This window comes from Vigna unguiculata, chromosome 11, assembly GCF_037176805.1.
Source record: "Vigna unguiculata cultivar grain cowpea cultivar isolate G323 ecotype 2 chromosome 11, ASM3717680v1, whole genome shotgun sequence".
In the NCBI taxonomy this organism is placed as follows: Eukaryota; Viridiplantae; Streptophyta; class Magnoliopsida; order Fabales; family Fabaceae; genus Vigna; species Vigna unguiculata.
Window position 1 is genome coordinate 24,306,832 of NC_140802.1, and position 72,089 is coordinate 24,378,920.

A 72,089-nucleotide genomic window follows, 5' to 3' on the forward strand; every position below is an offset into this window, starting at 1 on the left:
TGTACCTTTGGTCTCCTTTGTTTTAGCACACTTTGGCCACTTTTCGGAGACATATGAGACACATTCTTTGTCTTCTTTTGTGCTAGAACGAAATTAGCCTTGCACACACCATAGTTGGCTCTTTTGTCTCTCATTTTTGTAACCTTATTTGACCTAGTTTCTAGAAGCTAGGGTTAGGTTTTTGTAGATACATCCTTAGGTATCTTTTATTTGCTTAGGGGTGCTCCTAGACATGTAAAAAGGTTGAACATTTTGAAGTAAAAACACTCTTGTGTCTCAACCATTTGTGAGAGTTTCCTCCCTAGGGAGTGAATACTTTTAAGCCTTATCTTGCATAGCAAGTGGCGGCACACATCCACTCATCTTCAAGGTTGTCATGGCTTCTAGCCTATCCTTGTAGTGGCGTGCTTCTCACATTTCTACCATTTCTTTCCTATCCATTTCATGTTTTCTTCTTCCTTTTATTGTTCTTGGTTTTCTATGGTTTATGTGCCTTCCATTTCCTTTTTGTTTTGAATCAATCCATCATCTTCTTCTCTTGAGCTTTATGAAATGAACCTTCACATCTAGATATCTTGCTATCTTAATGTCCAGTGGGGATTTCATTTAGCTTTCTTAATCAACTCACACCATATTCAATAATCTTAAAAAGGAACAAGATAATCCTTCACCATTACCACCCAAGGCACATCACGATGCCCCAAAAAAAACAAGTTATAAAGTTTACTAGAATCATATAGAAATCTAAACGACAGGCTAATACATGGGCCATGGCCCCAAAGAAAAGTCCAACAAGAACATGAAGTCCAGCCCAAGTAGACTATGCAGCGGAATCGTCTCTCTCCCGTTGACCACGAGTACCTCTCACATCTGTTCTCATCAATAAATTGATGATCATCGCAAGAGTAGAAAAGCAACAAACAAAGCAATCAAACAAGCAAAGGGTAAGCTAGAGCTAAAAGATTTTATCATGCAATCAAATATACTTTCACAATCCAATATACATTCATCACCCAAGCATGTTATGACCTTCTAATCAATACACTAAGACTCGACTCGACTCATCCGGATACATATAATCAGGTCAGATTTAGCAGATGCTTGCACTTGTGGTGGATACCTCTGCTCACCCCTGAGCTATGTGTTACAAGTGTTACGATGAATCAATCCCCCACACATAAGGTTAGCCCTTAATGAGTTTCAGGCCTCATGCTACTCTCACCACAAGAGTTAGTCTGCTCTAAGTGAGACTAACTGACCCCTTAGAGTGTTAAAATGCGATCCTTACCTTGAATCCTTACAAAGTTACATAGATGGGGCACCATTAGGGACACCCACTAATAGGGGCCATGGAAATTACGTCCCGACCACTGAAGCACGACCCTGAAACCTCACCTAGAGATTTCAAGGAATTTCGCACTGATACGTACCAAATACATTCGAACAACCAAATAATAATAATCATGCATTCAAACCTCACGTCAACATTTGTAACCACTTTCCATTCGTATTCCATGTTGAACCCATGCCATCTCATTGTTCCAGTTTCATGAATATAGAGTCTGATCTCATACCAATATCATTGCCATTTAATATCACCCATCTCATTCACTTTACATTCACTCCAACATATCAATTCAATTCGTATCTACATATATTCCATGCCATTTCTCATACTTCATACTTAAAACATATTAATCAACACCTAAAGAATTTTATAGTACCCAAGCGAAGAAAATAGGGAGGCCTACAACGCATCTCGCTCAAGCCAGAAGCCCTCGCTCAGGCGAGAGGGGTTCCCTCATTTAAGCGACAGGCCCTCGCTTAGGCGAGATCGCGACAGAGGCCATGGGAGGCTTTTCGCGCACTCGCTTAGACGAGCCCTCCCTCGCCTGAGCGAGCCCACTCCTTGCCTAAAGGTGAGGTCCCTCGCATAGGCTACAATTGCAGCAACACACCTCAAGCTCCCACGCATTCTTGCTTAAGCGAGCATCTCTCGCCTGAGCGAGATAGTACCTCGCTCAAAACTAAGACCCTCCGCTTGAGCGAGAGCTCGAGCGCGAGCTGGGGTTTGTTCTCTGCAAGTCTCGCCTAGGCAAGACCGGGTCGCTTGGGCGAGAATAACAGGTCTAGCCCACCGTTCATCCTGCAACAGCTACACTTTTCCAACCCAAACAATAGCATCAACCAGCACATGCATCCACAGTAGCATACAAGCTTAGAAATCACGAAACAGAGGCAAAACAAGCATCAATTGCAATAAATAGAAAGGTTTCTAGCTTCCCTTACCTGGAAAGGGTTAGCCAAACAACTCCGACATTGAAGCGAATGAGTATGAGCACTCCCGGAGCAGATTTAAGATCTGAGGTACCCTAACATATATGAGGCACGAGATTAATACACAAAGCCCTAATAGGAAACACGAAGAACTAAACCAGGGATGAAGGTTAGGGGTTTGTGAACAACTTACGTCATAAAGGAATTGCGGTTGCTCTATGAAGGAATGGAGGAACTGTTTCTGCAAAGTGAAACGGGATGGAGCATTAGGGCAGACTTAGGGTCTCTTGTCCCTTTGGGCCAGCCCTTAGGCCCAATAGTTTGGGGCAACCTTTAAAAATAAAAGGGCAGAATAAAAGTGGGCTTTACACAAATAAAACTTATATAATGATAATTTTTATTTATTTTTAAAAAAAAGGACAATTTGGTAATCTTGTTTTTCCTTGATTTAAATATAATTTTTAATCTATCACATCCAACAAATGACTCATAAACTTTAACAAATTTATTCTAATTTCACCCTCTTTCACCTTTAATCCACTTAAAGTTAACAACACAGACTTCAAACGGTAATACACTTGATGTCATCCTCTCCCTCTCCCTCCAAATACCCTTGAGGGAGAAATAGGGGTAGGAAGAGGGAAATTCTTCTATTTTTAAATCATCTTTGTTATGTCTTGGTTTGAGGGTGATATCAAGATTACAATTATGTCTGCAACATATTTTTCAGCTTAATTATCAAAATGATGTAAACATATGCTTTTTCAAATTATTTTTACAAAAATAATTAATAATGAAAATTTGAAAATTGTTCTAAAATATTGTTTAAAAAGTAATTATTAATTATAACATTTTTCATTACGTTATTTTATAAATATTTTTTTATTAAAATATGTTACTTTCATTTATACATTTTAATATTTTTTATACGACAAATCAAACTTGTATAATGATAATTTTTAATTATTTTTGAAATAAAGGACAATTTGGTAATCTTATTTTTCCTTGATTTAAATATAATTTTTAATCTATCACATCCAACCAATCACTCATAAACTTTAACAAACTTTACTCTAAATTCACCCACTTTCACCTTGAATCCACTTAAAGTGAACAACACAAACTTCATTGTAATCTACTTGATGGCATCCTCTCCCTCTCCCTCCAATCAACATTGAGAGAGAAAGAGAGCGAAGGAAGAGGGAAATTCTTCTATTTTTAAATCATATCTCTCATGTCTTTGTTTGAGGGTGATATCAAGATTACAATTATATTCGCAATTTATTTTTCAGCTTAATTATGAAAATGATATAAAAATATGGCTTTTAAAATTATTTTTACAAAAATTATTAATAACGAAAATTTGAAAATTGTACTAAAATAAGGTTTAAAAAGTAATTATTAATTATAAAAATTTTATTACATTATTTTATAAATATTTTTTTTAAAAATATTTTATTTTCATTCATACATATTAATATTTTTTCTACAACATATCAAACTTATACAATGATAATTTTTAATCATTTTAAAGTAAAGGACAATTTGGTAATCTTGTTTTTTCTTTATTTAAATATAATTTTTAATTTATCACATCCATCAAATCACTCACAAACTTTAACAAACATTACTCTAAATTCACCCTCTTTGAACTTTAATCCCCTTAAAGTGAACAAGACAAGCTTCACACTCTAATCCACTTGAATTCATCCTCTCCCTCTCCCTTGAATCAACGTTGAGGGAGAGAGAGGCGAAGGAAGAGGGAAATTCCTCTATTTTTCAATCATCTATGTTTTGCAATGGTTTGAGGGTGATATCAAGATTACAATTATGCCTGCATTTAAAAACTAAATTATTTTTTATTACATTTATAAATTTTAATATTTTTTCTACGACAAATCAAACTTATATAATGATAATTTTTAATTATTTTCAAAATAAAGGACAATTTGGTAATCTTATATTTCCTTGATTTAAATATAATTTTTAATCTATCACAGCCAACAAATCACTCATAAACTTTAGCAAATTTATTATAATTCCACCCTCTTTCACCTTTAATCCTCTTAAAGTGAACAACATAAACTTCAAACTGTAATCCACTTGATGTCATCCTCTCCCTCTCCCTCTCCCTCCAATCACCCTTGAAGGAGAAAGAGGTGAAGGAAGAGGGAAATTCTTCTATTTTTAAAGCATCTCTATTATGTCTTTGTTTGAGGGTGATATCAGGATTACAATTATTTCCGCAATTTATTTTTCAGCTTAATTCTGTAAAATGATGTAAAAATTTGACTTTTCAAATTATTTTTACAAAAATAATTAATAACCAAAATTTGAAAATTGTTCTAAAATAAGGTTTTAAAAGTAATTATTAATTATAAATTTTTTCATTACATAATTAGATAAATATTATTTTATTAAAATATGTTACTTTCATTTATCGATTTTCATATTTTTTTCTATGACAAATCAAACTTATATAATGATAGTTTTTAATTATTTTTAAAATAAAGGACAATTTGGTAATCTTATTTTTCCTTCATTTAAATATAACTTTTAATCTATCACATCCAACAAATCACTCATAAACTTTAACAAATTTATTCTAAATCCACCCTCTTTCACCTTTAATCCACTTAAAGTAAACAACACAAACTTCAAACTGTAATCCACTTGATGTCATCCTCTCCCTCTCCCTCTAATCACCGTTGAGGGAGAAAGAGGGGAAGGAAGAGGGAAATTCTTCTATTTTTAAATCATCGTCTTGGTTTGAGGGTGATATCAAGATTACAATTATGTCAGCTTAATTATGAAAATGAAGTAAAAATATGACTTTTAGAATTATTTTTACAAAAATAATTAATAACAAAAATTTTAAAATTGTTATAAAATAAGGTTTAAAAATTAATTATCCATTATAAATTTTTATTATATTATTTTATAATTATTTTTTTAATAAAATATGTTGTTTTGATTTATACATTTAAATATTTTTTCTACGACAAATCAAACTTGTATAATGATAATTTTTAATTATATTTAAAATAAAGGATAATTTGATAATCTTGTTTTTCATAGATTTAAATATAATTTTTAATCTATCACATCTATCAAATCACTTACAAACATTAACAAACTTTACTCTAAATCCACCCTCTTTCACCTTTAATCTACTTAAAGTGAACAACACAAACTCCATACTCTAATCCACTTGAATTCATCATCTCCCTCCCCCTCCAATCAACCTTGACGGAGAGAGAGGAAGGAAGATGGAATTTCCTCTATTTTTCAATCATCTCTGTTATGCAATGATTTGAGGGTAGTATCAAAATTACAATTATGTTCGCAATTTATTTTTCTGCTTAATTATGAAAATGATGTAAAAATATGGCTTTTGAAATTATTTTAACAAAAAGAATTAATAACGAAAATTTTAAAATTGTTATACAATAAGGTTTAAAAAGTAATTATTAATTACAAATTTTTTTATTACATTGTTTTATAAATATTTTTTTAATAAAATATTTTATTTTCATTTACACATATTAATATTTTTCTGCAACAAATCAAACTTATATAATGATAATTTTTAATCATATTTAAAATAAAAGACAATTTGATAATCTTTTTTGTATTTAAATATAATTTTTAATCTATCAGATCCATCAAATCACTCACAAAATTCAACAAACTTTACTCTAAATCCACTCACTTTCACATTAGATCCCCTTAAACTGAACAAGACAAGCTTCACGCTCTAGTTCACTTGAAGTCATCTTCACCTTCTCCCTCCAATCAACATTGAGAGAGAGGGGAATGAAGAGGGAAATTCCTCAATTTTTCAATCAATTCTGTTATGCAATGGTTTGAAGGTGATATCCAGATTACAATTAAGTCCGCAATTTATTTTTCATCTTAATTATGAAAATGATGTAAAAATATAGCTTTTGAAATTATTTTTACAAAAATAATTAATAACAAAAATTTGGAGATTGTTATAAAATAAGGTTTAAAAAGTAATTATTAATTATAAATTTTTTTATTACATTATTTTATAATTTTTTTTAAATAAAATATGTTAATTTCATTTATACATATTAATATTTTTTCTTAAACAAATCAAAATTAAATAATGATAATTTTTAGTCATATTTAACATAAAGGACAATTTTGTAATCTTGTTTTTTGTTGATTTAAATATAACTTTTAATCTATCAAATCCATCAAATCACTCACAAACTTCAAGAAACTTTATTTTAAATCCACTCACTTTCACCTTTAATCCCCTTAAAGTTAACAAGCCAAGCTTCACACTTTAATTCACTTGAATTCATCCTCTCCCTCTCCCTCTAGTCAATGTTGAGGGAGAGAGGGGAATGAAAAGGGAAATTTCTCTATTTTTCAATAATCCCTATTATTGATGAGTGAGTATTTTTGCCCTTATTTAATGTTTAATTCCTAGTATTTAATTGAATTTGTGTGCTTAAAGATTGATTTAATTGGGATTTCCTATAATTGGGTTTATTGAGCATGAGATACAAAAACATGTTAAAAATAGCTTTTTAGTTGCATAAATGTGCTTTGGATATTTTGAGGTGTGTTAGTGCAGCTGCAGCTAAGTTGAGCTCATGGAGGTGTGGACATAAATTGATTAAAGCTTCAAAAGCACAAAAATCCAAGCCAAGCATGGCATGAAGACGGCAAGAAAAACTTGAAGAAGTGAAAAAGTTTTGCTAAACAAGAAGAGAGAAACAAAAAAATTGGACCTTGCGGTTTTTTGTATCTTTATGATAGAAGATAATTTAGGAAAAATATATCTTTAGATATTTTATTTGATATTTTTAAATAATTATCTTATTTAATTATATCATAAAATATTAAAAGATAATAACTACTAAATCTTTTTAAATATGACAAGATCTTCTTGAATCTTTTTAGTTCCACAACAAACAAATATATCTTGAAGATATTGGATTATTTAGAAGATAATTTAAGGAGATTGTAAAGGGTTGATTTGGAAAATTAATACAAATACTAATTGGTGATAATATATCAATATATTAGATATTGATATTATCAACCAATTATATTTGTCAAATAGTCTATATCTGTAAGGCTCAATTATTTTCTACTCTTATTTTTAAGGGCTGCCCTAATCAGTTGGGCTTAAAGGCTGGCCCATAGGTAGGGGTGTCAAAACGGGCCAGCCAGGCCCATTTTAGCCCGGCCCGTTTTTGGCCTGTTTTAGATGGGCCAGGCCGGGCTGGCCCGACAAGGCGAAACGGGTTGCTTTTTTGGGCTCGGCCTGCGGGCTGGCGGGCTGACCCGCCATCCTTTTCCTGATATGTTCATTTTGTGGCCCAAAATCAGATTTTAATTCATTTCATTTCAAATTTAGTTGACTACATTAACCTGTATATAAATGTACTAGTACTACATATGCATTAATACAACAACAACCTGCACAGTGACTATGATAATAGTCAGGGTGGTCTGCATTATGTAACACAACCAAAGATACAACAGTGAAAAGTCAACACATAAGGAAACATTTGGAAAACATGCAAATATGCTTACATTAACAGACTGCATATGCATTAATACAACAATAGTCCATCATCACAAAGTCCAAACAAATTGAAATGATTAAAAACAAAATGTAAATGACGTCTGGCTCTTTCATAGTCATTATCAAGGTCACGGTTGTAGTTGCAACATCAATAACATGTCTGAATGAGACTACTTTAGGCATGGAACATAACCAAAGTGCAAGCTACATAAAAAAAAACATAAGCATTAATTATCACAGTGAATATACAAATACAATGTGCTGCAGAAGCATATAAACCCTCCAAATCAGTTTGATCACAGATTAAATAAAAGGAAGGCACGAACATGTAGAGGATAGTATCATAGTACACACATCAATTTGATCATAGACTCACAGTGGCAGTAGTTATTTGATCACAGTGGCAGTAGTTATTTCATCATAGTGGCAAAGAAAATAACTAAGTTATATTAACTAAGTATCTGTAATTTATATTAACTAAGTTACTCACCTTCAATTTTCATCAATATCCAATTCAGTGCTAGGGTTATTAGATGCAGCCTTAGAAGTACTACCCTCAGCTATTCCATTGTCATCATCATCATCATCTTAAAAAAATACATGGAATTATTATTGAAAGTATTATTGAAAATATTTAAGTCAGAATTGAAAATTCAGAAGTTACCATATTCACGAAACCCATGCATACCATCTGCTAGTACAAATAATTGCTTCAACATGTTTTGACAATAGACGACTTCTATACTTATTCAAGATCCTTGAACCAATGCTGAAAGCAGATTAAGATGCAACAGTAGTGATTGGGATGCTCAGCAAGTCCCTAGCCATGATTGACAAATCTGAGAAACGTTGACTATTACTCTTCCACCATTCAAGAACATCCATACTTTCAGTAATATCAGCATTCAATGTTGGCTCATCCAAGTATATGTCAAGTTGGTTCTTCCCCGTATTAACAGAAGCTTGAATCTTGCGTTGTTTTAATTCCTAACATAAAAACCATAATCATAGTTTAATCAATAAGTTTATGCATAGTAATTTATGTACTAGAAAGTAATATGACTTACATGAAGTGCATTGGACTTGATAGAATCAATTGAGGATGATGTTGTTGACATATGCATATCACTATGCTTACGCTTTAGGGGATTGGAAGTGTCATTCTTGGAGCAATATTCAGAGAACAACTTGTACAATTTTTCTTTAATCTTCTCTAACTTTGCTTCCCAAGTTAGAGGATCTATCTTCTAAAAGCAATAGCCCAATGTTTCCAACTTCATCCTTGGGTCTAAAATTGCCCCAAATGCAAGGATAGTGCTATATTCATCCCATTATTTATCAAACTTTACCAACATCCTTTCAGCCATATCTCTGATAACTTCGTCTTCATCTTTTAAGCTTTCCAGTAAATGGGTTTGGATGGTCCGCACTTGTAAAAAGTACAAGTTTGATGTAGGGTAGCATGTGGCAGAAATCATATTTGTGATCTCATAAAAGGGCACTAAGAAAACACAGATTTTTTTCACTCTTTTCCATTTCTTATCACACAGACAATACTTATAATTCTCATCAACCAAGTGCAAACTTCCAAACACTCGTTTATATTTAAGGGCACTTTCAAGCATAAAAAAAGTAGAGTTCCACCTTGTAGGAACATCTATACACAAAGCAGTTTTTCCATCAATGTCCCCTAATTTTTCAATGCATTCTTTAAACTTCATCATCCTTGATAATGCTGTCGTTGACGCGATCAAATTAATACTACTTATCTATAACAACTTCAGTATTGTTAAGAAAATAGTCAACAAAATAGTAAGGGTAAAGTAACCCAAAGTCGTCTCCCAACGAACACGGAATTGATTTTTAACAAGTTAGTTCTTATAAAACTATACAAGAGTTAGTCAAATAATATTATAAAAATATGAGGGATAAATATTAAAAGATAAAATAAGATATAAACAATAGTAAAGTAAGTAGATTGATTCCATTGCTTTTTCAAAATAGATTCATCATCAGTTATCTAAAGATTATTGCTCAATTAATTATTGTTGTAGATTTACAAATTAATCAATGTAAAGTCTCAATTAATTTGTTGGCGTTCTCACTTTTAACCAAAGTACAGTCTCAATTAAAAGTGAGAACTTTTAGATTATCCACAGTAAATTCAACCAAAGTACATTCTCAATCAAATTTACTATGCCTAATCATGTCTATTCTTTTATCTCCTCACCAAATAAAAAGCTTAATTAATTAAAGTAAAGTCTCAATTAATTGTAGTTAGAGTAAATACCTTTAACCAAAGTAAAGTCTCAATTATTGGTAAAAACTCATTTAATCATATGAAAGTTTCTAAATAAAATCAAATTAAAGTCTCAATTCAATTTAAAAACCCTTGGACTCATATGACCAACATGCATATAGATTTAAAATCATTACTTCTTATGTGATTCAAAGATAAAAGACATAGATGAATTAAAACCTTAACAATAATAAAAAGAACAAAGAAATTAGTTGATCTAACCTCAGAATCCAATTAAGAAATTACAATGGAATCAACCCAAGAAGTTTAGAACTCCATGAATGCAAAATAAAGATAAAAGAAGAATAGAGAGAAGAAAAGAGAGAGAAAGAAATTAGGCCCCCCTAAGGGTTCCTAAATTTCGACGTGCCGAGCTTGTTTTTCTGCTTCTCCCTTGGTCTCTTTATATAGGAATTGGAATGGGCTTTTTTGTTGCTAAAATCTCTCAAATATCTTTTAAAATAAAGATAAATATAAATATTTAAAAATATTTGGAGAGATATAGACTATTTGACAAATATAGTTGGTTGATAATATCAATATCTAATATAATTAAATTAATTAATTACTTAAAGATATATGATAAATTATCACCAATTAATATTTGTATTAATTTTTCAAATGAACCCTTTGCAATCTCCTCAAATTATCTTCTAAATAATTCAATATCTTCAAGGTATATTTGTTTGTTGTGGATCTAAAAAGATTCCAGAAGATCTTCTCATATTTAAAAAGATTTGGTAGTTAATATCTTTTAATATTTTATGATATAATTAAATAAGATAATTATTTAAAAATATCAAATAAAATATCTAAAGATATATTTTTTCCAAATTATCTTCTATCAGAAAGATAAAGAAAACCACAAGGTCCAATTTTTTTGTTCCTCTCTTCTTGGTTTAGCCAAACTTCTTCACTTTTTCAAGCTTTTCTTGTCGTCTTCATGTAATGCTTGGCTTGGATTTTTGTGCTTTTGATAATTTCCTATTCTTGGATTTATCTTTAAGGTGTTATGAAGCTTTGATCAATTTATTTCCACACCTCCATAAGCCCAACTTAGTTGCAGCTGCACTAACACACTTCAAAATATCCAAAGAACATTTATGCAACTAAAAAACTATTTTTAACATGTTTTTGTATCTCATGCTCAATAAACCCAATAATAGGAAATCCCAATTAAATCAATCTTTAAGCACACAAATTCAATTAAATACCCATAATTAAACATTAAATGAGGGCAAAAATACGCACTCATCAATCCTACTTTCAGAACCCTTTACATACTTTATGCTCTCCCTAATATGATCTAATGAATCACCAAGAGCTTTTAGTCCTTCTTGCACAATGAAGTTAAGAATGTGTGCACAACAACGAATATGCATAAACTCACCATCACATACCAAAGAATTTTGCAAAAGAAGCTCACTTTTTAAAGTTCTAATCAGAACATCATTAGTAGATGCATTATCCAAAGTCAAAGAAAATATTCTTTTCTCAATTCCCCAATCATGCAAAAATCCATTTATTTTCTTTGACATCTCAAAGTCAGTGTGAGGTGGAGGGAAGTGGCAAAAGTTTAAAATTTTAGAGCACAATTTCCAATTTGTGTTAACATAATGTGCTGTCAGAACAATATATCCCTCACCAGTTATAGAAGTCCACAAATCGGATGTCAAACAAATCCTATTTCTGATTTTCCTGAACTCCTCCTTTAGCATATTTTTTTCTTTCATATGTATTTTCATGACATCACTCTTTATTGTATTTCTAGAAACTAAACATGCATCAAGATTGATATAGCTTATCCAAATTCTAAGAGTTTCATACTCAACAAAGTTGTAAGGTAAACTATGTTGGATAATTAAATTGGCACACAACTCACGACAAACCATTGGATCTATTCTTATAGCTTTTAACTTTCCTTTCCCATCCACTATCATTTGCCTAACATCTTCAAATTTAAGTTTAGTACATTTCTCCATGTGACGCTTCAGATGAGATGTGCCATAGTTTTTACTACCAATAACATATTTTTTGTTGCACCCATTACACTTTGCCCTCTCTTTTCCATCATCACCATCCCCAACCCTTGTAAAATATTTCCATACATCAGAAGTTCTTGACTTCTCAGTTTTCTTACTACTAGAGGATTCTCTAAGTTTTACACTATCATCCATATCCTCTTCAATCGCATCAACATTCTCACACTCATTACACACATTTTCAGTTTCATGATCTTTACTTGGAGGAGGACTACTATTAGACTCATGCTCATCCATGATATTAAATCTGGTTCACTAAATCCTAACACAAACAAAACAAATAGAATAACAAAACTCAGTAAAAAAAACACAAACACGAACCCAAGGATTCAAAATGCATGTAATGAAAATTTAAAGCTCCATGAAGTGGTCCATCCAATCATGGGCACATAGACAAGATCTATTATCGTGTTCATACGCAAAGTTACTGACTCTTCTACAAAGTTACATCAAACTTACAGCAAAAGGTTAATATTGTTCAAAGTTAGGATGTCAACTGAACCAGATTGCATACATAAATAAAATCATGAGAATTGTGTGAAGATTGAACAAATCAAATTCCGCATTTGTGTTTTAAAATATAACAATTAGAAAATTGAGTTCAAAATCCATGAAAATATGAGTAAAACCTTATGCTGAGAGCACTAAAACGATTACCAAATACAAGTTCATACATTTGTGAAATAGTTTTGAACACCTGAAGTATGTAAACTGTAGAGTTTCTACATGTCCACAGTTCTGACTAACCGAAAAGGTTCATAACCATTTTCTCCAACATGAGAGAAAATTATTGAAAGGGATAAAACAACTAGACATTTTTCAATCCAATAGCATTATACAGCAATCCAACAACATTTTACTACACAAACATCAACAAACAATCCAGACCAATCATTCATCTCAATTAAAAGCAATGGATCAATATGGTTACCTCCAATCCAAATGACCAATTAATGGCAGTAGCTACGAAATTGAAATTGGGGGAAAATTGAAGGGTGAACAACGATTAATGGTAGCAGCTACAACAATTAGGATTCACAGAATGGGTCCTCCTGGTTGAAAATCACAAAATCAGAAATCTAGGGTTACGAAATCAAGAATTAGGTTACAAATCGGGAGAAAGGGAACCAGAACGGAAATTACGAACAAACCTGTCTTGGCAGTGGTCATGGCGGTTGGAATCATCTGCCATTCGTAGTGTCTAATGGTGGCTCTACGTTCTTCGTGCACGACGCTATTTTCTCGCTTCTGGCAGCGACATGGTGGATGTCACGGTGGAGGAGAAGAAGGTATGGCCAGTGGCGACGTGGTGGCCAGCATCTTTCGTGGTGGCGAGTGGTGAGTGGGTGGAGGAGAAGCGAGTCTGTGTGTGTGTGGCGCAGAGATGACAATCAGGAAGAGTCGCGTAGAGTTGTGGTTTGGTCTCTGGTGGGGGGCGCGCAGTGAGGGAGGGATAATAAAAAAATTAGGCATGTGTTGTTTTGTGTTTTAGTAAGTGGTACGGGTCGCGGGCTGGCCCGTTTTGGCCCGCGGGCTGGCCTGACCGGCCAGCGGGCTTGACGGGCCGGGCTGTCATGGGCTGGCGGGCTGAAATTCTTGGCATGGCCAATGCTTTTTCAATCGGGCTGGCAAGCCGGCCCATCGGGCCTGGCCCATTTTTCCATCCCTACCCATAGGGTGACAAGGCCCCTAAAGCAGCCTAGGCCCCTCATTCTGCACTCACTTGCCAAAATCAATGCTCTCGCTCTTCCCTTTTCTCTCCGAAGAAGCTCTGCTATGGTTTGGGTCTTACCCTTCTTTGCGTTAACTCAACCCCATTCTTCAATCCATGTAAGTTGATTCTCCACTGTACCATTTTCATTCCCACCTTTGTCATCATGATTCTAACTAGGGTTCACCATGGTAACCCATTTTGAATCTATTTCACTGTTTTACAGATTGTAAATCTGCTCCGTGGTCGGTAGTACTCACTTGCTTGGGTGTCTGGATATTCTGCTAGCTTTTTCCAGGTAAGGGAAGCTAGGGTTTATGTATTTAAAGTTATTTTGTCGATTTTTGGTCTGTTTGTATGGTTGTGATGCTTGAATGAGGTTGTTGGTCGAATAAAGATGTTTGGTGTGCGAGTATGTTTGATTGATGTGGCACTAATATTTTTCTACATTGCACACTTTTCGTAAAATGAAGATTCCTACTGCGTTAATAGTTGGATCGAGCTGAAATTTTAACAGCTGATCCTTAACACAAAATTCTTGACTGTGATCGGTGGGATCTCTAATCGGAGCTCTGTAGTGAGAGCAGTTTTTATCGCAAGGTCACTGTAGTTTGGTTGTTGAGAACACTGCACACTTTTTGTAAAATGAAATTTACTACTTCGTTAACCGTTGGATCGAACTGATATTTTAACAGCTGATCCTTAACACATAGTTTTTGAATCGGTGGGATCTTGAATCGGAGCTCTATAGTGTTGATTTATATTTTATACTTTGTTATGACATCGTAGTGTGCCCTTTTCTTATTTGGGTTTTCTCTTGGATAATTGTGAGGAGTAGTGTCTACACTCCAGGACTTTGTTTCTAATACTATTTTGCGTGACATTCCTTTAATTAGCGTTATTAATTAAATGGGGTGTTACATTTATGGTATCAGAGCAGTTCGTCCTTAGGATGACCTGAGGTTGTGGGTTTGTCATGCCTCGTAGGCGTAAGTAGTCATGTCTAGTCGAGTTTCTCAGTGAAAGCAAAAGTTTTAAGAATAGAAAACGCCTTGATAAAGTAATGAGGGTGCACACTCATGACTAGATTAAAGGTTGTTTTCCTTTCTTAATTCTAATGGTTTCGGGAAAGAAGGGTGACAGACAAAAGGGTTGGTTGTCTGTAAGTGATAGAGTGTTGCTTTGTATGAAGTAGTCTGCCTTGTTGCGCCTTTGTGCTTTGTGTCTAGTGTCTACGAAGATAGGGGAATGTAGATTGAATGTCAACTTAGTCTGTTCACCTTTACAAGTGTTGGATGGGGTCTCTGAGACAACGTCTTTCCTCAGAGATAGAAAGTTGATGTATGATGTATATAATTGAGCAAGGAAAGCTAAGTTTTGGGTTAATAAACCGGAGAAGATGCTAGAGTTCACAAAATAACGTTTGGTCAGAGGGAACTTTAAGGATAGACTCACGGAAACAAATACTACAGGTTTTCTAAAAGAAGTTCAGAGTCATGCAAATGCATACAGTGTTAGGAGAAGTGTCATTGAATATAGTCATATGGTCACACCTAGTGCTTCTTGGAGTAGTGGAAGAGGAACAATTGGCAAATTTGAGATTGCAAAGAGTGGAGAGATTGCATGGCAACCAGAAAGCAAAGATAGGAAGAGACCGTGAAGTGCGAAAAGATGGCAAACCTCTAGTGAGAGGCTGAGATGGATAAGGGTTCACTGATAAGTCAGGAAAGATGACGTTCCTAAGTGGGGAAAAGAACAATTTATGGTTAGGGAAGAAGTGGCATAAGGGATTCATACTAGGATTAATAGTCAACAGGTGAGGATGGGTCTTTTCAAACTAATAGTGGGATGTTTCAAGGAAAAGTAGGTTCCTATGAGTAGGACATTTGACCTTGGGTATAAAGTAGAAGATTTCACGTACCAGAAGGAAGGGCACACCTTTAAAGGTTATTCTCATAAGGAAGGGCAACTCAATTGATGTCGAAGCACAATGATGGAGGGAGTGGAAAGAAAAGTTTTGAGTGGTTGACATGGTGTCTACGATGGTTGATGCTAAAGTGGTTAGCACGAATAATCTCCTCTAGAGATGCACCTTACAAAGTGATGCTTGGACTAAGAGCCGAATTATAAACGTGTTCTGAAACAAATACTAGAGTTTTGACCTTGGTGTGGTGGAGTTCACTTCTGCGTTGGTGTTTGAGGAAGAACCTGTGACAATAGTTCCTAATGGGATGGTTACTACTATGAGTTTGAAGTAAATACGAAAGTGGAGGAGATGTTGGAGAAGTAGTGGCTTATACTAAGTATAACCACAAGGATGACTACAAGTTTGGTGAACCTTAGAGGAGAGGTAGTGGTAGGATAGACTGTTCAAGGGTAAACGTTGGATAACGAAAGATTGGCTTTTTGGGCCTATGGTTGTAAAGAGTGGAAACATGATGAAGGTATGGAATTTCAAACAGGGTAGCGGCATGATCAAGGCTTAGCGGCGAGCTTCCAAATGCGAACAGAGTCTTTAGAATGTGCAAGGAGGGTATTGACAAAGGTTAGAGTGAGTAGGACATATGGTTTAAAAAGGGTGGATACGATGTTGAGAAAATGGGACATTAAGACTATAAAAAGGGTAAGAGGTTGAGTCCAAAGGGTTTTGCAAGTTCCATGGAGGTTTTGGAGGAAGGCTTCTCAGCGATGATTGCATCCTTGTCACGACAAATATGAAAGGAGCATCATTTTGAGTGAACGAATGAGTGACTTGTGTGTTTATCATAGTGGCGCAGCGGGATGGTGGGAAGTGATACTTGTTAAGGGTAAGAGGTGCATGGAAAGAACTATCTTACTCATGACCTAGTGATTTCTATGACAACCAGTTCTTCATAAACAGTGAAAGTGTCATTCTTATGAGTATTAAGTAAGGATGTTCAGTGATCATTTAAAGTTTGAGTTTATGGAGTTACTCAGAGAACGATGGGCAAGAGAAGTAGGAGATGGTTTGAGTGATGATTTCAAGTTAGATGGACGTCCTTGGTGTAGGAGAGGAAGGAGATCCATGGAAGACACAAAAAAGAAAATGAAATGCAGCGGAAATGAAGATAAGAGCAAGAAGATCTCTAGGCAATGGAGGTTTTTGGTGAAGATGAAAAGTAGAAGTGGAGTTGTGGTATGGAAGGTGGCTAGAGGAGATGAAGGAGAAGGTTAGCCATGTGTGCTCTCAAAATAATAGAAGAGTGGAGTGATCTCAACACAAACATTCTATTAGAAATTTCAAGAGTTAAAATGTACAAATGGTTTACTTTTGGCTTTTATATGTGAGCCTAAAAGCTAGACTAATTCTTGGCCATTAGATCAAGCTTGGAGGAGAAGCTTTAATCATCACCCTTGGATGGTGGCTTGGAAAAGGAGGCATCTTCCTACAAAGACTTGGAAAAGAAGACACTCTCTTAGCCCTTGGATGAAGGAGGCACATGGGTGGAGTGTGGACTTGGCTCCATGGGATGCATGATCCATGAGGTGTAGGAAGGAATGTTGAGTTCCACTTAGTCCACCTTTGACCTTTGGTAGCTCATGGCCAAATCTCCTATTGGGCTTAGTCAAGCCCAATTTTATCAATTTAACTACACATTGTTTGACTTATTATTCTAGAAAAACAAGGCCTAAACTATGGCCCCTCCCCCTTGAAGAGGATTTGCCCTCAAATAATGGTGGTCACCGTCTTCATCAAAAATACCTACAAAAGGAACCAAATCAGTAATGTTGAAAGTAGGATGCACACCATATTCCGGAGGAAGATCCAATTGATAAGCATTATTATTGATCTTCTTGATGATTTGGAATGGACCATCACCTCGGGGACTAAGTTTGGATTTTCTTATATTAGGAAATCTTTCCTTCCTTAAGTGCAACCAAACTAAATCTCCTTCATTAAAAGACCGAACTCTCTTTCCCTTGTTTTTAGAATGAGCAATCTTTTCAACTTGGGCTTGAATTTAGTGTTTAACCTTTTCATGAAAATCTTTTATGAACTTGGACTTAGAAACCCCTTCTTTATGAACAAAGTCAAAAGAAGTTGGAAGAGGTAATAAGTCCAATGGTGTGAGAGGGTTAAAACCATAAACTACCTTAAAGGGTGAGAGTTTGATGGTGCTATGGACCACTCTATTGTAAGCAAATTCAATGTGGGGAAGATACTCATCCCAAGATTTATGATTCCCCTTAAGCAAAACCCTAAGCAATGTGGAAACGGATCTATTGACTACCTCGGTTTGCCCATCAGTTTGTGGGTGAGAAGAGGTAGAGAAAGAAAGTTTTGTTCCTAGCCTAGACCACAAGGTCCTCCAAAAATGGCTTAGGAATTTAGCATCCCTATCAGACACAATTGTTTTGGGTAAACCATGGAGGCGAACCACTTCTCTAAAGAACAACCTTGCTATGTTGCTAGCATCATCTACTTTGTGGCATGGTATAAAATGTGCCATTTTAGAAAAACGGTCCACTACCACAAATATAGAGTCAACACCCCTAGAAGTAATTAGAAGCCCTAGCACAAAATCCATACTTATATCCTCCCAAGGGGTGGAAGCAACAGGCAAAGGAGTATACATCCCTGCAGGCATTGCGCTAGACTTAGCATGCAAACAATTCAAACAACTAGCGCAATAGTTTTGTATTTCCCTTTTGATATGGGGCCAAAAGAATTTCTCTTTAAGCATGGCCAAAATTTTGGCGACCCCAAAGTGACCCATAAGTCCCCCCTCATGCATTTCTTTGATCAAAAGTTTTCTGTGAGAACCTAGAGGAATACATAGGCGGCCTTGTTTGAAAAGATATACATTTGAGAGATAAAAGCCGCCTTGGGACTTAGTGAGACAATCATGATAAATGGTAGCAAAGAAGGGATCATGAATATACAATTCACATATGTTGTCAAATCCAAGAATTTGGGACCCAAGCTTGGCTAAGAGAGTATGTCTCCTTGATAGTGCATCAACCACCACATTAGCCAAGGCCCAAGCCCACTTACAGCCCAAACTAAGGCCCAAACCAGGGCCCGACCCATGCTATAACCAGACATAGTTAAGACTCTATAAATACAAGTGGACCCCATTAATTAAAGGTACGCATTCATTACTCCATTAATCACTGATTTGACCTTCTGAGAGCTTTGACTTACTTGAGCTTCGGAGTCCCTTCTGCAGGTAACCCCTCCTAGGTCCAAGCCGACATGTACCAACCGTGAAGAGGCCAACTGAGGAGATAGCGAACTACATGGGTAAGGTGACGTTTGTGCCTAACTTATCTTGTTTGTTCTCTGTAGGAACAATTGACGCCCACCGTGGGGCACGAGTCGAACACCTTTAGTACCCGCTTTTCTTCGAAGATGGTTTCCTCTTGCAGTAGAGCTGGAGTGAATAAACAGGCGGATGCTGGTCCCTCAGGACCTGCTGGCATCAACCCTAACCTAGCCGCCATCGTGGACGGCCAGGCGAAGATGCAACAAGAATTAACAGATATGAAGAAATGCAACGCTGATGAGATGGAGGCGTTGCGGCAAGAAAACTCTCGCCTTAGGCGAAAGATTGAAGCCGATCCCACCCTGAAGGGAAAGGCCAAGGAGGCGTCTGAGGCTCCAAGGTCCCCGGCCTTTCAGCCCACAATAGAGGAAAGTGAATACAACCCCACCCCTCACACCTTCACCACCACCCAACAAACACCCATTCCCTCTACCCATCCCACTCATTTCCCATCCACTCAACCAGGGCATACTACAGCCCCAACCCCTGCTGCTACCCTCCCCACCACCCAAATCCCCTACAACGTACCCACCACCCTACACACTACCCACGTACCACCCTACAACCCCCAATACCTGCCAACAACCCATATCCCCCCTCACAACCTTACCTCCACCTTCCCTGCTATGATCAACCATCCCATCCCACCTCATCTACTCCCTCCCCACCAGCCTAGACGTCGTCACCCCTTCACCGACTTTATCGCCAACACCCCCCTTCCTGCCCAGTGGGAACCCTTCACGCTGGACCGCTACACCGGCGAAATTGACCCTAATGAACACCTTAAAGTATACATCACCAATGTCGCCCTGTACACGTCCCAAGACACAGTCTTCTGCAAAGCCTTTCCCACCACCCTCAAGGGCCCTACTCTGGAATGGTTCACAACCCTTCCTCCTTACTCCATCGACAACTTCGACGTTCTTTCACACATGTTCTCCACCCATTTTGTTGGCAATCGTCCACACCAAACTACCACAATCTCCCTCCTCGGCATTAAACAAGAACAAGGTGAACCACTCAGAGCGTTCATAGATCGCTTCAGTAAAGCAGCTCTTCGCACCCCACACCTCAACTAAGAGATGATCCTTTAGTGCATGGCTCTTACCCTACAACCCGGCCCCTTCGCCAACGTCTGGCTTCACCCCCTGCCTCTATGCACGAACTTAAATTGCGCGCGACCGACTATGTCCGCATGGAGGAGATGCAAACCCTTCATACCAAATTCTGCAACGACTATGCAGCCACCACCGCCAATCCTACCCCGCAACCTCCTCGCCCTGATACCCGCCCATGCGAGCCCCGCCAACCCTGCTTCACTAGATATGCCCCTCTTACCGTAGCCCGCTCCCGCATCCTCGATGAGGCCCTACAAGCTGACCTCATCCTTCCACCACGCAAGACAACCACACCTCCTAATGCTGATATGACCAAGTATTGTCGCTACCACCGCAACCATGGCCACACTACAAAAGACTGCAAAGCACTCAAGGATAAGATAGAAGAATTGGTTTGTGCTGGTCATTTTCGTCGCTTCATCGGACGAGCTGATCATTCCTCTCGATCCCGCCAACCCCCTCGATTCGACCAGAGACGCCCTCCACATGACTCCCGTCAGGACAGACGCCCAGCTCAAACCGCTAACCAGGAACCCCAACCGGCCCGTACCGATATCACCCCCACAGATCCTCCACTACGTGGCACTATCAACACTATCTCTAGTGGCTTCGCTAGTGGAGGATCCACTTCTTCTGCTAGAAAGAAACACCTCTGCTATATCCAATCCATCAATCATATCACCCATTCCCACCACAGACGTCGTATGCCTTCCATCATCTTCACGGATGACGACTTTCATGGCCTCGACCATCGCCAAGATGACCCCATGGTCATGACCATTGAAATTGAGAACTATGTCGTTAAGAAAGTCCTTGTCAACTAAGGCAGCTCCGTTGATATTCTCTACTGGCCACCTACCAAAAACTCCAACTCCCGAACATCGCTATGGTCCCGTATGATGAACCCATCTATGGCTTTTCTGGTAAATAAGTATCCACCCGCGGCTACATCGACCTTCACACCGTGTTCCGCGAAGGAACCCAAACCAAAACAATTCCAATCCGCTTCCTCATCGTCGACGTGCCAACATCCTATAATGTCCTCTTGGGCCGGCCTTCCCTCAACACCCTTGGTGCTATTGTCTCCACCCCCCACTTGGCCATGAAGTTCCCTTTTCCTTCCAGTGACATCCTCACCGTCCACAGTGACAAACGCCTGTCACGCGAATGCTACATAGCCAGCCTGCACCCGTAACTCCCAATTCAACAAACCAACCACATTGAGCGACCACCCGGCTCTGGCATCGCCCTATCAGGCAAAGATCTCGACCCTAGAGTAGGTCGAGACATTCATCTCGAACCAGTTGAGGAGACCTCCCCTCTAGAGCTTCCCAATGGCCACTCCATCAACCTTGGCACTAGTCTGAACTTTGACGAGCGTGCCATCATCACACCCATCCTCATCAACAATACCGACCTTTTCGCCCTGGTGAGCCGCTGACCTACGTGGGGTGGACCCTCTCGTAGCATCCCATAAGCTATCCATCTACAAAGAAGCCCACTACATCTCCCAAAAGAAGCGCAAACTTGGCGAAGAATGCTGACTAGCGGCTAAGGTTGAAGCCGAAAAGTTACTGAATGCAGGATTCATAGAAGAAGCTCAGTACATCATCTTGGCTTTCTAACATAGTCTTGGTGGAGAAAGCCAATGGCAAATGGTGGATGTGTGTAGACTACATGGATCTGAACAAGGCCTGCCCTCGCGATGCCTATCCCTTACCCAATATCGACCGACTTGTTGACGACACGGCAGGGAATACAATGCTTAGCTTTTTGGATGCATATTCTGGGTACAACCAAATCCCCATGGCTGCATCTGACATGAACAAGACTTCCTTCATCACGGATGATGCCAACTACTTCTATAGAGTTATGCCTTTTGGTCTTAAAAACGCTAGAGCAACCTACCAACGGTTAATGGACAAGGTTTTCAGTCATCTAATGGGACAATGTGTCGAAGTATATGTTGATGACATGGTTGTCAAGTCTCCAAGCCACCACCAACATGTCGAGGACCTCTCAACGGTCTTCTCTGCGCTACGCCAATACAACCTTTGCCTCAACCCTAACAAGTGTGCATTCGGCGTTGACCGTGGTAAATTTCTTGGGTTTATGTTGACCCAACGCGGCACAGAGGCCAATCCCGAAAAATGCAAGGCAATTATCGAGATGCGCAATCCCGCTATGCGACGCCCAGATCAAGAAATTGGCCGTCAATTACTAGCTGGACCTCTCAAAATCGATGAGCGTCTACTTCACTATCTCATTGTTTGGATTTTATGTCCACGTGGTACAAATCACGCACATTGCAGTGAAGCCGATCTTATGATAATATATGCCATGCTCAACCACATCCCCATCTATTGGCCAAGCATCATTCTTGACACCATGCTAAAAGCCAAACGATTGCCTCAATATCCTCTTCCGTATTCCTTGCTTATCTCTCGTATTTGTGAGTATAAAGGGGTAAATGTCTCTGATGAACAGTCTCATTGTTTGCAATTGTAATATGTTTTCCAGTTTTATTTTTAATATAAGTATATTTGTCTTGTTATTCTTTACTTATGCGAAATTGAGGGGGAGCTTCTTTATTAAAACCTTTTTCATATGATCAAAACAGGGGGAGAAAAAGTTTAAACATTTAAACCAAACAGTGCTACTAACAAATCTCCTTGTAAGATATTTTGATTGCAGATACTTTAAACATATTGTTTTGATCATCATCAAAAAGGGGGAGATTGTTGGAAAAAGCAATACAAGTCTAAATGCTGAAGCAAGATTTTGATGATGATAAAAGAAGCCTGAAAGCTATCTGGAAGACAATATGAAGACTACATGTTATTATGCTTAAAGCTATCTTGTAAAATGTAATTAGATTAAGTTAGAAGCAGTATTGTACAAGAAAATTTTAGTATTTCTCGAAATATCAAAATGATAATCGATTATCACTTGGAATAATCGATTATCCTGAGCTGAACAAATTTTTTCAAGAAAGCACTGGAATAATCGATTATTACTTGTGATAATCGATTATCTGCTCAAAAATTTGTTTTCCATAAACCACACTGGAATAATCGATTATCACTAGTGATAATCGATTATCCTGGTCTGTTGGGCGCGACTGTTCAACTTTTTGACCTAATTTCTGGAACCCCTATTTAAGGAACCTCAGAGTTACTTCTCAATTACCTTTTTGAGAAGCTAGAGTACTAGTGTTGTGACTGCAAGAGAGTTCTCTGAAGTGTTCTCAATTGAAGCTTTGAAAAACCTAGTGTGGGTAGAGCGATAACTTTTCCTGAGAGGTGTTCTAGGAGATTGAGTGCTGCTGCTGTTGCTAGGAAAGCTAAGGTCAAGGTTCTTTGTGTGATTCAGAGAAAGGTGTTCATCTCTTGTGTGATTCAAGAGAGGTGTTTTCTTTCCTTACACTCTAAATATCTGATTGTAAATCTGTTACTTGTTAGTGATTTAGTTAATCTCGTTTTTAAGAGATTAACAACTGGACGTAGGGTCTTTTGATCCGAACCAGTATAAATACTTGTGTTCAATCTTCTTCTCTATCTCTTTATTTCATCTATTATTGTGTTATAAAGAAATTATTTATTGATCTACTTGATAAATTTTGAAAAATTTTAAAGTATTAATTTTATTATTCAAAAACCAATTCACCCCCCTCTTGGTTTTGTCCGCACGCTCAAACATTCCGCTGCGCGATACCAACAATTGGTATCAGAGCTTGCTTTGATAGTTATTCAAAATTTTCGAAAATGGTTGGATAAAATCAAACCATTGCCGAGGGCGCATCTATCAACAGACCTCCTCTATTTACTGGTGAAAATTATCCTTTATGGAAAGTTAGGATGCAAATTTTTCTGGAATCTGTTGATAGGGGTATTTGGGATGCTGTTTTAAATGGTCCATTTGTTCCTGTTAATATTGTAAATGATGTGCAGGAACCAAAGCCATTCTCGCAATGGACAGCAGACGAAAATAGAAGAGCCCAATATGATGTAAAAGCTAGAAATATAATTTCATCTGCCTTAACCCTAGATGAGTTTTACAGGATCTTAGTATGCACCAGTGCACAAGAAATGTGGGAAATATTGCGTGTAACCCATGAAGGAACAGACGATGTAAAAAGAGCACGCAAGAACTCCTTGATCCAAGAATACGAAATGTTTCGGATGCAACAAGGAGAAACTATATACGATGTGCAGAAACGATTCACACATATCGTCAATCATCTCAAAGGTTTAGGTAAAACTTTTGACACTGATGAATTAAATATAAAAGTTCTTAAATCCTTGAACAGGACTTGGCAGCCAAAGGTGACAGCCATCACGGAGTCACAAAACCTTGCTACAATGACGATGGCAGCTCTGTTTGGAAAGTTGAGAGAACATGAGCTTGAATTGGGCAGATTAAATGATGAAGAAGATATTGGAAGAAAGAAGAACATAGCTTTTAAAACCGAAGTGGTTAAAGGCAAAAGACAAAAGGAAGAAGAAGATTCAGATGATGATGAAAATCTTAGTCTCATGATTAAGAAGTTTACAAAATTCATGAAGGCCAAAGGTAAAAATCAATTCAAGAGCAACAAGAAGGATAATCAAGGATCATCCTCAAATTTCAAATGCTATGGATGTGGAGAATCTGGACACGTCAAAGCTGACTGCCCAAATTCAAAGAAAAGTGAAGAAAAGAAGGGTAGAAAATTCTTCAAAAAGAAAGCATATATAGCTTGGGAAGACAATGCCTCAAGTTCATCAAATTCTAGCGATTCTGAAATTGAAGAAGCAAATCTATGTCTGATGGCCAATCATGATGATTCAGATAGTGAGGTAAATTCTACTTGCCACGAAAATGATTATGATGATTTGAATGACGCCTTTCAACAATTGCTTATTAAATCTAGTAAATTGGATACTGCTCATAAAAAGTTAAAATCTGATTTTAAAGATTTGCAAAGTAAATTTGAAAAATCTCTTGAAGAAGAAGAATTTTTGAAAAATAAAATTTCAAATTTAGAAAATAAAGAAACTGTTGAATGTGCTTCATGCAAAAGTTACATGTTTGATATATGTATTTTGGAAAAACATCTCGCAGATGCTTTAGAAAATAAAAATTGTGAAAAGTTTAAAATCAAGAAAAATCCAAATAAGACAAAGCATGCTCATAATCATAGTTTTAAAAATAAAACTAAAAGAACTCGTAGAGTTTGGGTAGAAAAAGGAACATATCATTCTATAAATACATATGCATGTACTACTACATGTTTTTATTGCATGAAAAAGGGTCATACTTCAAACAAATGCAATATCAAACATCTTGGTGTTCCTAATAAGAAATATATTTGGGTTCCTGTTCATAAGTAGATATTTTTTCTAACCCCAAGGACCCAAACAAGTTGTTGGGGACCTAAATGAATTGTTTCCTTATTTTGCAGATGACTTCTAAATCCAGAAGATCAATGTGGTATCTTGACAGTGGTTGTTCAAGACACATGACTGGAGATAAAAAGAAGTTTAAGAACTTTAAAAAGAAGGAACAAGGATTTGTCACTTATGGGGATAACAACAAAGGAAAAATACTTGGAACGGGTGATGTAGGTGGAGGAAATACTTTGGAGATCAAGGATGTACTGTATGTGGAAGGACTAAAACACAATCTTCTCAGTATAAGCCAATTATTTGATAAAGGACTCAGAGTAATATTTGAGAGTGACTACTGCACTATTCATCAAAAGGACTCCAAAGAAGTAGCATTAAAAGGTATGAGACACAATAATATTTACTTAATTGATCTTGATACTGCATCATCTAGTGATATAACTTGTTTGGTTGTTAAAGAAGAAAATCCTTGGTTATGGCATAAACGAGCTGCTCATATTAACATGCAACAATTAAACAAACTAATTTCCAAAGAATTAGTAATTGGATTACCAAAAATAAAGTTTGAAAAAGATAAACAAGTAAAATCTTCATTTCATTCAAAAAATGTAATTTCTACATCAAAACCTTTAGAACTTTTGCATATGGATTTATTTGGCCCTTCAAGGACAAAAAGCTTTGGAGGAAATTATTATGCTCTTGTTATTGTTGATGATTACTCACGATATACATGGACTTTCTTTCTCACACTAAAAAGTGAGGCATTCAAAGCTTTTAAAAAATTTGCAAAAGCTGTTCAAAATGAAAAAGATTTGAAAATTAAAGTTTTAAGAAGTGACCATGGTGGAGAATTTCAAAATGAATTATTTGAAAACTTTTGTGAAGAAAACGGAATTATGCATAATTTTTCTGCACCTAGAACTCCTCAACAAAATGGAGTTGTAGAAAGGAAAAATAGATCTTTAGAAGAATTAGCTTGCACCATGTTGAACGAATATGATGTGCCTAAATATTTTTGGGCTGATGCTGTGAGCACTGCTTGTTATGTATTAAATAGAATGCTCATTAGACCAATTTTAAAGGTTATCCCCTATGAATTGTTTAAAGGAAGAAAGCCTAATGTAGCACATTTAAAAATATTTGGATGCAAATGCTTTGTTCTGAATAACGGAAAAGAAAATTTGGGTAAATTTGATTCTAAAGCTGATGAAGCTATTTTCTTAGGTTATTCATTAACTAGTAAAGCCTATAGGATTTTTAATAGAAGAACCTTGAATATGGAAGAATTTGTGCATGTTGTTTTTGATGAAATTGTGGACCTTGAGGAGAACCCTCTTGAGTCAAATAAAACAAATGCAGGTGATGAAGAATATTTCAAAGAAGCCCTTGATGAGATGTATCTAAATGAAAATCCACTGACTGAACCTGAAGATCTTGCCAAAAGCTGGAAATCACCTAGAGGATTATCTCTGGAAAATGTCATTGGAGATATATCAAAGGGAGTTGTTACTAGAAATATGTCAAATTTCTGTATGACTGTTGCCTTTGTTTCACAGATAGAACCCAAAAGTGTAGACGAAGCTCTTCAAGATGATCAATGGTGCATTGCAATGCAAGAAGAGCTGAATCAATTTGAAAGGAATGAAGTTTGGGAACTCATTCCTAGGGATGATTCACACCAAGTAATAGGAACAAAATGGGTGTTCAGAAACAAGCTAGATGAGGATGGAAACATCACTAAAAACAAAGCCAGACTTGTAGCAAAGGGATACAGACAAGAAGAAGGTATAGACTATGATGAGTTCAAATTTTTGCCCTCATTTAATATTTAAATTTGGGGATTTAATTGAATTTTCTGTGCTTAAAGATTGATTTAATTAGGATTTGTGATTATTGGATTTATTGAGTAAGTTTGGTAAAAGTGGCGTAAAAATTGATTTTAGTTGCATAAAATATTATTGGATATTCTAACGTTTGTTACTGCAGCTGGAATTTATTTTTGGTTAATTAATAATGTGATTTTGAAATATTCAAAGTTACAAAATAAGTCGAAAATCAAGAAATTCTGAAAAAGAATAAATCAGGAGCTAAATGCACCCCCAGTTTTTATTTGCACACTCCTTCCTCAAGTGGACCACAAAAACCTGTTCTGCACCCCCAGTTTTCACTAAGTTGCACCCCTCCTACCACTTAAACTCCACTCAACCAGATTATGCCATGTGGCAATCCCCACCTCTTAGAATTAGCCAACCAGAACAAGCCACGTGTGATAATCCTCCACTCACCCAATTGACCACTGAGATCTTGCCACGTCATCATCACCTTCATCTCCCAAAACACTAACCCTAATTTTCTCCTTCCCTTCCACCCTCCACGGCAGCCGCCGCCGCCAACCTCGCCGGCGACGCACCAGCCACCACCGCGAGAACCTGCAACAGATCCAACAACTCCGTCCGCGAACACCAGCAGCCATGGAGCACGGTCATCACGCACAACCATGGCGGCCACCACAACAACCATCCTTTCCGTCGCAGCATCATCTTCTCCGCAGAGAGCCACCACGAACCTGCAACCACAAATCGCGTGCTCCGTTTCCGCAGCCACCGCGAGCCACCGCGAGCACACCACCATCTTCTCCATTCTCGCGTCCAACAGCTCCGCAGCGCCACCATCATCGCGGCACCATCTTCTCACCTCTGCAACGCGCGAGACGAGCACACCACCACGACCACCACGCCGCTGCAACAGAACTGCCACACCTCCGCTCGCCGGACCACCGTGCAGTTCACCACCTGTTCTGCAGCCACCGCGAGCTCGCCGGAGCAGCCACACGTCGGAGCAGCCGCCGTCACGAGGGAGGGAGAAGAGTGTGAGAGTGAAACCCTAATTCTGGAGAGAGAATCTGCACTGCCACGTGTCAGCGTCTGATAGGACAGTCAAACTGGTCAACTGGTCAACTCTAGTCAACTAGTCAAAGTCAGCAGTCAATTCTGGTCAAATTCTGGTCAATTTGGTAAAAATGCTTAAATAAGAGAGGCAGAATTGGAAATTGGACAGAAATTAAGTTGCTAATTAATTAAATAAAAATAAAAGATTTTAGCAACTGACAGATAAAGCCCAAAGTCCAGTGGAAGCCTATATAAAGAGACTTAAGGGAGTAGAAGCGGGATACAATTCACGACTGAAATTTAGAGCTTACAGCTTAGACACTTAGAACTCTTTGGTTTTGGCAGATACCGTCTCCACCACATCTCTCATTCTTTCTTTTATTTTCTTTCCTTCATATCATCATGTATTCCATCAAAGCCATGGAGGGCTAAGCTTTTAAGGGTTGATTCCACTGTAATTTCTTAAATGGATTCTGAGGTTAGATGAATTTATATGTTTTGTTATTTTGATTATTGTTGTGGTTTTTGTTTATCTATGTCCTTTGCTTCTAAATTGAATAGAAAATAATGATTTTAAATCTACATGCATGCTAATCATATGAGTTAAGAGGTTTTTAAATAAAATTGAGACTTTACTTTGATTTTGTTTAGAGACTTTCATTTGATTAAATAAGTTTTTGCCAATAATTGAGACTTTAATTTGATTAGAGGTAATTACTTTAACTAAAATTAGTCAAGACTTTACTTTGATTAATTAAGTTTTCTATTTGGTAAAGAAACAAAGGAATAGACATGATTAGGCATAGTAAAATTAATTGAGACTGTACTTTGATTGAATTTACTATGGACAATCTAACAATTCTCACTTTTAATTGAGACTGTACTTTGATTAAAAGTGAGGATGCCAACAAATGAATTGAGTCTTTACATTGATTGATTTGTAAATCAACAACAATAATTAATTTAACAATAATCTCTAGATAACCAATGAAGAATCTTATTTAGAAAAAGCAGTGGAATTCACCTATTTACTATTACTGTGTTTACAATCTTCCGTGTCATTTTCTTTGCATAACAAAACCCCCCCTATTTTTATAGTTGCTAGTTTTAAATTGCATTTTTGAGAATCAAATATTTGAGATCAATTCCGTATTCGTTGTGAGACGACTCAGGGTTATCTTAACCCTAACTATTTTCTTCACTACAAACTGGCAATACTGAAGTTGCTAAAGTAGTGGTAATTTGATCGCCTAACGACAGCGATATCAAATTTGGCGCCGTTGCCGGGGAATACGGTTAGTATTTCTTTTATTTTGATTCTGTTTTTATTTATTTTATTTTATTTTATTTTAATTTATTTTATTTTATTTTTTATTTTTTATTTATTTTACACATATAAGTTTGATATAATTTGTTATTTTGTAGTATCTAGTTTTCTGTTAATATATTCCAAGCAAATTTCTATTTTTGTTTTGATTAAGAATTTCTTTTAAGAAATTTTTTAAGACTAGTTTGGAAAACTCTGTCTAGGAAAGACTTGGTATTTAAGTTGTCCATTGTGACGCACCTCTCTTTCCTGGGAGTAGACCCAACGACATCTTAACTCATTTCTTTCTTGAAATCTTTCTCCAAAACAAGAATAGGAAGAAAAAAAACACACAGGGAAACACTTTCAGGTGGACCTGCATAGTGCATGACTCGGGCCAATCCGGGTCAATTCTATCAACTTGATTCAGAACTTGAAAGGAACTTGCGTAAATCACGTAGGAGACTTGATCTCAGGTGTTCTACTGAAGGAGCACCATCATCATCTGAACCTACCACTGAAAGTGTACCACTAGAATCACCTCTGGTGATTAACATATCTTCTGATCCATCACCTGAACCAGAAATTCAAGAAGATAGAATGGAAGAAAGAACAATAAGAGAGTTGGCTTCACCGGATGCAGCAATTACACAAAACATGTGCATCCAATATCCAGATGGAGAATGTGAGCTTAAGTCTGGGTTAATCCATCTTTTACCCAAATTCCATGGATTAGCAGGAGAAGACCCGTACCATCACTTGAAGGAATTTCATGTTGTTTGTTCATCCATGAGACCTACAACAGTGACAGAGGAACATATCAAGCTTAAGGCTTTTCCATTCTCATTGCAAGATGCCGCTAAGAATTGGTTATACTGCCTTCCGCCAGGATCCATCAATACCTGGGAGACTCTGAAAAGATTATTTCTGGAAAAGTATTTTCCAGCATCTAGAGTTGCTGCTATTCGCAAAGATATTTATGGGATAAGGCAACAAGAAAGAGAAAGTCTTCACGAGTATTGGGAAAGATTCAAAAAGTTATGTGTTTCATGTCCTCATCACCAAATAAACGAGCATCTCCTCATTCAATACTTTTATGAGGGATTGAGTATCATGGATAGACAAATGATAGATGCTGCAAGTGGAGGGTCATTGGTGGACAAAACGCCAACAAATGCAAGACAATTGATTGAAACTATGGCATCGAACCATCAACAATTTTCCACAAGGAGTAATTCTATAACTCTATTGAAGGGAACCCATGGAGTAGAAGCTTCATATGTTGCAGATCACAAGAAATTAGAAGGGAAGTTGGATGACTTAGCAGCCATGGTAAGGACCTTGACAGACTTACAGAAAAAGCCTATCCCTTCTACTTTATGTGGAATTTGTGCTTCTACTAATCATCCTACAGAGGCTTGTTCTATGTTAAAAGAGACAGGGACGTTAGACAATGAACAACCTCAGGCATATGCTGCAAACATCTATGGCAATAATAGACCACCTCGGCAGCAATACAACCATGATTTGTCCTCCAACAAGTACAACCCAGATTGGAAGGAATATCCCAGCCAGAAATGGGGAAATCAACAGCCTCAACACCAACAAGTCTATGTTCCACCTCAACAGAGGCAACAACCACAACCAACTGCAACCTCTGGTGATTCAAACATGGAGGCAATGATGAAAATGATGGCTGACATGATGAAGGGACAAATCAATGAGTTGAAACAGACGATGGAAGCAACCAATCAAAACTTGCAGAACCAGATTGGACAAATGGCAAATGAGTTAAATCAGATGAAGTCTCAACAAGGCTCAAGCAATTTGCCTGCACAAACTGTAATCAACCCGAGAAATGTAAGTGCTATTACTTTAAGATCGGGTAAGCAAATACAAGGTCTTGGGGATGCCCAAGAAGATGAAGATAAGGACAATGAAGTTGTACCTAATGATGAAAGAGGAAGATCAGATGAAGCAACACAAGCAACATCTGAGATGCCTGCACCCAGTGATAACTCCAGGTTGGTATCCCCTAATACTTCCTCTGAAAATCCTTCTCCTTATTCTCCTCCTCCTCCCTATCCAAACCGTTTGAAACCAAAAACTAAAAAGATGGAGGAGTTAGACAAAGAAATCCTGAATACCTTCAAGAAAGTGGAGATAAACATTCCTTTGTTGGATGCTGTGAGACAAATTCCTAAATACGCCAAGTTTCTCAAAGAATTATGTACACATAAAAGGCGTATTATGGACAAAGAGGTAGTGAACATGGGAAGAAATGTCTCTAGCTTAATCAAGAAGCCTGCAGTCAGAATGCCGCAAAAGTGTAAGGATCCAGGTATGTTTTCTGTTCCCTGCATTATAGGAAGTACTAAGTTTGACAATGCTATGTTAGATTTAGGAGCTTCAATTAATGTAATGCCTTTATCTATTTTTACTTCACTTCATCTTGGACCTCTTAAGTCTACTGGTGTGGTCATTCAGTTGGCCAACCGTAGCACAGTTAACCCTGCAGGTGTGCTAGAAGATGTGCTTGTCCGTGTGGACAAGTTAATTTTTCCTGCAGATTTCTATATCTTGGACATGAAGGATGATGAAGGAATGAGTTCAACCACAATCATCTTGGGAAGACCATTCATGATGACAGCACGTACCAAGATAGACGTGCATGCAGGATCCTTGACTATGGAGATAGGAGATGAGAAGGTGCAGTTCAACGTGCTAGAAGCCATGAAGCACCCAATTGAAGACCATTCTTTGTTTTGCATTGATTTATTGAGTAATGTAGTGAACAATTATGCTTTTGGACTTTTGGACGCTTTATCTGGTTTTTCTTTGGATTTTTCTTTTTCGAATGTTTCGGGCTCAATTTTAGACGAAAGAGAAAATTGCAAAACAGGTGATGTTGAGGACGTGGTGTCACTATTTGATACCTCTGTGGCGTCCAAGTGTGATGCTGAGGTGGCTGAAATTACCTTAGGCAGTAAAATGTTGCCATTTGTGGAACAGCCACCCACTTTGGAGTTGAAACCTTTACCATCTCATTTGAAATATGTTTATCTTGAGAGGGATGGGAAACTCCCTGTTATTATATCTGCCTTGCTTACTAACGAGCAGGAACAAAAGCTATTGCAGGTTATCAAAGATCACAAGCGAGCAATAGGCTGGACTTTGGCAGATATTCCTGGTATTAGTCCTTCTTTCTGCATGCACAGAATACTCTTGGAGGAGGATGCTAAGCCAGTGAGGCAACCTCAGAGGAGACTGAATCCTCAGCTGATGGAGGTTGTGAAGAAAGAAGTCACCAAGTTGCTACAAGCAGGTATTATATATCCCATTTCTGACAGCACTTGGGTGAGTCCTGTACATGTGGTCCCCAAGAAATCTGGGATCACCGTGGTCAAGAATGAGAAGAACGAGTTGATTCCTACTCGTATTCAGAATAGCTGGAGGGTCTGTATTGATTATAGAAGACTAAACCAGGCCACCAGGAAGGACCACTTCCCTTTACCATTCATGGACCAGATGTTAGATCGATTGGCAGGTAAGTCTCATTACTGTTTTCTTGATGGATTCTCTGGGTATTTTCAGATTTGTATTGCCCCAGAGGATCAACATAAGACTACTTTTACTTGTCCATTCGGTACATATGCTTATAGAAAAATGCCATTTGGCCTTTGCAATGCTCCTGGAACATTTCAACGATGTATGATGAGTATTTTTACAGATTTGTTGGAGCATTGTATTGAGGTTTTTATGGATGATTTTAGTGTATATGGTTCATCTTTTGATCATTGCTTGTCTAATCTTGCTAGAGTCTTGGAGAGATGTGAAGAAACTAACCTTGTTCTAAATTTTGAAAAATGTCATTTTATGGTGGAACAAGGTATAGTTTTAGGTCACGTTGTTTCCAAGAATGGTATATCTGTAGATCCTGCTAAAATAGATATTATTTCACAATTGCCTTACCCCTCTTCTGTGAAAGAGGTTCGATCTTTTCTTGGACATGCAGGATTTTACAGGAGGTTTATCAAGGACTTCAGCAAGATAGCCAACCCTCTCTCCAACTTGTTGCAAAAGGATATAGTATTTGACTTTGGAGAGAGGTGCAAAGATGCGTTTGATACATTGAAAAAGGCGCTTACCACCACTCCTATCATCCAGCCACCTGACTGGACATTACCGTTCGAGCTGATGTGTGATGCATCAAACTTTGCAGTAGGAGCGGTGCTTGCACAAAAAGATGGGAAGCTATCACATGTGATATATTATGCTTCCAGAACGTTGGACACAGCGCAGGCTAACTACACCACGACTGAGAAGGAATTATTGGCTGTTGTGTTTGCCTTGGACAAATTCAGACCGTATGTACTTGGTTCCAAGGTAATTGTTTATACTGATCATGCAGCATTAAAATTCCTTCTGAAGAAAGCAGATTCGAAACCAAGGTTGATCAGATGGATGCTACTGCTCCAAGAGTTTGACATTGAGATTCTAGACAGAAGTGGAGCACATAACTTGGTAGCCGATCATCTTAGCAGGATTGAAAATGGAGAAGATAACATTCCTATTAAGGATGACTTTCCTGATGAAGTCCTCCTAGCATTGACTGCTGTGAAAGGTATGTTTCCTGAACCTTGGTTTGCTGACATTGTTAACTATTTGGTTGTTTCTGCTATTCCTCCTTCCTTCTCCAAATATGAAAGAATCAAGCTAAAAAGTGAGGCAAAGTACTATATATGGGAAGACCCAATCTTATGGCGCATTGGTAGTGACCAAGTCATAAGGAGGTGTGTTCCAGATATCGAGATACCTCATGTGCTTGAGTTCTGTCATTCGTCTCCTTTTGGGGGACATTATGGCACACAAAGAACAGGTAGGAAGGTGTTGGATTGTGGATTATATTGGCCTACCATTTTTAAAGATGCACAGAGGGTATATGAAAATTGTGAGCAGTGCCAAAGGGCAGCCATATCCATTACAAGAAGGGATGAAATGCCTCAACAACCCATGCTATATTGTGAGGTATTTGATATTTGGGGTATTGATTTTATGGGTCCTTTTCCTCCTTCTTTTGGGTTTTCTTATATTTTGCTTGTTGTAGACTATGTCTCCAAATGAGTGGAAGCCATAGCTACAAGGACTAATGATTCTCGAGTTGTTATGAGTTTTGTCAGGTCTAACATTTTCTGCAGATTTGGGATACCACGAGCCATCATCAGTGACCAGGGGACCCATTTCTGTAATAGGCTACTTGAGAACATGTTGAAGAAGTATGGGGTGACACATCGCATTGCTACACCATATCACCCCCAAACCAATGGACAAGCAGAGATCTCTAACAGAGAGATTAAAAAGATACTAGAGAAAGTAGTGAAGCCTAGTCGAAAGGATTGGGCCACAAGATTGGATGAAGCACTTTGGGCGCACAGGACAGCCTACAAAACACCTATAGGTATGTCACCTTTCAGGGTGGTTTTTGGGAAGGCTTGTCATCTACCTGTGGAGATTGAACATCGGGCCTATTGGGCCGTGAAAGCATGCAACTTGGATTTGGAAGAAGCAGGAAATGAGCGAAAACTTCAGTTGCAAGAACTAGAGGAGATTAGGCTTGCAGCCTATGAAAATTCAAAGTTCTACAAAGAGAAAACCAAGAAGTTCCATGACCAAAAGCTTGTGGCTAGAAAGGATTTCAAGGTAGGCCAGAAGGTGTTACTATACAAATCTAAGCTTGGTCACATGAGTGGTAAGTTGCGTTCTACTTGGGAAGGACCATACATTGTTACAGAAGTCTTCCCTTATGGAGCAGTGGAGATCAAGGAAGAATCTTCAGCAAGAACTTTTAAAGTTAATGGGCATCGTCTTCGGATATTCAATGAAAATCAAGATATGCTGAATAAGACGATGGATGGGATGAACTTGACTTCTCCCTCATACCTTCCACCTTGAGGAGGTAAGTACACTTCATACTTTTTCTTTGCATTTTATACATATTGAATACATTGAGGACAATGCATGGATAAAGTGTGGGGGTGTGGGGAGATTTCCCCCTTTTTCTGTTTCTGTTTCTATTTGTTTTGTTTTTCCTTTTCTAATTTTGTTTTCTGCTTGTTTTTATTAAAAAAAAAAAGTTTCTGTTTTCAATAAAACATATTGACATTGGATTTTTGGATTTGATTCACTAATTGGAACGATCATAATTCTGGGAAAATAAAAGTCATGTGCTATGAATGGATTGTTTCTGTGATTTACTGATTGAGTTGATTTGAGAGTTTCTGGAATAAATCTTTTGTGAAAGAGTTTTTGACCTTGTGAGTTTTGAGCTTTATTGTAAGGATGAACTACCATGTGTCATTCCTATTTTTCTTGTGTGATTTGCTTATGTCTTGTTGGTACTCAAATGTTTAGCTTGATTCTGTTGTTTTGCATCTTAGGTGAACATGCATGATTTGATATGACTGAGGCATTTCTTGTTTTTAGCTACTTGGCCAAATAAGCTAACCATAACATTGATCCATTGGTAGCCCTTGAGCTTAAACCTCTTTTTCTTGTTCTGAGCATACTGTTAAACCTTAAAAAGAAAAAGACCATTTTTTTTTCCTTACCTTAGGGAGAAAGAAGGAGCTAGTGGATTATGTGAGATTGGTTGAGGAATAAAGTGTGGGGGTGAGTATTTCCCCCACAAAGTTGTAAAAATGGCAAAAGGAAAATAATTGTTGATGACAGAGTGTTGAAATGAAAAATGATTGTTGTCTGAAAAAAAAAAAAAAAGAGCAACAAAGGATAAAAGAGAAAAAAAGAAGAAGAAGAAGTAAAGATTGTTTTTGAAACTATGCTCCATAACTCTTTCTTCCTTACTATTTCAAAAACACACAAATCCTAAAGTTTTTCCTACTTTTGCCTTGGCCTCATTATAACCTGTTAAAAGTCCTCATGATTTTTGAATGCATGTTTTCTGAAAGCTGTGAATATTAGAGTCTTGCTAAGCATTGAGAGTGTTTACTTGCATGGGTATTTTGAGTGAAAACACAAGCCAAAACACTTGAGCGAATCTTGGTGAGAAAATATATATTTAACTTGAGTGTTTCTCTTTCATATTTGATTAAACTTGTAAACTCAAAAGATTAACTCATGTGTGAAAAACAGAATTTTATCCATTTGTTTGTGCATGACAACATGATTTCTAGAAGATTGATCTGTTTCCATTGGTATTCATTTCTTTAATCCACTGAAAATATGGAATAAAAGACCTCAGAATAAAGTTTTGAAATTGTTCAATTTTGCCCAGGAGTGCAAAAGGATAAGTGTGGGTGTGTGATGAGTTCAAATTTTTGCCCTCATTTAATATTTAAATTTGGGGATTTAATTGAATTTTTTGTGCTTAAAGATTGATTTAATTAGGATTTGTGATTATTGGATTTATTGAGTAAGTTTGGTAAAAGTGGCGTAAAAATTGATTTTAGTTGCATAAAATATTATTGGATATTCTAACGTTTGTTACTGCAGCTGGAATTTATTTTTGGTTAATTAATAATGTGATTTTGAAATATTCAAAGTTACAAAATAAGTCCAAAATCAAGAATTTTGAAAAAGAATAAATCAGGAGCTAAATGCACCCCCAGTTTTTATTTGCACACTCCTTCCTCAAGTGGACCACAAAAACCTGATCTGCACCCCCAGTTTTCACTAAGTTGCACCCCTCCTACCACTTAAACTCCACTCAACCAGATTATGCCATGTGGCAATCCCCACCTCTTAGAATTAGCCAACCAGAACAAGCCACGTGTGATAATCCTCCACTCACCCAATTGACCACTGAGATCTTGCCACGTCATCATCACCTTCATCTCCCAAAACCCTAACCCTAATTTTCTCCTTCCCTTCCACCCTCCACGGCAGCCGCCGCCGCCAACCTCGCCGGCGACGCACCAGCCACCACCGCGAGAACCTGCAACAGATCCAACAACTCCGTCCGCGAACACCAGCAGCCATGGAGCACGGTCATCACGCACAACCATGGCGGCCACCACAACAACCATCCTTTCCGTCGCAGCATCATCTTCTCCACAGAGAGCCACCACGAACCTGCAACCACAAATCGCGTGCTCCGTTTCCGCAGCCACCGCGAGCCACCGCGAGCACACCACCATCTTCTCCATTCTCGCGTCCAACAGCTCCGCAGCGCCACCATCATCGCGGCACCATCTTCTCACCTCTGCAACGCGCGAGACGAGCACACCACCACGACCACCACGCCGCTGCAACAGAACTGCCACACCTCCGCTCGCCGGACCACCGTGCAGTTCACCACCTGTTCTGCAGCCACCGCGAGCTCGCCAGAGCAGCCACACGTCGGAGCAGCCGCCGTCACGAGGGAGGGAGAAGAGTGTGAGAGTGAAACCCTAATTCTGGAGAGAGAATCTGCACTGCCACGTGTCAGCGTCTGATAGGACAGTCAAACTGGTCAACTGGTCAACTCTAGTCAACTAGTCAAAGTCAGCAGTCAATTCTGGTCAAATTCTGGTCAATTTGGTAAAAATGCTTAAATAAGAGGGGCAGAATTGGAAATTGGACAGAAATTAAGTTGCTAATTAATTAAATAAAAATAAAAGATTTTAGCAACTGACAGATAAAGCCCAAAGTCCAGTGGAAGCCTATATAAAGAGACTTAAGGGAGTAGAAGCGGGATACAATTCACGACTGAAATTTAGAGCTTACAGCTTAGACACTTAGAACTCTCTGGTTTTGGCAGATACCTTCTCCACCACATCTCTCATTCTTTCTTTTATTTTCTTTCCTTCATATCATCATGTATTCCATCAAAGCCATGGAGGGCTAAGCTTTTAAGGGTTGATTCCACTGTAATTTCTTAAATGGATTCTGAGGTTAGATGAATTTATATGTTTTGTTATTTTGATTATTGTTGTGGTTTTTGTTTATCTATGTCCTTTGCTTCTAAATTGAATAGAAAATAATGATTTTAAATCTACATGCATGCTAATCATATGAGTTAAGAGGTTTTTAAATAAAATTGAGACTTTACTTTGATTTTGTTTAGAGACTTTCATTTGATTAAATAAGTTTTTGCCAATAATTGAGACTTTAATTTGATTAGAGGTAATTACTTTAACTAAAATTAGTCAAGACTTTACTTTGATTAATTAAGTTTTCTATTTGGTAAAGAAACAAAGGAATAGACATGATTAGGCATAGTAAAATTAATTGAGACTGTACTTTGATTGAATTTACTATGGACAATCTAACAATTCTCACTTTTAATTGAGACTGTACTTTGATTAAAAGTGAGGATGCCAACAAATGAATTGAGTCTTTACATTGATTGATTTGTAAATCAACAACAATAATTAATTTAACAATAATCTCTAGATAACCAATGAAGAATCTTATTTAGAAAAAGCAGTGGAATTCACCTATTTACTATTACTGTGTTTACAATCTTCCGTGTCATTTTCTTTGCATAACAAAACCCCCCCTATTTTTATAGTTGCTAGTTTTAAATTGCATTTTTGAGAATCAAATATTTGAGATCAATTCCGTATTCGTTGTGAGACGACTCAGGGTTATCTTAACCCTAACTATTTTCTTCACTACAAACTGGCAATACTGAAGTTGCTAAAGTAGTGGTAATTTGATCGCCTAACGACAGCGATATCATGAGACTTATGCTCCAGTTGCCAGGTTAGAAGCTATACGCTTACTTCTTGCCTATGCTTCTCTCATGAAATTCAAACTATATCAGATGGATGTCAAAAGTGCTTTTTTAAATGGATTTATAAAAGAAAATGTGTATGTTGAACAACCACCTGGCTTTGAAGACTATAAGTTTCCTAATCACATTTATAAATTAAAGAAAGCATTGTATGGATTAAAACAAGCACCTAGATCTTGGTATGAACGATTCAGTACATTTTTGTTAGAAAATGATTTTGAAAGAGGTAAAATTGATTTAACTCTGTTTATCAAAAGAGTAAATAAACATATTTTGCTAGTTCAGATTTATGTAGATGACATAATATTTGGGTCTACTGATAGTTCACTATGTAAAAGCTTTGCAAGCATAATGCAAGGAGAGTTTGAAATGTCAATGATGGGAGAGTTGACATTCTTTTTGGGTCTTCAAATTAAGCAAATGGAAAATGGAACTTTCATTTCTCAATCTAAGTACTGCAAAGAAGTACTTAAGAAATTTGGAATGGATACTGCTAAGGAAGCAAGTACTCCTATGGGAACCTCCTGCTACTTAGATAAAGATGAATCAGGAATAGAGGTAAATCAAACTATGTTTAGAGGCATGATAGGTTCTTTGTTGTATCTTACTGCTAGTAGGCCTGATGAAGGATTGACCCCAAGCAAGGATGAAGGCACATGCTTAAGAAGACTAAGCATGTTTAGAAAGGAAGTTCACTAATCCTTAATCCCTTTCATTTGTGTTTGTTATTTTTGATTCCCTAAGTTGACTTAGTTGAATCAACTTTAGTTGACTTGTTGACCTTTGACTAGGTTTGACTTGTTGACTATAGTTGACTTAACTTAAGCCAACATGCTAATCTATGTTTATTTGCTTTGTAGGTTAATTAGGAGTAAGAAAGCAATGCTAGGTGGCGCATGGTGATTGGGGAGCATAAATGATGTGGAGGAGAGAGTAAAGCAAAGGCATAAAGCATAAAGTAAAAGCCATGAAGCAAGTGTACCTATGTACCTTTGGTCTCCTTTGTTTTTAGCACACTTTGGCCACTTTTTGGAGACATATGAGACACATTCTTTGTCTCCTTTTGTGCTAGAACGAAATTAGCCTTGCACACACCATAGTTGGTCTTTTGTCTTTCATTTTTGTAACCTTATTTGACCTAGCTTCTAGAAGCTAGGGTTAGGTTTTTGTAGTGACATCCTTAGGTATCTTTTATTTGCTTAGAGGCCCCTAAATTCTTCTATATAAGGGGTGCTCCTAGACATGTAAAAGGGTTGAACATTTTGAAGTAAAAACACTCTTGTGTCTCAACCATTTGTGAGAGTTTCCTCCCTTGGGAGTGAATACTTTTAAGCCTTATCTTGCATAGCAAGTGGTGGCACACATCCACTCATCTTCAAGGTTGCCATGGCTTCTAGCCTAGCCTTGTAGTGGCGTGCTTCTCACATTTTTACCATTTCTTCCCTTTCCATTTTATGTTTTCTTCTTCCTTTAATTGTTCTTGGTTTTCTATGATTTATGTGCTTTCTATTGCCTTTTCATTTTGAATCAATCCATCATCTTCTTCTTTTGAGCTTTGTGAAAGGAACCTTCACATCTAGATAGCTTGCTATCTTAATGTCTAGTGGGGATTTCACTTAGCTTTCTTAATCAACTCACACCATATTCAATAATCTTGAAAAGGAACAAGATAATCCTTCATCATTTGGTATCTAGAGCTTTGGTTGTCCTTGAATATGGTGTTTTCATGTTCTAACCTTGTCTTGTGTAGCTATCTTTCAATGGTCCACATAAAAACAGTGCTGGCAGCAACGTGTGCGTTTTTGTAAAAAATACTGCAGCTAGCTCAGTGGTCCAAAAGTAACTTTCTTTATATCAAAAGAAAGCTCTGTGAGTCTAGTTTCCAACAAAAAAAGAAGTAACGCATTTGGAGTTCTGTGGAGAGAGTTATGATCAAATGAGTGAGCAAAGGTCAGAGCTGCCGAGAATACGAAAAACAACGTTTTCAGGTTATGTTGTGGCAATTTTGGCTTCGGTTTTGTGACTCTTTTGCTCCTAAATGTGGTTGGATAACATGTCTTTTGATGCTTACTCTTTGAGCCTCAAATCCATGAGTTTAAATGCATGATAGCTACATGTTTGTGTCTTTGTATATGTCATGTTGAGTCTTTAAATGTGTCTAACTTTTGCTTGAGTCATATGTCATATGCTTCTTTGAGTTTTCCTATTCTTGTTTCTAAGTATTTGAGCTATTGTATGAGATCTATGCCTTTTGTTGTAGCATGCTCCTTGAAATTGATTTTGACCTAATTTTTAAGGAACTAAGTGTTCAAGACACCCTAAAATATCCTTCTCATCATCTTAAGTACCTAGTTTTGAAAAGAAAAATTATTTTCATGACCAAAAACAGTTTGGAAGAGAGCTCATGTGTTGCTTGGTGAATCCATTTGGCCATTTTTACTAGGTGTTATGCTACCAAATTTTATACTTGGATTTTGGGTGATATTGGCAAATTAGTTCCATGCTTTAACTTGGTTATGATCTTTCTTGGTGTATGCATAATTTGAGGTATAATCTTGGCTTGTTCAAATGCTTTCCATAGAGTCTTTAAAAGTGTTTTTCATTGCTTTAGTCTTGTTCAAGTTTTGTCTTTAAAAAAAAAATTCCTTAGAAGTTAAACTTTCTTGTTTTTGTGCTTTTCTTGCTTGTCACTAGGTGTTCTCTGTTGTGTCTTAGTAGTTTTCTTTTCTTGAAACTCTTGGGATGTTGTGGCCGAATCACTTGTCTTGCATTTGAAAGGTTTTGAACAAGTTTTTAAAAGTGTTTGCTTCACTCCTTTGGAGGAGCTTTGAGTGTAGCCTTGCCTTATTACTTTGGGAGAGTGATCTAAACACTTGGGTTGGAATTGGTCTCGGTTTTCATGTTGTCTAACCCCTAATTCATTTATTTTGTCTTGGCTTTGAGTGTTTTGTTGTAGGAATCATGGCAAGTTTATCAAATGCACATACTCCAAACAAAAACAATACATTGATGAGATTACTTCGAGATTTGGAGTTCTCTAGGAAGGAGGCCTTTGAACAATTGAGAAAGGACAAGGAGCAAAGTGACCTAAGAATCCAAGAGCACATTCAAAGGCTTGAAGCTAAGGAGCAAGAAAGAGAGGCTAGGAAAAGAGGGCATTCTAGGCGCAAACCATCACAAGAGAAGCAAACTCCAAGGTTTCCTAAGTTCAAAGGAGAAAATGACCCCAACATCTACATTGAGTGGGAACAAAAAGTGGACCAAATTTTTACCATTCATGTAGTTAGTCATCAAAAGCAAGTAGAGTTTGTAGTCTTAGAGTTTGAGGATTATGCCATGACTTGGTGGCATCAATTATGTATGGACAATATTAACCAAGAGTCACTCGCGACTTCTTGGAGGGACCTTAAAAATTTGATGCGCGCTAGATTTGTTCCTTCCTACTATAGGAGGGAGACTCTTTTGAAGCTCCAAAGGCTTCAACAAGGGTCCATGTGTGTGGATGAATATTACAAGTTAATGGAGTCCATGCTTCTAAAAGTAGGACTCCAATTTGAAAGTGAAGAGGAAAAGGTAGCTAGATTTGTGAGTGGGTTAAGGAGGGACATACAAGATTTAGTAGAGTTATATGAGTACTCCTCTCTTGAAAAAGTTTTACATTTGGCTATCAAAGTTGAAACTCAATTGCAAAAGAAAAAAGAGGCCAAGAGGAGTGGTTCATACAATGACTACTATTCTAGTACTTGGAAAGATAAAGAAAGAAAACATGATAAATCACCACTCAAGAGTTCCAAAGACCCACCTCCTAGGACTAATTCGTCTAGGCCTTCTAATGAAACTCCTAATTCTTCTCAAGGTACAAGGACAAGTTCTATAAAATGTTTTAAGTGTTTGGGATATGGGCACATAGCTTCAAATTGTCCCACCAAAAGAACCATGGCCTTAAACCTTAAAAAAGAAGTAGAGAGTGAACATTCTTCTCCCCCTTCCCCCAAAAGTACTTCTTCCCACACTTCTTCTTCAAGTGAAAGGATTAAACCCCTTGAAGGTGGATTGTTAATGATAAGGCACCAACTAAGACAAGTTTCCAAGGAAGTTGACCCTTCTCAAAGACAAAACCTTTTTCATTCAAGGTGTCATATCAAAGACAAACTATGTCCCCTCCTAATAGATAATGGAAGTTGTGTAAATGTGGCTAGCACAAGGGTTGTGGACAAGCTTGGCTTGAAAACTATCCCTCATGCGAAGCCCTACAAGCTATCATGGCTTAAGAAAGAAGACATTAAAGTAACTCAACAAGTCCTCATTAACTTTTCAATTGGAAATTTTAAAGATGAGGTGTTATGTGATGTTGTGCCTATGGAAGAAACTCATATTTTGTTAGGTAGGCCATGGCAATTTGATAGAAAAGTCTTTTATGATGGCCATGCTAACACCTATGCTTTCTCCTTCCAAGGCAAGAAGTTCACACTCCTACCTCTCTCACCCAATCAAGAAAATGAGGACCAAAATAAAGTGAAAGATAAGAGAAAAGATGAAAAAGAAAAAGAGCAAGTTACCTCCAAAGTGTTACTTGCCTCTAAAAAAAGATTTTCAAAGCAAGATGGACATCACCATTCTTTCTTCTCTTGCAAGGCTCAAAAGGAAGACCCAATGCGCAAGTATGAGAAGAAGAGTGGTCTAGAAAAGAGGGATGGCCTAACCAAAGCTAGGGGTAGTACCCTTAGAAAAGATGGAACAAGAGCTCATAAAAGGGAGGCGCAAAACCTCCCCCAAATCAAGTCAAGCTCCATCTACAAAGGCTTAAAGAATTTGTGGTCAAATTCTCTCCAAGAAGGGGAGGATGATGAAGGATTGACCCCAAGCAAGGATGAAGGCACATGCTTAAGAAGACTAAGCATGTTTAGAAAGGAAGTTCACTAATCCTTAATCCCTTTCATTTGTGTTTGTTATTTTTGATTCCCTAAGTTGACTTAGTTGAATCAACTTTAGTTGACTTGTTGACCTTTGACTAGGTTTGACTTGTTGACTATAGTTGACTTGACTTAAGCCAACATGCTAATCTATGTTTATTTGCTTTGTAGGTTAATTAGGAGTAAGAAAGCAATGCTAGGTGGCGCATGGTGATTGGGGAGCATAAATGATGTGGAGGAGAGAGTAAAGCAAAGGCATAAAGCATAAAGTAAAAGCCATGAAGCAAGTGTACCTATGTACCTTTGGTCTCCTTTGTTTTTAGCACACTTTGGCCACTTTTTGGAGACATATGAGACACATTCTTTGTCTCCTTTTGTGCTAGAACGAAATTAGCCTTGCACACACCATAGTTGGTCTTTTGTCTTTCATTTTTGTAACCTTATTTGACCTAGCTTCTAGAAGCTAGGGTTAGGTTTTTGTAGTGACATCCTTAGGTATCTTTTATTTGCTTAGAGGCCCCTAAATTCTTCTATATAAGGGGTGCTCCTAGACATGTAAAAGGGTTGAACATTTTGAAGTAAAAACACTCTTGTGTCTCAACCATTTGTGAGAGTTTCCTCCCTTGGGAGTGAATACTTTTAAGCCTTATCTTGCATAGCAAGTGGCGGCACACATCCACTCATCTTCAAGGTTGCCATGGCTTCTAGCCTAGCCTTGTAGTGGCGTGCTTCTCACATTTTTACCATTTCTTCCCTTTCCATTTTATGTTTTCTTCTTCCTTTAATTGTTCTTGGTTTTCTATGATTTATGTGCTTTCTATTGCCTTTTCATTTTGAATCAATCCATCATCTTCTTCTTTTGAGCTTTGTGAAAGGAACCTTCACATCTAGATAGCTTGCTATCTTAATGTCTAGTGGGGATTTCACTTAGCTTTCTTAATCAACTCACACCATATTCAATAATCTTGAAAAGGAACAAGATAATCCTTCATCAAGGCCTGACATTATGCAATCTGTATGTGTGTGTGCTCATTTTCAAGCCAATCCAAAAGAATCACATCTTACTGCAGTAAAAAGAATTTTAAAATACTTAAAAGGTACTGCATGTTTTGGACTATGGTATCCTTCAGGAGCGTCTCCTAATTTGATAGGCTATTCAGATGCTGATTATGGTGGTTGTAAAATAGATAGAAAAAGTACCAGTGGTACTTGTCACCTCTTAGGTAGTTCATTAGTCTCTTGGCACTAAAAGAAACAAGCTTATGTGGCTTTGTCAACTACAGAGGCTGAATACATAGCAGTTGGAAATTGTTGTGCTCAAATTCTTTGGATGAAACAACAACTAGAAGACTATAATATCTTTTTAAATCACATACCTCTGAAATGTGATAATACTAGTGCTATTAATTTAACCAAAAATCCCATAATGCACTCTAGGACAAAGCATATTGAAATAAGACATCATTTCCTAAGAGATCACATTAATAAAGGAAATTGTGAAATAGAATATGTAGATACAAAGCATCAATTAGCTGATATCTTTACAAAACCTTTAGCTAAAGATAGATTTTATGAACTAAGAAGAGACTTAGGCATATTAGAGATCTCTTAAAATGCTAAAAATTCACAATCCTTAAAAAATCCGAAAAATAGCGTAAATAATCGATTACAAGTGTCAATAATCGATTATCAGACTCTCTTCAAAAAACCCAAAACATACTGGAATAATCGATTATTTTGGGTCTTCTCTCTATAAATATTAGCCATTTTTCATCAAATCGCGTGTATATGAACGTTAGAGTCTTCTCTCTATAAATATTAGCCATTTTTGTCACCAGAACACTCTTTTCTCTCCATAAACACTCAAAACCCTCTCCTTTTCTCATTCTCTCACAAAACTCTCAAAGGCTTCCCTCTCTTTTACCTAAACCATGGCTGAATCCTCTCGTAGAAAAATTCCTACACGCAGAAGGACTGCATCTCGTGCCTCTCATCCCTCAACTGCACCAAGAACAGCCTCCATTGAAGGATGGATTTCGGATGAAGAAAGACGTTCTGAATTCATCACACTATGGAAAGACAAACCCCTCATCACTCCAAAATTCTTCCAGTCTCAATGGTTTATAAATCGCCATTTCACCATTCAAAACTTTATGACTGAACAAGGTGTGAAATTCTTCACAGAGATGCAATGCACTTACTATCCAGATTTGGTTCGAGCTTTTTATTTCAACTACAAATTCAGAGATGGAGTTGGGTTCACAAAAGTGAAAGGTATCGACATCATTTTAGATGATGATATTTGGGAAAATGTTGCACAATTTCCCATTCATGATGGCACATCTCCCATTCTCACGGCTGGCATAGAAGGGTTCAATAGAATTTTTGCATATAGATCCTTTATGCGACGCCCAGATCAAGAAATTGGCCGTCAATTACTAGCTGGACCTCTCAAAATCGATGAGCGTCTACTTCACTATCTCATTGTTTGGATTTTATGTCCACGTGGTACAAATCACGCACAGTGCAGTGAAGCCGATCTTATGATAATATATGCCATGCTCAACCACATCCCCATCTATTGGCCAAGCATCATTCTTGACACCATGCTAAAAGCCAAACGATTGCCTCAATATCCTCTTCCGTATTCCTTGCTTATCTCTCGTATTTGTGAGTATAAAGGGGTAAATGTCTCTGATGAACAGTCTCATTGTTTGCAATTGTAATATGTTTTCCAGTTTTATTTTTAATATAAGTATATTTGTCTTGTTATTCTTTACTTATTCGAAATTGAGGGGGAGCTTCTTTATTAAAACCTTTTTCATATGATCAAAACAGGGGGAGAAAAAGTTTAAACATTTAAACCAAACAGTGCTACTAACAAATCTCCTTGTAAGATATTTTGATTGCAGATACTTTAAACATATTGTTTTGATCATCATCAAAAAGGGGGAGATTGTTGGCAAAAGCAATACAAGTCTAAATGCTGAAGCAAGATTTTGATGATGATAAAAGAAGCCTGAAAGCTATCTGGAAGACAATATGAAGACTACATGTTATTATGTTTAAAGCTATCTTGTAAAATGTAATTAGATTAAGTTAGAAGCAGTATTGTACAAGAAAATTCTAGTATTTCTCGAAATATCAAAATGATAATCGATTATCACTTGGAATAATCGATTATCCTGAGCTGAACAAATTTTTTCAAGAAAGCACTAGAATAATCGATTATTACTTGTGATAATCGATTATCTGCTCAAAAATTTGTTTTCCATAAACCACACTGGAATAATCGATTATCACTAGTGATAATCGATTATCCTGGTCTGTTGGGCGCGACTGTTCAACTTTTTGACCTAATTTCTAGAACCCCTATTTAAGGAACCTCAGAGTTACTTCTCAATTACCTTTTTGAGAAGCTAGAGTACTAGTGCTGTGACTGCAAGAGAGTTCTCTGAAGTGTTCTCAATTGAAGCTTTGAAAAACCTAGTGTGGGTAGAGCGATAACTTTTCCTGAGAGGTGTTCTAGGAGATTGAGTGCTGCTGCTGTTGCTAGGAAAGCTAAGGTCAAGGTTCTTTGTGTGATTCAGAGAAAGGTGTTCATCTCTTGTGTGATTCAAGAGAGGTGTTTTCTTTCCTTACACTCTAAATATCTGATTGTAAATCTGTTACTTGTTAGTGATTTAGTTAATCTCGTTTTTAAGAGATTAACAACTGGACGTAGGGTCTTTTGATCCGAACCAGTATAAATACTTGTGTTCAATCTTCTTCTCTATCTCTTTATTTCATCTATTATTGTGTTATAAAGAAATTATTTATTGATCTACTTGATAAATTTTGAAAAATTTTAAAGTATTAATTTTATTATTCAAAAACCAATTCACCCCCCTCTTGGTTTTGTCCGCACGCTCAAACATTCCGCTGCGCGATACCAACAATTGGTATCAGAGCTTGCTTTGATAGTTATTCAAAATTTTCGAAAATGGTTGGATAAAATCAAACCTTTGCCGAGGGCGCATCTATCAACAGACCTCCTCTATTTACTGGTGAAAATTATCCTTTATGGAAAGTTAGGATGCAAATTTTTCTGGAATCTGTTGATAGGGGTATTTGGGATGCTGTTTTAAATGGTCCATTTGTTCCTGTTAATATTGTAAATGATGTGCAGGAACCAAAGCCATTCTCGCAATGGACAGCAGACGAAAATAGAAGAGCCCAATATGATGTAAAAGCTAGAAATATAATTTCATCTGCCTTAACCCTAGATGAGTTTTACAGGATCTCAGTATGCACCAGTGCACAAGAAATGTGGGAAATATTGCGTGTAACCCATGAAGGAACAGACGATGTAAAAAGAGCACGCAAGAACTCCTTGATCCAAGAATACGAAATGTTTCGGATGCAACAAGGAGAAACTATATACGATGTGCAGAAACGATTCACACATATCGTCAATCATCTCAAAGGTTTAGGTAAAACTTTTGACACTGATGAATTAAATATAAAAGTTCTTAAATCCTTGAACAGGACTTGGCAGCCAAAGGTGACAGCCATCACGGAGTCACAAAACCTTGCTACAATGACGATGGCAGCTCTGTTTGGAAAGTTGAGAGAACATGAGCTTGAATTGGGCAGATTAAATGATGAAGAAGATATTGGAAGAAAGAAGAACATAGCTTTTAAAACCGAAGTGGTTAAAGGCAAAAGACAAAAGGAAGAAGAAGATTCAGATGATGATGAAAATCTTAGTCTCATGATTAAGAAGTTTACAAAATTCATGAAGGCCAAAGGTAAAAATCAATTCAAGAGCAACAAGAAGGATAATCAAGGATCATCCTCAAATTTCAAATGCTATGGATGTGGAGAATCTGGACACGTCAAAGCTGACTGCCCAAATTCAAAGAAAAGTGAAGAAAAGAAGGGTAGAAAATTCTTCAAAAAGAAAGCATATATAGCTTGGGAAGACAATGCCTCAAGTTCATCAAATTCTAGCGATTCAGAAGCAAATCTATGTCTGATGGCCAATCATGATGATTCAGATAGTGAGGTAAATTCTACTTGCCACGAAAATGATTATGATGATTTGAATGACGCCTTTCAACAATTGCTTATTAAATCTAGTAAATTGGATACTGCTCATAAAAAGTTAAAATCTGATTTTAAAGATTTGCAAAGTAAATTTGAAAAATCTCTTGAAGAAGAAGAATTTTTGAAAAATAAAATTTCAAATTTAGAAAATAAAGAAACTGTTGAATGTGCTTCATGCAAAAGTTACATGTTTGATATATGTATTTTGGAAAAACATCTCGCAGATGCTTTAGAAAATAAAAATTGTGAAAAGTTTAAAATCAAGAAAAATCCAAATAAGACAAAGCATGCTCATAATCATAGTTTTAAAAATAAAACTAAAAGAACTCGTAGAGTTTGGGTAGAAAAAGGAACATATCATTCTATAAATACATATGCATGTACTACTACATGTTTTTATTGCATGAAAAAGGGTCATACTTCAAACAAATGCAATATCAAACATCTTGGTGTTCCTAATAAGAAATATATTTGGGTTCCTGTTCATAAGTAGATATTTTTTCTAACCCCAAGGACCCAAACAAGTTGTTGGGGACCTAAATGAATTGTTTCCTTATTTTGCAGATGACTTCTAAATCCAGAAGATCAATGTGGTATCTTGACAGTGGTTGTTCAAGACACATGACTGGAGATAAAAAGAAGTTTAAGAACTTTAAAAAGAAGGAACAAGGATTTGTCACTTATGGGGATAACAACAAAGGAAAAATACTTGGAACGGGTGATGTAGGTGGAGGAAATACTTTGGAGATCAAGGATGTACTGTATGTGGAAGGACTAAAACACAATCTTCTCAGTATAAGCCAATTATTTGATAAAGGACTCAGAGTAATATTTGAGAGTGACTACTGCACTATTCATCAAAAGGACTCCAAAGAAGTAGCATTAAAAGGTATGAGACACAATAATATTTACTTAATTGATCTTGATACTGCATCATCTAGTGATATAACTTGTTTGGTTGTTAAAGAAGAAAATCCTTGGTTATGGCATAAACGAGCTGCTCATATTAACATGCAACAATTAAACAAACTAATTTCCAAAGAATTAGTAATTGGATTACCAAAAATAAAGTTTGAAAAAGATAAACAAGTAAAATCTTCATTTCATTCAAAAAATGTAATTTCTACATCAAAACCTTTAGAACTTTTGCATATGGATTTATTTGGCCCTTCAAGGACAAAAAGCTTTGGAGGAAATTATTATGCTCTTGTTATTGTTGATGATTACTCACGATATACATGGACTTTCTTTCTCACACTAAAAAGTGAGGCATTCAAAGCTTTTAAAAAATTTGCAAAAGCTGTTCAAAATGAAAAAGATTTGAAAATTAAAGTTTTAAGAAGTGACCATGGTGGAGAATTTCAAAATGAATTATTTGAAAACTTTTGTGAAGAAAACAGAATTATGCATAATTTTTCTGCACCTAGAATTCCTCAACAAAATGGAGTTGTAGAAAGGAAAAATAGATCTTTAGAAGAATTAGCTCGCACCATGTTGAACGAATATGATGTGCCTAAATATTTTTGGGCTGATGCTGTGAGCACTGCTTGTTATGTATTAAATAGAATGCTCATTAGACCAATTTTAAAGGTTATCCCCTATGAATTGTTTAAAGGAAGAAAGCCTAATGTAACACATTTAAAAATATTTGGATGCAAATGCTTTGTTCTGAATAACGGAAAAGAAAATTTGGGTAAATTTGATTCTAAAGCTGATGAAGCTATTTTCTTAGGTTATTCATTAACTAGTAAAGCCTATAGGATTTTTAATAGAAGAACCTTGAATATGGAAGAATTTGTGCATGTTGTTTTTGATGAAATTGTGGACCTTGAGGAGAACCCTCTTGAGTCAAATAAAACAAATGCAGGTGATGAAGAATATTTCAAAGAAGCCCTTGATGAGATGTATCTAAATGAAAATCCACTGACTGAACCTGAAGATCTTGCCAAAAGCTGGAAATCACCTAGAGGATTATCTCTGGAAAATGTCATTGGAGATATATCAAAGGGAGTTGTTACTAGAAATATGTCAAATTTCTGTATGACTGTTGCCTTTGTTTCACAGATAGAACCCAAAAGTGTAGACGAAGCTCTTCAAGATGATCAATGGTGCATTGCAATGCAAGAAGAGCTGAATCAATTTGAAAGGAATGAAGTTTGGGAACTCATTCCTAGGGATGATTCACACCAAGTAATAGGAACAAAATGGGTGTTCAGAAACAAGCTAGATGAGGATGGAAACATCACTAAAAACAAAGCTAGACTTGTAGCAAAGGGATACAGACAAGAAGAAGGTATAGACTATGATGAGACTTATGCTCTAGTTGCCAGGTTAGAAGCTATACGCTTACTTCTTGCCTATGCTTCTCTCATGAAATTCAAACTATATCAGATGGATGTCAAAAGTGCTTTTTTAAATGGATTTATAAAAGAAAATGTGTATGTTGAAGAACCACCTGGCTTTGAAGACTATAAGTTTCCTAATCACATTTATAAATTAAAGAAAGCATTGTATGGATTAAAACAAGCACCTAGATCTTGGTATGAACGATTCAGTACATTTTTGTTAGAAAATGATTTTGAAAGAGGTAAAATTGATTTAACTCTGTTTATCAAAAGAGTAAATAAACATATTTTGCTAGTTCAGATTTATGTAGATGACATAATATTTGGGTCTACTGATAGTTCACTATGTAAAAGCTTTGCAAGCATAATGCAAGGAGAGTTTGAAATGTCAATGATGGGAGAGTTGACATTCTTTTTGGGTCTTCAAATTAAGCAAATGGAAAATGGAACTTTCATTTCTCAATCTAAGTACTGCAAAGAAGTACTTAAGAAATTTGGAATGGATACTGCTAAGGAAGCAAGTACTCCTATGGGAACCTCCTGCTACTTAGATAAAGATGAATCAGGAATAGAGGTAAATCAAACTATGTTTAGAGGCATGATAGGTTCTTTGTTGTATCTTACTGCTAGTAGGCCTGATGAAGGATTGACCCCAAGCAAGGATGAAGGCACATGCTTAAGAAGACTAAGCATGTTTAGAAAGGAAGTTCACTAATCCTTAATCCCTTTCATTTGTGTTTGTTCTTTTTGATTCCCTAAGTTGACTTAGTTGAATCAACTTTAGTTGACTTGTTAACCTTTGACTAGGTTTGACTTGTTGACTATAGTTGACTTGACTTAAGCCAACATGCTAATCTATGTTTATTTGCTTTGTAGGTTAATTAGGAGTAAGAAAGCAATGCTAGGTGGCGCATGGTGATTGGGGAGCATAAATGATGTGGAGGAGAGAGTAAAGCAAAGGCATAAAGCATAAAGTAAAAGCCATGAAGCAAGTGTACCTATGTACCTTTGGTCTCCTTTGTTTTTAGCATACTTTGGCCACTTTTTGGAGACATATGAGACACATTCTTTGTCTCCTTTTGTGCTAGAACGAAATTAGCCTTGCACACACCATAGTTGGTCTTTTGTCTTTCATTTTTGTAACCTTATTTGACCTAGCTTCTAGAAGCTAGGGTTAGGTTTTTGTAGTGACATCCTTAGGTATCTTTTATTTGCTTAGAGGCCCCTAAATTCTTCTATATAAGGGGTGCTCCTAGACATGTAAAAGGGTTGAACATTTTGAAGTAAAAACACTCTTGTGTCTCAACCATTTGTGAGAGTTTCCTCCCTTGGGAGTGAATACTTTTAAGCCTTATCTTGCATAGCAAGTGGCGGCACACATCCACTCATCTTCAAGGTTGCCATGGCTTCTAGCCTAGCCTTGTAGTGGCGTGCTTCTCACATTTTTACCATTTCTTCCCTTTCCATTTTATGTTTTCTTCTTCCTTTAATTGTTCTTGGTTTTCTATGATTTATGTGCTTTCTATTGCCTTTTCATTTTGAATCAATCCATCATCTTCTTCTTTTGAGCTTTGTGAAAGGAACCTTCACATCTAGATAGCTTGCTATCTTAATGTCTAGTGGGGATTTCACTTAGCTTTCTTAATCAACTCACACCATATTCAATAATCTTGAAAAGGAACAAGATAATCCTTCATCATTTGGTATCTAGAGCTTTGGTTGTCCTTGAATATGGTGTTTTCATGTTCTAACCTTGTCTTGTGTAGCTATCTTTCAATGGTCCACATAAAAACAGTGCTGGCAGCAACGTGTGCGTTTTTGTAAAAAATACTGCAGCTAGCTCAGTGGTCCAAAAGTAACTTTCTTTATATCAAAAGAAAGCTATGTGAGTCTAGTTTCCAACAAAAAAAGAAGTAACGCATTTGGAGTTCTGTGGAGAGAGTTATGATCAAATGAGTGAGCAAAGGTCAGAGCTGCCGAGAATACGAAAAACAACGTTTTCAGGTTATGTTGTGGCAATTTTGGCTTCGGTTTTGTGACTCTTTTGCTCCTAAATGTGGTTGGATAACATGTCTTTTGATGCTTACTCTTTGAGCCTCAAATCCATGAGTTTAAATGCATGATAGCTACATGTTTGTGTCTTTGTATATGTCATGTTGAGTCTTTAAATGTGTCTAACTTTTGCTTGAGTCATATGTCATATGCTTCTTTGAGTTTTCCTATTCTTGTTTCTAAGTATTTGAGCTATTGTATGAGATCTATGCCTTTTGTTGTAGCATGCTCCTTGAAATTGATTTTGACCTAATTTTTAAGGAACTAAGTGTTCAAGACACCCTAAAATATCCTTCTCATCATCTTAAGTACCTAGTTTTGAAAAGAAAAATTATTTTCATGACCAAAAACAGTTTGGAAGAGAGCTCATGTGTTGCTTGGTGAATCCATTTGGCTATTTTTACTAGGTGTTATGCTACCAAATTTTATACTTGGATTTTGGGTGATATTGGCAAATTAGTTCCATGCTTTAACTTGGTTATGATCTTTCTTGGTGTATGCATAATTTGAGGTATAATCTTGGCTTGTTCAAATGCTTTCCATAGAGTCTTTAAAAGTGTTTTTCATTGCTTTAGTCTTGTTCAAGTTTTGTCTTTAAAAAAAAAATTCCTTAGAAGTTAAACTTTCTTGTTTTTGTGCTTTTCTTGCTTGTCACTAGGTGTTCTCTGTTGTGTCTTAGTAGTTTTCTTTTCTTGAAACTCTTGGGATGTTGTGGCCGAATCACTTGTCTTGCATTTGAAAGGTTTTGAACAAGTTTTTAAAAGTGTTTGCTTCACTCCTTTGGAGGAGCTTTGAGTGTAGCCTTGCCTTATTACTTTGGGAGAGTGATCTAAACACTTGGGTTGGAATTGGTCTCGGTTTTCATGTTGTCTAACCCCTAATTCATTTATTTTGTCTTGGCTTTGAGTGTTTTGTTGTAGGAATCATGGCAAGTTTATCAAATGCACATACTCCAAACAAAAACAATACATTGATGAGATTACTTCGAGATTTGGAGTTCTCTAGGAAGGAGGCCTTTGAACAATTGAGAAAGGACAAGGAGCAAAGTGACCTAAGAATCCAAGAGCACATTCAAAGGCTTGAAGCTAAGGAGCAAGAAAGAGAGGCTAGGAAAAGAGGGCATTCTAGGCGCAAACCATCACAAGAGAAGCAAACTCCAAGGTTTCCTAAGTTCAAAGGAGAAAATGACCCCAACATCTACATTGAGTGGGAACAAAAAGTGGACCAAATTTTTACCATTCATGTAGTTAGTCATCAAAAGCAAGTAGAGTTTGTAGTCTTAGAGTTTGAGGATTATGCCATGACTTGGTGGCATCAATTATGTATGGACAATATTAACCAAGAGTCACTCGCGACTTCTTGGAGGGACCTTAAAAATTTGATGCGCGCTAGATTTGTTCCTTCCTACTATAGGAGGGAGACTCTTTTGAAGCTCCAAAGGCTTCAACAAGGGTCCATGTGTGTGGATGAATATTACAAGTTAATGGAGTCCATGCTTCTAAAAGTAGGACTCCAATTTGAAAGTGAAGAGGAAAAGGTAGCTAGATTTGTGAGTGGGTTAAGGAGGGACATACAAGATTTAGTAGAGTTATATGAGTACTCCTCTCTTGAAAAAGTTTTACATTTGGCCATCAAAGTTGAAACTCAATTGCAAAAGAAAAAAGAGGCCAAGAGGAGTGGTTCATACAATGACTACTATTCTAGTACTTGGAAAGATAAAGAAAGAAAACATGATAAATCACCACTCAAGAGTTCCAAAGACCCACCTCCTAGGACTAATTCGTCTAGGCCTTCTAATGAAACTCCTAATTCTTCTCAAGGTACAAGGACAAGTTCTATAAAATGTTTTAAGTGTTTGGGATATGGGCACATAGCTTCAAATTGTCCCACCAAAAGAACCATGGCCTTAAACCTTAAAAAAGAAGTAGAGAGTGAACATTCTTCTCCCCCTTCCCCCAAAAGTACTTATTCCCACACTTCTTCTTCAAGTGAAAGGATTAAACCCCTTGAAGGTGGATTGTTAATGATAAGGCACCAACTAAGACAAGTTTCCAAGGAAGTTGACCCTTCTCAAAGACAAAACCTTTTTCATTCAAGGTGTCATATCAAAGACAAACTATGTCCCCTCCTAATAGATAATGGAAGTTGTGTAAATGTGGCTAGCACAAGGGTTGTGGACAAGCTTGGCTTGAAAACTATCCCTCATGCGAAGCCCTACAAGCTATCATGGCTTAAGAAAGAAGACATTAAAGTAACTCAACAAGTCCTCATTAACTTTTCAATTGGAAATTTTAAAGATGAGGTGTTATGTGATGTTGTGCCTATGGAAGAAACTCATATTTTGTTAGGTAGGCCATGGCAATTTGATAGAAAAGTCTTTTATGATGGCCATGCTAACACCTATGCTTTCTCCTTCCAAGGCAAGAAGTTCACACTCCTACCTCTCTCACCCAATCAAGAAAATGAGGACCAAAATAAAGTGAAAGATAAGAGAAAAGATGAAAAAGAAAAAGAGCAAGTTACCTCCAAAGTGTTACTTGCCTCTAAAAAAAGATTTTCAAAGCAAGATGGACATCACCATTCTTTCTTCTCTTGCAAGGCTCAAAAGGAAGACCCAATGCGCAAGTATGAGAAGAAGAGTGGTCTAGAAAAGAGGGATGGCCTAACCAAAGCTAGGGGTAGTACCCTTAGAAAAGATGGAACAAGAGCTCATAAAAGGGAGGCGCAAAACCTCCCCCAAATCAAGTCAAGCTCCATCTACAAAGGCTTAAAGAATTTGTGGTCAAATTCTCTCCAAGAAGGGGAGGATGATGAAGGATTGACCCCAAGCAAGGATGAAGGCACATGCTTAAGAAGACTAAGCATGTTTAGAAAGGAAGTTCACTAATCCTTAATCCCTTTCATTTGTGTTTGTTATTTTTGATTCCCTAAGTTGACTTAGTTGAATCAACTTTAGTTGACTTGTTGACCTTTGACTAGGTTTGACTTGTTGACTATAGTTGACTTGACTTAAGCCAACATGCTAATCTATGTTTATTTGCTTTGTAGGTTAATTAGGAGTAAGAAAGCAATGCTAGGTGGCGCATGGTGATTGGGGAGCATAAATGATGTGGAGGAGAGAGTAAAGCAAAGGCATAAAGCATAAAGTAAAAGCCATGAAGCAAGTGTACCTATGTACCTTTGGTCTCCTTTGTTTTTAGCACACTTTGGCCACTTTTTGGAGACATATGAGACACATTCTTTGTCTCCTTTTGTGCTAGAACGAAATTAGCCTTGCACACACCATAGTTGGTCTTTTGTCTTTCATTTTTGTAACCTTATTTGACCTAGCTTCTAGAAGCTAGGGTTAGGTTTTTGTAGTGACATCCTTAGGTATCTTTTATTTGCTTAGAGGCCCCTAAATTCTTCTATATAAGGGGTGCTCCTAGACATGTAAAAGGGTTGAACATTTTGAAGTAAAAACACTCTTGTGTCTCAACCATTTGTGAGAGTTTCCTCCCTTGGGAGTGAATACTTTTAAGCCTTATCTTGCATAGCAAGTGGCGGCACACATCCACTCATCTTCAAGGTTGCCATGGCTTCTAGCCTAGCCTTGTAGTGGCGTGCTTCTCACATTTTTACCATTTCTTCCCTTTCCATTTTATGTTTTCTTCTTCCTTTAATTGTTCTTGGTTTTCTATGATTTATGTGCTTTCTATTGCCTTTTCATTTTGAATCAATCCATCATCTTCTTCTTTTGAGCTTTGTGAAAGGAACCTTCACATCTAGATAGCTTGCTATCTTAATGTCTAGTGGGGATTTCACTTAGCTTTCTTAATCAACTCACACCATATTCAATAATCTTGAAAAGGAACAAGATAATCCTTCATCAAGGCCTGACATTATGCAATCTGTATGTGTGTGTGCTCATTTTCAAGCCAATCCAAAAGAATCACATCTTACTGCAGTAAAAAGAATTTTAAAATACTTAAAAGGTACTGCATGTTTTGGACTATGGTATCCTTCAGGAGCGTCTCCTAATTTGATAGGCTATTCAAATGCTGATTATGGTGGTTGTAAAATAGATAGAAAAAGTACCAGTGGTACTTGTCACCTCTTAGGTAGTTCATTAGTCTCTTGGCACTAAAAGAAACAAGCTTATGTGGCTTTGTCAACTACAGAGGCTGAATACATAGCAGTTGGAAATTGTTGTGCTCAAATTCTTTGGATGAAACAACAACTAGAAGACTATAATATCTTTTTAAATCACATACCTCTGAAATGTGATAATACTAGTGCTATTAATTTAACCAAAAATCCCATAATGCACTCTAGGACAAAGCATATTGAAATAAGACATCATTTCCTAAGAGATCACATTAATAAAGGAAATTGTGAAATAGAATATGTAGATACAAAGCATCAATTAGCTGATATCTTTACAAAACCTTTAGCTAAAGATAGATTTTATGAACTAAGAAGAGACTTAGGCATATTAGAGATCTCTTAAAATGCTAAAAATTCACAATCCTTAAAAAATCCGAAAAATAGCGTAAATAATCGATTACAAGTGTCAATAATCGATTATCAGACTCTCTTCAAAAAACCCAAAACATACTGGAATAATCGATTATTTTGGGTCTTCTCTCTATAAATATTAGCCATTTTTCATCAAATCGCGTGTATATGAACGTTAGAGTCTTCTCTCTATAAATATTAGCCATTTTTGTCACCAGAACACTCTTTTCTCTCCATAAACACTCAAAACCCTCTCCTTTTCTCATTCTCTCACAAAACTCTCAAAGGCTTCCCTCTCTTTTACCTAAACCATGGCTGAATCCTCTCGTAGAAAAATTCCTACACGCAGAAGGACTGCATCTCGTGCCTCTCATCCCTCAACTGCACCAAGAACAGCCTCCATTGAAGGATGGATTTCGGATGAAGAAAGACGTTCTGAATTCATCACACTATGGAAAGACAAACCCCTCATCACTCCAAAATTCTTCCAGTCTCAATGGTTTATAAATCGCCATTTCACCATTCAAAACTTTCTGACTGAACAAGGTGTGAAATTCTTCACAGAGATGCAAGGCACTTACTATCCAGATTTGGTTCGAGCTTTTTATTTCAACTACAAATTCAGAGATGGAGTTGGGTATCGACATCATTTTAGATGATGATATTTGGGAAAATGTTGCACAATTTCCCATTCATGATGGCACATCTCCCATTCTCACGGCTGGCATAGAAGGGTTCAATAGAATTTTTGCATATAGATCCTTTATGCGACGCCCAGATCAAGAAATTGGCCGTCAATTACTAGCTGGACCTCTCAAAATCGATGAGCGTCTACTTCACTATCTCATTGTTTGGATTTTATGTCCACGTGGTACAAATCACGCACATTGCAGTGAAGCCGATCTTATGATAATATATGCCATGCTCAACCACATCCCCATCTATTGGCCAAGCATCATTCTTGACACCATGCTAAAAGCCAAACGATTGCCTCAATATCCTCTTCCGTATTCCTTGCTTATCTCTCGTATTTGTGAGTATAAAGGGGTAAATGTCTCTGATGAACAGTCTCATTGTTTGCAATTGTAATATGTTTTCCAGTTTTATTTTTAATATAAGTATATTTGTCTTGTTATTCTTTACTTATGCGAAATTGAGGGGGAGCTTCTTTATTAAAACCTTTTTCATATGATCAAAATAGGGGGAGAAAAAGTTTAAACATTTAAACCAAACAGTGCTACTAACAAATCTCCTTGTAAGATATTTTGATTGCAGATACTTTAAACATATTGTTTTGATCATCATCAAAAAGGGGGAGATTGTTGGAAAAAGCAATACAAGTCTAAATGCTGAAGCAAGATTTTGATGATGATAAAAGAAGCCTGAAAGCTATCTGGAAGACAATATGAAGACTACATGTTATTATGTTTAAAGCTATCTTGTAAAATGTAATTAGATTAAGTTAGAAGCAGTATTGTACAAGAAAATTTTAGTATTTCTCGAAATATCAAAATGATAATCGATTATCACTTGGAATAATCGATTATCCTGAGCTGAACAAATTTTTTCAAGAAAGCACTGGAATAATCGATTATTACTTGTGATAATCGATTATCTGCTCAAAAATTTGTTTTCCATAAACCACACTGGAATAATCGATTATCACTAGTGATAATCGATTATCCTGGTCTGTTGGGCGCGACTGTTCAACTTTTTGACCTAATTTCTGGAACCCCTATTTAAGGAACCTCAGAGTTACTTCTCAATTACCTTTTTGAGAAGCTAGAGTACTAGTGTTGTGACTGCAAGAGAGTTCTCTGAAGTGTTCTCAATTGAAGCTTTGAAAAACCTAGTGTGGGTAGAGCGATAACTTTTCCTGAGAGGTGTTCTAGGAGATTGAGTGCTGCTGCTGTTGCTAGGAAAGCTAAGGTCAAGGTTCTTTGTGTGATTCAGAGAAAGGTGTTCATCTCTTGTGTGATTCAAGAGAGGTGTTTTCTTTCCTTACACTCTAAATATCTGATTGTAAATCTGTTACTTGTTAGTGATTTAGTTAATCTCGTTTTTAAGAGATTAACAACTGGACGTAGGGTCTTTTGATCCGAACCAGTATAAATACTTGTGTTCAATCTTCTTCTCTATCTCTTTATTTCATCTATTATTGTGTTATAAAGAAATTATTTATTGATCTACTTGATAAATTTTGAAAAATTTTAAAGTATTAATTTTATTATTCAAAAACCAATTCACCCCCCTCTTGGTTTTGTCCGCACGCTCAAACATTCCGCTGCGCGATACCAACAACTTTGCCTTCAAAACATCAAACAACCAGGCCGAATACGAAGCTATCCTCGTCGGCCTTTCCCTTGCCCGCGAAGTAGGCGTCAAGATGCTAACGTGCAAAACTGACTCCAAGCTTACTGTAGGGCACCTAAATGACGAGTTCCAGATTAAAGACCCCATCCTTCTACAATATTACCATCTGGTCCGTGTAGTCATTCAATCCACCATTGAACGAGTCCGCATCGAACACATCCCAAGAACCAACAACATCAGAGCTGACATCCTCTCCAAATTGGCCAGCACCAAATTAAAAAGCCACCACCGATCCCTATTACAGCAAACATTATCTACACCCTCCATCACACATACCTGCAAAAACCTAACCCACGCCTCAACTAACAATACCACCCCTCCCCAAAGCCATAACTGGACCACCCCCTATATCCAATACCTAAACACTGGCACCCCCCACAAGATGTGGACAAAACTTGGCTGGCTAAGGCCGCCACGTATACCATGATAGGTGATGACCTTTACAAACGCGGATACGGCCAACCTCTCCTCAAATGTGTCACGGTAGAGCAAGCACAGTATATTATTAAATAGCTACATGAAGGCATTTGTGGCTACCATTCCGGCGCACGTACCATGGCTACCAGAGTCCTTAGAGTCAGGTACTTCTGGCCGACTATAGAAGTAGACTGTCACGACTATGTCAGAAAGTGCAAACCATGCCAAAAACATGGCAACCTCATCCACCAGAAACAAGAACAACTCCATCACATACTATCCCCATGGCCCTTTGCTAAATGGGGAATGGACATCCTTGGCCCTTCTCACCTGGCAAGGGGCAAGTGAAACTCCTAATTGTAGCCGTCGACTACTTCATCAAATGGATAGAAGTCAAGCCACTAACCACCATCACGACCCAACAAGTTCACCAGTTTATTTGGAAGGATATTATATGCAGATATGGTGTTCCACATACCATTATCACGGACAATGGCCGACAATTTATAGATAAAGAGCTACCCAAGTTCTACACTGGCCTGGGCATTAAACACATCACAAATTCTGTAGAACACCCACAAACTAATGGACAAATAGAGGCAGCCAACAAGGTTATCCTAGTGGAACTGCGCAAGAGATTAGATAGCGCCAAAGGCCGATGGCCCGAAGAGTAAGTAGAAGTGCTATGGGCTTACAGGTGCACCCCTCCATCATCAACAAACGAATCCCCATACTGGTTGAAATTGGTGAACCCACCCTGCGCCGAGAACTATACGACCCAACCCACAACCACCAAAACATGGCCACTCATCTCGACCTCTTACCCGAACTCAAAGAAAAAGCCCAGATACACAATTTAGCTTCCAAACAAAGAGTTGCCAGAATGTATAACGCAAACCTATGTCCACGATCATTCGCAATCGGGGACTTAGTATGGAGAATGGCCAGCAGTGCAAGAAAGAAGGATGGTAAATGCATATTGTATTAAACTGAATACTTGTAACCCTGGGTGTACTCTTTTTCCAAACCCGGTCTTTTTTCCCTAAGGAGGGTTTTGGCCAGGGAGGTTTTAACGAGGCACCCCAGATTCAATGAATAAAACGAAGGGTTCTCAACTATACATCTTTTCTCTATTTCACTTTCATAATCGTTTTAAGTTCCCCACCCTTACCACAAGTAAGCGTCCTGGGTCGAACACCCTCAACTTGATGTTAATCGTTTTAAGTTCGTCACCCTTACCACAAGTAAGCGGCCTGGGTCGAACACCTTTAACTTGACGTTAATCGTTTAAGTTCCCCACCCTTACCACAAGTAAGCGGCCTAGGTCGAACACCCCTTAACTTGACGTTAATCGTTTAGGTTCCCCACCCTTGCCACAAGTAAAAGGCTTAGGTCGAACACCCTTAACTTGATGTTAATCGTTTTAAGTTCCCCACCCTTACCACAAGTAAGCGGCCTGGGTCGAACACCTTTAACTTGACGTTAATCGTTTAAGTTCCCCACCCTTACCACAAGTAAGCGGCCTGGGTCGAACACCCTTAACTTGATGTTAATCGTTTTAAGTTCCCTACCCTTACCATAAGTAAGCGGCCTGGGTCGAACACCCTTAACTTGATGTTAATCATTTTAAGTTCCCCACCCTTACCACAAGTAAACGGCGTGCGTCGAACATCCTTCACACACAATAGTGCACGCAAACGAACATTTCGTACATACATAAATATAACGAGCAATTAACCAGGAAGTAACCGACATTCATATCAAACATCAAAATAAAGCAATGTACGAGTTATTACAGACATAGAATCGTTAAACCAAATTGGAAATATCAAATTAAAAATCCTAAGCCTCTTTCTGCTTGACCTATTCCATCACCACCTCGTTACCGCCAGCATCATCATCGACTGCATCCTTCACCCCATCCCCTTCTGGGCTAGATTCCGCGCATACCATCAACGACATCTTTATTGACATCAAACCTAGTGTCATTACCATCAACATTCTCATAAAAAAACAACGCTTGATGAACCCCCTTCTGAAAGCCATTGATATGTTCTTAAATTATGCAGCTCTTTAAGTCCTCTAGTTCACCCTCCAATCCGTCATGTTTTTCTTTAATATCGTCATAGTCGGCCTCAAGATCTACAATCTGACCCTTCAGCTTTTCTTCAGAATCAAGGCATCGTACCCTCCAAGTAGCGAGCCTCTTCCTTTCCACTTTCCACTTCCCACTCCTCTTTCTCCTTCTTCCAAGCTTCCTTCTCTTCATCGTGCTTATCAACTTTCTCCTGTAACTCTTCCACCTTGGTCCGGCTTCCTTCCCTCAACTCTCGTTCGTATAAGGATCCCACATGCCGACTAAGCAACAAGGTCTTACTGCTAAATTCAACCATGGCCTTCACCAAAGTTCTTGGCTTCATATTGTCAATTGAATTTATCAGCGATTCTGGCACATTAATCTCAATGTCTTTCCCAACAGTAGTTTCCGGAAGCTCAATCAACCCAGCTTTCGGCCCCTTCACCCCACTGGCCGAGCCCGCTCCCATCACAGCAGCTCGCACTTTCTTCACGTCTTTGCCCTTGCCGGGCCTAATAGGCAACTCCGCTTTCCTTTTTGTACCTCCATGCACGTGGACGTCTACTAGCGAATCTTGCAAATTAGGGACCATAGTGTTCCCGACAGCTTTAGCCTTCACCGCTTTCTCCTTACGCATGGTTTGGAAAAGTGTCAAGTTCTTCTTGCCAAGTTGCGCCATATCCCCTGAAGTACACAACACACAAATCGTCAAAATACTCCAACCAATAACAATGCTCAAAGTTACAAAAAAATACCTTCAATATCTATAATGGGGTGAACTGAATTATACACCCTAACTAAGCCCTTAGTGGGCATCTTATCGCTAAATTGCATCAAAGTATCCACCACATCCTTCTCACCCACCAACAGATCCTCCCTCGAAATCACCTGATATCTCCAAGGGTTACTGGTCCAGAAGAACGGGAATTTAGTATTACCATCAACAGTATAGAAATGTGACCGACCAGCTGGTTTTACTACAACTTTGAAGAACCCATCTTTGAAATGCTTGAATGACTAAGTGAAGGCCTCCAATTTGTTGAGACCAGGCCGGCTGATTAACGATAACCATGTTATCGAACTCTTCAGCCTCGTGACAAAAAAGTATAGGAACGCTCGGGGAGACGGTTCCAAGTACAGCGCCATGCACAATAATCTGAAAGCTTGCAAGTACGCCCAATTGTTCAGATGAAGCTGAGTAGGGGCAATGTTCAACAATCGTAGCACTCCAATAGTGAATTCGTCGAACGGTAGTCGAATGTGCAACTGTGAGAAGTGGCACATATACATGTAGAAGAATTCTTCGGCTGCTCCTTCTCGACCATGGCACACACATTCAACAACAATAACCCGCTCTGGAGCAATTATGTCCCTTCGCGCCCCCTTCTCGAAAATAGGTGTACAATTCAACCACGATTTTAACAAACGCGACCATCGGAAATACGATCGCTGAGTCTGCACATCTTCCGCTACCCATTTGTATCTGGTCTTCGCCGGCCAATTACTCTCTACTAGCTCCTGGGGCGGATCTTCCCTATTTTCAACCACCCTCTCCATTGGGATTCTCTCTACACTACCCACTTTTTCCCTATCGCTGCTATCATCTCGACTACTCTCGCTATCCCTAGACCGCTCACTACCCGAATCTGACAACGAAACCTTATCGCTACTACTAGACATACCTGATTTCTTTAGAAAAGATGACGGAGGAGGAAGAGAAGATATCAGACAGCTCTAAACGCACGCGAACGAATTTTTTTGCAAATGAGACAAAGTGAATGACTCTTTTCAATCTATCATCTTCATTTATACACACGAATTTGAAGCATCATAACCCTTTCCCACCAAAAACATAACTCTTTTCAATCATCACAAAGTACCAAAATGGCAGCGCCAAACCTCCCTAAGTCAGCCTTCTGACGCCCTTTCACCTGCCACAAACCTTTTCAATTGTCACAAACCTTTTCACCTGCCACAAACCTCTTCGCCTCTTATAGCCTTAACATTGTTCATCACACTTAAAGGCTGGGGAACTGGTGTATCACACCTAGCCGATCCCGACTAGCACATCAATACATATCATCCTTCACTGACACATCGTATCGGCAAAGGCTGGGGGACTGGTGTACTGGACCTGGTCAACTTAACCATATAAATGAAAACCCTTACGTATATGCCGAAAACAACCCAAGTACACGACTTGGGCCGGCATGGACTTAAACTCGTAACTGAACGAAGGCTAAACTAACAATAGCCAACCTAGGACAGTGCACGGGCAAGGACGACATCTGACAAGTTGAGAAGTAACCGGATCAGACCACTCCTAAAGACTTAGCAAAATGAAATCTCTCTTGCCATCCAATAAGCCCACAATAGTCGAACTAAGGGCCTGGGCCAACACTTACAGCCCAAACTAAGGCCCGACCCATGCCATAACCAGACATAATTAATACTCTATAAATACACGTGGACCCCATTAATTAAAGGTACGCATTCATTACTCCATTAATCACTGATTTGACCTTCTGAGAGCTTTGACTTACTTGAGCTTCAGAGTCCCTTCTGCAAGTAACCCTTCCTGGGTCCAAGCCGACATGTACCAACCGGGAAGATGCCAATTGAGGAGATAGCGGACTACATGGGTAAGGTGACGCTTGTGCCTAACTTATCTTGTTTGTTCTCTGCAGGAACAGGGTTGATTTGGAAAATTAATACAAATACTAATTGGTGATAATTTATCATATATCTTTAATTAATTAATTTATTTAATTATATTAGATATTGATATTATCAACCAATTATATTTGTCATATAGTCTATATCTCTCCAAATATTTTTAAATATTTCTCTTTATCTTTATTTTAAAAGATATTTGACAGATTTTAGCAACAGAAAAGCCCAGTCCCATTGCTATATAAAGAGACCAAGGGAGAAGCAGAAAGAAGAAGCTCGTGACTTTGAAGTTTAGGAACCCTTAAGGGGGGACCTAATTTCGTTTCCTTTCTCTCTCTATTCTTCTTCTATTTTTATTTTGCCTTCATGGAGTTCTAAACTTCTTAGGTTGATTCCATTGTAATTTCTTAATTGGATTCTGAGGTTAGATCAATTAATTTGTTTGTTCTTTTGATTCTTGTTAAGATTTATTTTCATCTATGTCTTTTGGTTCTTAATTTAGCAAAAGTAATGATTTTTACATTGTAGCAAGTTAGCACGATGTTAAATCTACATAACATAACAATCGTATGAGTCTAAGGGTTTTTAAATTTTAATTGAGAAGTTACTTTGATTAATTTTAGAAACTTTCATATGATTGAATGAGTTTTTGCTAATAATTGAGAAGTTACTTTGATTAAAGGTGATAACTTAGATTAAAATTAATCAAGAAGTTACTTTGGTTAATAAGCTTTTTACTAAATAGAAGAGGTAAAAGAATGGACATGATTAGGATTAGTAATATTTAATTGACAAGTTACTTTGGTTAAATTTACTATGATTATCTACAAAGTTCTTGCTTTTGATTGAGAAGTTACTTTGGTTAAAAGTAAGGATGTCAACAAATTAATTGAGAAGTTACATTGATTAATTTAATGTTTTAAACAAGAAATCAATAACAATAATCTTTAGAAAACCAATGATGAATCCTATTTTGAAAAAGTAGTGGAATCGACCTATTTTTTTTTTCTTTACTGTTGTTTCTATCTTATTTTATCTTTTTATCTTTATCTCTCATATTTTTATTATTTTATTTGACTAACTTATTTGTATAGTTTTATGAGAACTAATTTGTTAAAAATCAATTTCGTGTTCGTTCGGAGACGACTTAGGGTTAACTTTACCCTTTCTATTTCTTTAACTACTATCTTAACAATATTGAAGTTGCTATAGTTTAGTAGTATTAATTTGATCGCGTCAACGACAGTGTTATCAAATTTGCAATGGTTTGAGGGTGATATCAAGATTACAATTACGTCCGCAATTTATTTTTTAGCTTAATTATGAAAATGATGTAAAAATATGGTTTTTTAAATTATTTTTACAAAAATAGATAATAACGTAAATTTGAAAATTGTTATAAAATAAGATTTAAAAAGTAATTTTCAATTATTAATTTTTTTATTACATTATTTTAAAAATATTTTTTTATTAAAATATCTTACTTTCATTTATAAATTTTAATATTTTTTTACGATAAATTAAACTTATATAATAATAATTTTTAAATATTTTAAAATAAAGGAATATTTGGTAATCTTATTTTTTCTTTACATAAATATAATTATTAATCTACCACATCCATCAAATTACTCACAAACTTTAACAAACTTTACTCTATATCCACCCACTTTCACCTTTAATCCACTTAAATTAAACAACACAAACTTCACACTCTAATCCACTTAAATTGATCATATCACTCTCCCTCCAATCAACATTGACGGAGAAAGGGGAAGGAATATGGAAATTGCTCTATTTTTCAATCATCTCTGTTATCCAATGATTTGAGGGTGATATCAAGATTACAATTATGTCCGCAATTTATTTTTCATCTTAATTATGAAAATGATGTAAAAATATAGCTTTTAAAATTATTTTTACAAAAATAATTAATATCGAAAATTTTAAAATTGCTATAAAATTAGGTTTAAAAAGTAATTACTAATTATAAAAATTTTGTTACATTATTTTATAATTATTTTTTTAATGAAATATGTTATTTTCATTTATACATATTAATATTTTTTCTACAACAAATCAAACTTATATAATGATAATTTTTAATCATATTTAAAATAAAAGACAATTTGGTAATCTTGTTTTTTCTTCATTTAAATATAACCATTTAATTATGAAAATGATGTAAAAATATGGCTTTCGAAATTATTTTTACAAAAATAATTAGTAACGAAAATTTGAAAATTGTTCTAAAATAAGGTTTAAAAAGTAATTATTAATTATAAGTTTTTTTGTTATATTATTTTATAAATATTTTTTCATTAAAATATGTTCCTTTAATTTATACATTTTAATATTTTTCGTACGACAAATCAAACTTATATAATGATAATTTCTAATTATTTTCAAAATAAAGGACAATTTGATAATCTTGTTTTTCTTTGATTTAAATATAATTTTTAATCTATCACATCCAACAAATCGCTCATAAACTTTAACAAACTTTTCTCTAAATGCACCCAGTTTCACCTTTAATCCACTTAAAGGGAACAACACAAACTTCACACTGTAATCCACTTGATGTCATCCTATACCTCTCCCTCCAATCAACCTTGAAGGAGAAAGAGGGGAAGGAAGAGGAAAATTCCTCTATTGTTAAATTATTCACTAGTACAAAAACTCATATTTCTTGCAAATTTTGTTTTGATTTTTTTTTTGTAGGAAACACTTGTAAATTTTGTTATGAAAAAAAATTGCAGGAAATTGCTGCCAATTTTTTTGCAAAATATTTTGTATAAATCACTTTTCGCAATAAATTTTATAGGAAATACTTGCAAATTTTATAATTTTGTAGGAAATAATTACCCATGAAGGAATTACCTGCCAAATAAAATTCTTAGAAAAAATAGGAGGAAAAAGTCTTTTCTTGCAAATTTTTTTAACTAATTTGCAAAACAATTCCCATGTAATATGAGAATTTTTAGTAGTGATTACTGTTATGTCTTGGTTTGAGGGTGATATAAAGATTATAATTATGTCCGCAATTTATTTTTTCAGCTTAATTATGAAAATGATGTAAAAATATGGCTTTTAATTTTTGTTACAAAAATAATTAATTAAGATAATTTGAAAATTATTCTAAAATAAGGTTTAAAAAGTAGTTATTAATTATAATTTTTTTTACATTATTTTGTAAGAAATTTTTAATAAAATATTTTATTTTCATTTATGCATGTTAATATTTTTTCTACAACAAATCAAACTTATACAATCATAATTTTTAATCATTTTTAAAATAAAGGACAATTTTGTAATATTGTTTTTCTTGATTTAAATATAATTTTTAGCCTATCACATCCATCAAATCACTCACAAACTTTAACAAACTTTACTCAAAATTCACCCTCTTTCACCTTTAATCCACTTAAAGTGAATAATACAAACTTCACACTCTAATCCACTTGAATTCATCATCTCCCTCTCCCTCCAATCAACCTTGAGGGAGAGGGGAAGGAAAAGGGAAATTCTTGTATTTTTAAATCATCTCAGTTATGTCTTGGTTTGAGGGTGATATCAAGATTACAATTATGTAAGCAATCTATTTTTCTGCTTAATTATGAAAACGATGTAAAAATTTGACTTTTCAAATTATTTTTAGAAAAATAATTAATAATGAAAATTTGAATATTATTCTAAAATAAGGTTTAAAAAGTAATTATTAATTATAAAATTTTTTATTACATTATTATATAAATATTTTTTTAATAAAATATTTTATTTTCATTTATACACATTAATATTTTTTTCGACAACAAATCAAACTTATGCAATGATAATTTTTAATCATTTTTAAAATAAAGGACAATTTGGTAATCTTGTTTTTCTTTGATTTGATTATAATTTTTAATCTATCACATGCATCAAACACTCACAAACTTTAACAAATTTTACTCTAAATCCACCCTCTTTGACCTTTAATCCACTTAAAGTGAACAATATAAATTTCACACTCTAATCCACTTGAATTCATCATCTCCCTCTCCCTCCAATCAACTTTGAGGGATAGAGGGGAAAGAAGATGAAAATTCCTCTATTTTTCAATCATCTCTTTTATGCAGTGGTTTGAGGGCGATATCACGATTACAATTATGTCCGCAAATTATTTTTCAACTTAATTATGAAAATGATGTAAAAATATGCCTTTTAAAATTATTTTTACAAAAATAATTAATAATGAAAATATGAAAATTGTTAATTTATCAGATCCAACAAATCACCCATAAAGTTTAACAAACTCTACTCTCCAGTTACTTTTACCTTTAATCCACTAAAAGTTAACAACACAAACTTCACAATGTAATCCACTTAATGTCATCATCTCACTCTCCCTCCAATCAACCTTAACGGACAGAGGGGAAGGAAGATGGAAATTCCCCTATTTTTCAATCATCTCTGTTATGCAATTATTTGAGGGTGATATCAAGATTACAATTATGTTCGTAATTTATTTTTCAGCTTAATTATGAAACTGATGTACAAATATGGCTTTTGAAATTATTTTTACAAAAATAATTAATATCAAAAATTTTAAAATTGTTATAAAATAAGCTGTAAAAAGTAATTATGAATTCTAAAAATTTTTCTTACATTATTTTATAAATATTTTTTTAATGAAATATGTTATTTTAATTTATACATATTAATTATTTTTTCTACAACAAATCAAATTTATATAATGGTAATTTTTAATCAAATTTAAAATAAAAGACAATTTGGTAATCTTGTTTTTTCTTCATTTAAATATAATTTTTAATCTATCACATCCATCAAATCACTCACAAACTTCAACAAAATTTACTCTAAATCCACTCACTTTCACCTTTAATCCCCTCAAAGTGAACAAAACAAGTTTCACACCCTAATCCACTTGAATTCATCCTCTCCCTCCAATCAACGTTGAAGAAGAGAGGGAAAGGAAGAGGGAAATTCTTCTATTTTTCAATCATCTATGTTATGCAATGGTTTGAGGGTGATATCAAGATTACAATTATGTCCGCAATTTATTTTTCAACTTAATTATGAAAATGATGTAAAAATATGGCTTTTGAAATTATTTTTACAAAAATAATTAGTAACGAAAATTTGAAAATTGTTCTAAAATAAGGTGTAAAAAGTAATTATTAATTATAAAATCTTTATTATATTATTTTATAAATATGTTTTTATTAAAATATGTTACTTTAATTTATACATTTTAATATTTTTTCTACGACAAATCAAACTTATATAATCATAATGTTTCATTATTTTTAAAATAAAGGACAATTTGGTGATCTTGTTTTTCTTTGATTTAAATATAATTTGTAATCTATCACATCCATCAAACCATTCACAAACTTTAACAAACTTTACTCTAAATCCACCCTCTTTCAACTTTAATCCACTTTAAGTGAACAACATAAACTTCACACTCTAATCTACTTGAATTCGTCATCTCTCTCTACCTCCAATCAACCTTGACGGAAAGATAGGGAAAGGAAGATGAAAATTCTTCTATTTTTAAATCATCTCTGTTATGTAATGGTTTGAGGGAGATATCAAGATTACAATTATGTTCTCAATTTATTTTTCAACTTAATTGAAAATGATGTAAAAATATGGCTTTTGAAATTATATTTATAAAAATAATTAATAGCGTAAATTTTAAAATTGTTATAAAATAAGGTTTAAAAAGTAACTGTTAATTATAAATTTTTTTATTACATTATTTTATAAATATTTTTTATTAAAATATGTTACTTTCATTTATAGGTTTTAATATTTTTTCTACGACAAATCAAACTTATATAATGATAATTTTTAATCATATTTAAAATAAAAGATAATTTTGTAATCTTGTTTTTCCTTTATTTAAATATAATTTTTAATCTATCACATCCATCAAATCACTTACAGAGATTAACAAACCTTACCCTAAATCCACCCACTTTCACCTTTAATCCAATTAAATTAAACAAGACAAACTTCACACTGTAA

The 72,089-nt window shown here is 36.4% G+C and overlaps 3 protein-coding genes across 3 annotated transcripts; all 3 read left to right on the forward strand.

Annotated features, from left to right (window-relative positions):
* The first annotated feature begins 24,392 nt into the window (after positions 1–24,392).
* Positions 24,393–26,760, forward strand: LOC146881629 (uncharacterized). Its single transcript, XM_085669265.1, has 2 exons — positions 24,393–25,142; positions 26,749–26,760. Exons 1-2 carry the CDS (start codon positions 24,393–24,395, stop codon positions 26,758–26,760), a joined length of 762 nt encoding a protein of 253 aa, XP_085525391.1.
* A 3,733-nt stretch (positions 26,761–30,493) lies between these two features.
* Positions 30,494–42,659, forward strand: LOC146881630 (uncharacterized). The gene is made up of 4 exons (XM_085669267.1): positions 30,494–31,829; positions 31,884–32,715; positions 37,788–38,190; positions 42,575–42,659. Exons 1-4 carry the CDS (start codon positions 30,543–30,545, stop codon positions 42,657–42,659), a joined length of 2,607 nt encoding a protein of 868 aa, XP_085525393.1. The 5' UTR covers positions 30,494–30,542.
* Positions 42,660–46,462: 3,803 nt separating this feature from the next.
* Positions 46,463–51,196, forward strand: LOC146881631 (uncharacterized). Its single transcript, XM_085669268.1, has 3 exons — positions 46,463–46,805; positions 48,530–49,578; positions 51,185–51,196. The coding sequence occupies exons 1-3, from the start codon at positions 46,463–46,465 to the stop codon at positions 51,194–51,196; spliced, it is 1,404 nt and encodes a 467-aa protein (XP_085525394.1).
* Positions 51,197–72,089: the final 20,893 nt, after the last annotated feature.

Excerpts from the sequence above, each read along its gene's own strand:
- LOC146881631 (XM_085669268.1), top strand. The coding sequence starts at position 46,463 with ATGGCTGAATCCTCTCGTAGAAAAATTCCTACACGCAGAAGGACTGCA. Across the intron at positions 46,806-48,529 it reads TGGGTTCACAAAAGTGAAAG|AAACCTTTGCCGAGGGCGCA; the intron begins GTATCGACATCA and ends TTGGATAAAATC.
- LOC146881629 (XM_085669265.1), top strand. The coding sequence starts at position 24,393 with ATGTGGGAAATATTGCGTGTAACCCATGAAGGAACAGACGATGTAAAA.
- LOC146881630 (XM_085669267.1), top strand. The coding sequence starts at position 30,543 with ATGTGCATCCAATATCCAGATGGAGAATGTGAGCTTAAGTCTGGGTTA. Across the intron at positions 32,716-37,787 it reads ACTTTTGGACGCTTTATCTG|CCGCCGCCGCCAACCTCGCC; the intron begins GTTTTTCTTTGG and ends CCTCCACGGCAG. Across the intron at positions 38,191-42,574 it reads GCTCGCCGGACCACCGTGCA|GAATCATGGCAAGTTTATCA; the intron begins GTTCACCACCTG and ends GTTTTGTTGTAG.